Raw genomic sequence first — 72,089 nt, 5'->3', positions numbered from 1 at the left:
CAAAAATAATTAGAAGCTGGGTATGGTGGTGCCTGCCTGTGGCCTCAGCACTCAAGAGGCTGAAGCAGGGAGTTTGCACAGTTTGAGGCTATCCTGAGCTACATAGTAAGTTCCCATCTCAAAAAAAAAAATGTTAATTAGGGGCTGGAGAGATAGCTTAGCAGTTGAAGGTGCTTGCTTGCAAAGCCTGATGTACTGGGTTTGATTCTCTAGAACCCACATAAAGCCAGATGCAAAAAGTGGCACATGTGTTTGGAGTTTGTTTGCAGTAGCAGGAGGCCCTGGCACACCCATATTCACTCCCTCTCTCTCTTTCTCTTAAATAAATAATAAAAATATGTAATTAATATTGTTAAAGGCACCACAAACATTGGCTGTATGACATACAGAAACCAATCTGGAAGTGAGCTGGGAACTTCCTCCTTGTTGGGTAGCTTTCATAATACCAGATTGTTATGTAGGCTGCTACGGGAGAAAAAGTCATCAATGGCCTTAGTTGTAAACTGTGTGCTGCACGTCTGGCCTATGAGGCAGGATATGTCCACTAGTGTGCAATAGTGGAGTGATTGTTATGGAGCTAGGTATTAACCAACCACTTTCTGATTGGATTTGAGGCCAGATGCATAGGAGGGATTTCATACCTGGTACTGTAAACCTGATTTAATGCCCATGGCTGGAGAGGTCAGAGGCCCTAGGAGGAAATTACCAATGCTTTTCACTAAATGAACATGCTGTGATCATCAAATTGCCTTAAAAAAATGTTTATGTCCATGGATTAATGCTGCTCTCAACATTGGTCATAGTACCTTTTTTTCAGTGGGTGGCAGTTATTGGAAAGACTCATACCTAACTAGAGTGCAGATAATTGATAGTAAAGGACTGTTGAGTGCTGAGTCCTAAACAGGATATCAATATTACCCCCTCCAAGGGTCAGAGAACATCACAGAAGAGGGCGTAGGAAGCATACGCGAGCCAGAGGATGGGGAGGAGGGCTGTGGAATACTGTCTTCCAGATAGGATCTGGATATTGCAATTATAAGCTCACAGGAGCTCTGATGACCTGCATTAGACCTGCTTAAGATTAGGTCTGTCAACATTCTGACATGGATGGATGCCTCGTGGGCTCATGAAGTCCCACCCCTCCTTGAGGAGCTATTAGCAGTTAATGGCTGCTGGGATATGGGAAGATATTTTCTTCAGTGGTGTAGCCACGGTAAGTCATCTCAGTTCTTGCAAGTAACATTCCACTCATGCTCATATAAGCAACTCTAATTAAATTCAGTGGGTCATGAAAAATCAGAGTAGAAGGGCTAGCTGAGAAGAAGTGGTTCAGAGAGTGGGCAGGAGACTAGAGAGGGTAATGAGGGGTGAATATAACAAAATACATTATATAGGTATAAAATTATCAAATAAGTAAACACAAAATGTAACTAAAAGGTCCTTTAGCTGGGCATGGTGATATACACCTTTAATCCCAGCACCTGGGATGCAGAGATAGGAGGATCACTGTGAATTTGAGGCCAGGCTGAGATGAATTCCAGGTCAGCCTAGGCTAGAGCAAGACCCTACTTCTAAAAACAAACCAACAAACAACAACAAAAAACAGAAAAAAGGTACTTTATTGAATCTTAGAAGTTTATCTTTGCTTTAAACCCAAAGGTAGAAAATGACCTGACAAAGCTTATTTATTCATGAGGGATCACTTTTCCTAGGTGGCCTGTTAACTACTTTCTCTTAAGTGCCTATGGGAAAATCAGATTTTATTCTGAGACCATTTCCTGCACAGAATGGAGTCACAAATGGTCTTCCCTGTTTGTTACCATTTTCACACACTCTGTGTTGTTTTAATTAGCTATGTCTTTTCTGCTCTTGAGTAATTTTGAAGAGATCCATATGCCAGGTGTAACTTTCCTGAGAATGCTGTTATTTCAGACTTTCTAAAGCACAGGTATATGAGACTGATGGACAGAAGAGATCTGATCACATTGGTGCATCTTCTGACCTCTAACTCACAGTTTGAAATCACCCTGGATGGCACAGAAGAAGGTATTAGGGAGAGAGGGCTGAGCACAGCAGTTGAGAAACACTCTGCAGAGAGCAAAGAGGACCACGGGCATTGAAGACTAAGGTCCATGCTGTGAGAACTAGTATGAGTCAGGAGGCAGCAGGCCGGTACACGGTGCTGGAATATTTAGATTTAGCTCTTGATCCGATTAAGCTGGAAGCTAACACCCACCAGAGCTGGTGACAATATTTGCTATTGGCTGTAGAAGGTGGCTTTGTGGACCAAGAAAATAGAAGCACATAAATCAGGCTGTGTTTACCAAAGAGGTAGATACTGCGCACTTACCCTTTGACATGGAACATTCAGTAAGTTATAAAAAGCAGCACGGAGAACACATGCAAAGTGCTGACTGAGGTCAAATATTCCCTCTAGTACTCTCAACTGGATCCCAGTCTTTCTGAAATATTCCAAGAATACTTGATTTCTGGGCTAGATGATTTTTTTTGTTTGTAGAGACATTTGAAAAAACATTCAAGAAAGATTGCTTCAAATTCTATTATGTTGTCACTACTGTGTTAGGTGATGGGCATATGGAGAAAATGTCAGTTTCTTCCAATTTGGAACTCATGGCATGGGCGGCAGAAAGTCACACTGCATCACGGCACTGAGAGTGGAAAGTGGAGGTGGAGGGTAAGTAGAGCCGGATTGTTCTTTGGGGACACGTTACACTAGAAAAGAGATGGAAAGAGTGGGCTCTGAGCTAAGAGCCTGGCATTTTCTATCCATCAAGGTTTCTGTTGAATATTTTCTGAGAAGGAAAACTCAGGGCTTGGCTTTGTGTGAATAGCTTTTCCTCGTAAAGCCTTTTGCTGGGTGTGTGGGTAGATCCTTTTGAAACTGTAAAAGTATAATTGAGTTAAGCATTTTTTAATTGTATTTTTCTATCTGGTTGTGCTCCAGTTTTACAACTTTAGGGGAATTTTTTAAAATTAAAAACTTGGTTATTTACATTTAATTTTGTTATAATTTGCCATTGTATTTTGCCCTCTCCCCTTATAAAAGGAAGCTTGTTGCTCTTTTATTTATTTATTTGTTTATTTAAAAGAGAGAGAGAATGGGCATGCCAGGGCCTCTAGCCACTGCAAATGAACTCCAGATGCATGCACTCCCTTGTGTATCTGGCTAATGTGGGTCCTGGAGAGCTGAACTGGGATCCTTTGGCTTTGCAGGCAAACATCTTAACCACTAAGCCATCTCTCCAGCCCTGCTCTTTCTTTCTTTCTTTATTCTTTTTTTTTCAAATCTTTATTAACAACTTCCATTATTATAAAAAAAAATCCCATGGTAATACCCTCCCTCCCCCCACTTTCCCCTTTGAAACTCCATTCTCCATCATATCCCCTCTCCATCTCAGTCTCTCTTTTATTTTGATGTCATCATCTTTTCCTCCTGTTATGATGGTCTTGTGTAGGTAGTGTCAGGCACTGTGAGGTCATGGATATCCAGGCCATTTTGTGGCTGGAGGGAGCATGTTGTATGGAGTCCTACCCTTCCTTTGGCTCTTACATTCTTTTCACCACCTGTTCTGCATTAGATCTTGAGTCTTGGAAGGTGTGATAGAGATATTACAGTACTGTACACTCTGGTCACTTCTTTCTAGCACCATGATACCTTCTGAGTCATCCCAAGGTCAATGCCATCTGAAAAGAGAAGATTCTCTACCAAAAGTGAGAGTACCTACTCTTTCTTTTAATAAGAGAATATTCAAACAACCTTTACATTATAACTTGATTTCAAACCCCAATCCTTAAAATTGGCATTGCTTAGCAAATTAACACACCACAATAGATACCTTGTCATGCTTTCCATTGTTTTATGTGACACTTGCAATTGCAGGAAACATGTGCCAATGATTCTAATAACTAAAACTGTTCTGAGTTAAAAAAATTATTTTACATACATTATAACAGGTTATAATCTTTTATCCCCTTGTCCCTGCTCCTATTACCCTGGGAGCCCTCCTCAATGGGTTCTCCTCACTGTGGGGTCATGAAGGCCTCAGTCACCTTCTGTGGGGTAGCAAGGTGGGAAGATGATGCCTTAGGGTATTCCTACCCACTATGTGACTATTACAACCTTTTTGACCTCTCTTTTGCAATGTTCCTTTGAAGAATTATTTTATTTATTTATTTATTGGAGAGAGAGAGAGAGAGAGAGAGAGAGAGAGAGAGAGAGAGAGAGAGAGAGAGACAGATACAGAAAATGGGCACACCAGAGTCTCCAGCCACTGAAAAAGAACTCCAGGTGCATGTGTCTCTTTGTGCATCTGCTTTATGTGGGTCCTTAGGCTTCACAGGCAAGCACCTGAACTGCTAAGCCATTTCTAGGGTAATTCTATGACCATTATTTTCCTCTTCCTTCCTTCATCCTCTCCTTTTCCTTCCCTCCCTTCTTTCCTCTTCCTTCTTCCCTTTCTTCTCCTTCCTTCCTCCCTCACTCCTTCCCTTCCTCTTTCTCTTTCCTTTATTGCATGTGCATAATATCTGTGGTGTGTGCGTGCGTGCATGCTTGTGTGTATGTGTGTGCGTGTGTGTGGTGTATGTATCAATGCAGAGCTTGATGGGCTCACCTGTGGTGGCTGGTGGAGAATGTCAGCTCTCCTCCATCATTTTTCTTTGCCAGAGTCATTTAATGATTCTGGAAGTTGTTGTTAGCGAGCCTGCACAACTTGTGAGCCCCAGCAATTCACTAGTGTCTGCTGTCTACAGGGTTGAGATTATAGGCTAGTGTGGCCATGCTCAGCTGTTCACATGTTCTGGAGATTTGGACTTGGGCAGTTTCAGACCCTCCTAGCAGGAAATCGTACCTAAGCACTGAGCCATTTCTCCATCCATCTTTTTTTTGTTATTTGATTATTTATTTATTTGTGTGTGTATACATGTGAGTGTGGGCACATGCATGCCATGGTGCATTTGTGGGGGGTCATGGGACAATTTTTGGATTATTCTTCCATTTTCCAACTTATTTGGGAACTAATGTTTATCTCCCATCTCACTGTCAGTGCTGTGGGATTATAGGACTTTTTTTTTTTTGCATGTGTATAGTATGTGGTTGCTGTGTGTGTATGCATGTGTGATTGTGTGGTTTGTGTGTGGCAGATTCACATGCTTGCTGAGGCCAGAGACGAACATCAAGTGTGTGCGTCTGGATCCTAGAGCTTGTAGGTCCATTGATTCTCTGTTCTTTGCGTCCCAAAGGCTAAGGTAATATACATGGATGGCCACACCTCGACGTTTATGTGCGTGCTGAGGAATCAAATGCAGATGGTTAGGCCCTCCTAGGCTCTCACACTTGTGTAGGACTCACTGGCTATGCCATTTCTCCAGCCTCGGGCACCTGGCTTTGTAGGTGGGATCTGAAGTTTGAGCTTGGGTACTTGGCTTCGGTGGTGAATGCCTTACCCACTGGGCCATCTCCCCAGGGCTGTGCATGATTCTCTCTGTTACCTTGTTTTTGCCCATTTCTTGTTCCTTTTTCTCTAGTTGTCCTTTTCCATTTCACATTTTCAGTTTCTTTTCTTTATGTCTCCTTTATTCTCTAAGGTATTTTGTTTTAAACAACCACTCAAGATTGTGAAGGAATTAATTTGAATTAATGTAGTAAAGATTTGTAGTCTTCTGTCCTCTCAAAATATCCTGTATCTGAGCATGAAGGCACAAATGAATCATGCAGAAAAGTTGTCTTTTGATACTCCTGCCTCTGCCCCTTCTGCAATTTCTCACAGTGCGGGCCCCCACTACCCGAGGAAAGTTGTCTGCTAGCACCTGGAGATGAAGGGAGCAAGTCACACAAGCAACTTTACAAACCACAGGCAAAGGATCCTGTGCAAAGTACAAAGTGCTCTTGGAAAGGAGAGGGCAGGTTTTCCGTTATAGCTAGGAGAATTGCGAAGGCTTTTATTAGGATGCAAAAATGAGCAGTATTTTAGAAGAATGGGACAGACTATTTTATGAGGAAGGGCAGTTTTTATTATTTCATATTTATGAGAGAAAAAAAAGTACAAAGAGTGAGAGTGAGAACACAAGAGAGAGAGAGAGAGAGAGAGAGAGAGAGAGAGAGAGAGAGAGGGAGGAATAGGGACAGGGAGAGGGAGAGGGAGAGGGAGAGGGAGAGAATTGATGCACCACAGCCTCTAGCCATTGCAAACAAACTCCAGAGGCAGGTGCCACCTTGTACATTTTGCTTTACATAGGTACTGGGGAATTGAAACTGGCTTTGCTGGCAAGCACCTTAAATACTGAGCCATCTCTCCAGCCCAGAAAGGGTAGCTTTAACAAAAGGAGAAAAAGAAAGTTTTAAAGACTTTTGCTGCAGGTAAGTTTGAGATAGACAATGCTGAGATCCAGAGGCTTGTTGGAATGGTATATCCATTTGGGTAGACAAGTTCTTCTTCTTCCTCTTCCCCTTCCTCTTCTTCTTCTTTTATTTTATTTATTTTTTTTTAAATTTAATTTATTAGTTTTCTTTTCAGTAAATACAGTTTGGTACCATTACTTAGGCTCATCTGTGATCTACCCCCTCCCATTAGACCCTCCTTGTTAATGAAAATGGGTCGTGCATTGTGGAGTTAGCCCCCAGTTATTGGTATGATAAATGTCTCTGCAAATCATGACCCAACATGTAACTCTGACATTCTTTCCGCCCCCTCTTCCGCAAGATTTCCCTGAGCCATGTTGGGTTCATTTTTGGTCTGCTTCAGTGCTGAGGTGTTGGGGGCCTTCTTCTTTTAAATACACACCGAGACATCTCTATCATCACCTTCCAAGAGGTGGTGGAAAGAATGTAGGCGACAAAGGAAGGGTAGGACTACTTACAATGCAATCTTCCAGGTATAAAATGGCCTCTCAGTGCCTGACACTACCTACACAAGACCTTCATGATAGGAGGCAAAGATGATGACATCAAAATAAAAGACAGACTAATTGAGAGGGGGAAGGGATATGTTGGAGGGTGGATTTTGAAGGAGAAAGTGGGGGAGGGTAGAAAATTATCGTGGTTTATTGTCTATAATTATGGAAGTTGTCAATAAAAAAGTTAAAAAGGGGTGGAGAGATGGCTTAGTGGTTAAGGTGCTTGCCTGCAAAGCCTAAGGTCCTGGGTTTGATTTCTCAGGACCCACATAAGCCAGATGTCCAAAGTGGCACATACTTTTGGAGTTTGTTTGCAGTGGCTGGAGACACTGGCAGACCCATTCTCTCTCCTCTTGTATGATGTCAAAAAAGTTAAAAAAAAGTCCAGTTCAGCTGTGTCTGAACCACTGTTGCCTCAAGTCCAGGAAAGAGGTTTGCAGTCCTTCTCTAGTCTTTATTCTAATAAAGATCAGTCTATTGCCATAAAATAATATGTATCTACATACATATATACATACATACATACGTTTATTTGCAAACAAAGAGAGATAGAGAGAGAATGAGAGAGAGAGAGAGAGAGAGAGAGAGAGAGGGAAAGAGAGAGAGAGAGAGAATAGGCATACCAGGACCTTTTGTCAGTGCAAACAAACTCCAGATGCATGTGCCACTTTGTGCATCTGGCTTTACGTGGGTCCTGGGGAATTGATTCTGGGCCAGCAGGCTTTGAAAGCAGGTTCCTTTAACTACTAAACCATCTCCCCAGCCCAATAATTAGTTCTTCCTGTGTATCTATTAGGCAGCTACAGTCTAACTCATTTCATAATTCTTACTTTTGGGCTTTCCCCAAATCCCATTTCATTCCAACTAGATTCCAAATAAATTATGGAAAAATGTTTATTTTATTTTATATCTCATGTTGAAACTGTACCATATTAAACATGGTGATCTTCCCTTGTTTTTTAAAAAAAATTTTTTTTGTTCATTTTTGTTTAATTATTTGAGAGTGACAGAGAGAGAGGGAGAGAGAGAGACAGAGAGAGAATGGGTGCGCCAGGGCTTCCAGCCACTGCAAACGAACTCCAGACGCGTACGCCCCCTTGTGCATCTGGCTAACGTGGGTCCTGGGGAATCAAACCTTGAACTGCGGTCTTAGGCTTCACAGGCAAGCGCTTAACCACTAAGCCATCTCTCCAGCCCTCTCTTGGTTTTTTTTTAAGGTGTATTTTCCTTTGAGGCAAGCCCAACAGACTGGACTTTTTTTTTTTTTTTTGTATGTGAGACAGCAAGAGTGAGAGAGAGAATTGGTGCACCAGGGCCTTCAGACATTGCAATCGAACTCCAGATGTGTGTGTCACCTAGTGGATATGTGCGACTTTGTGCTTGCCTACTTTTGTGCATCTTAGGATCTGGAGAGTAGAACATAGGTCCTTAGGCTTTGCAAGCAAGTGCCTTAACAGCTAAACTCTCTCTCTCCAGCCTTCCCTTGGCTTTTATATTTCTTCTGCCTGTATTTGATAGTGACAGGGTCAAATGAGAAAAAGGTCAGTAGGAGACAGAAATAATTTCATATATCTCTTTGAAAAGCTAATGTTATACAATTTATTGATAGTATAGTTTCTAAGAGGCAGTTAAAATTCTCCCATCAGAACTATTCATTTTGCTGCAAAAGTTGTTATATATAGCTTTTATTTATTTCTCCTCTCTAAGTTAAGATTCTTTATTTTGCAAAGGTAAGTCTTCATATCTTCGTTATGATTTCATCCATTTCTAATGTTCCAGAAATTTATGACCAGTTATCTCTGCCTCACCTTTGTTCCTATTTGGCTACTATGACATACTTTATTCTCCTATTTGTTTAGTTGCTAAGAGGTTGTTTTTGAGAGACTCTGTATTTTTCTCTCTTTTTGTTTCTAATTGTATGGCCTCGGCAGAATTTTATTTATATTATATTATTTATCTTTATTTATTTATTTGAGAGAGAGATGGGGAGAGAGACAGAGAGAGAGGGGAAGGGAGACAACAGGCACACCAGGGCTTCCAGCCATTGCAAATGAACTCCAGATGCATGTGCCACCTTGTGCATCTGGCTTACATGGGTCCTGGGGAACAGAACTGAGGTCCTTTGGCTTTACAGGCAAGCACCTTAACCACTAAGCAATTTCTCCAGCCTGATTTTTTTTTTTGCAATGTGAGGGATTAAACTCAGGCCTTGGGTATGTTGGGCAAGTGCTCTGCAAGTCTCAAATATTACTAGATTAACTTGCTTTCAGACTAACTAAAAAAAAAATTATTTTTTGAGGCCAGCCCAACAGACTGGCCTTTTTTATGTGGGGGAGTGAAAGTAAGTGTGTGTGTGAGAGAGAGAGGGAGAATTGTCTAAGGGCTACAGAGCAAAGTGGGGACAGGTGTTCACACATCCAGCAGAGTTCGTGTTGGCTGCTGCATATGGCAGCACCATCAGTGCCACATGATTTGTCTAGGTATGCTTTCTTTAGTTCATATTATTATGTTTTATTGGAAATTTGAATTTGTAGAATGACACTTTCCATCAATTTTGAAGTTTCCAGCCATTGTATCTTTTCTATTGCCTATGTCCTAGAATTTCAGCTAGACTTAGAAGTTAGGTTCCTTCTGTAGGTCTGTAACTTAACTTTTATGCTTCTCTGCTTTTTTTGATGAACCTTCAGATACAACTTTCAATTAGCAAATCTTTTAAAATATTTTTATTTATTTGCAAGGAGATAGAGAGAGAAAGAAAGAGAGAATGCCATGACGTATTTCCTCTGAAAATGAACTCTAGATGCATGTGTCACTTTGTGCAACTGGATGTATGTGGGTACTGGGAATTGAACTGAGGCCTGCAGGCTTTGCAAGCAAACACCTTTAACTGCTGAGCCATATCCAGAGCCCCTCGACTAATTCTTAATCCCAGAGTAATCCTGAAATACCTGGACTTGGAGAAAGGAGGTCAACTCCCAAATTCTTTGTCATTTGGAAGTCCTTGGAGGGTAATGGAGGCGATAGTTTGTTTCTATACACCAACACTTGGTACTTTTGTGTTCCTTTCATATTTAAACTCTACTGGTTTTTATTTTATTTTATTTATTTATTTTACATTTCTCACTTGAAATGGCTCCCTGGTGCCACAGGAGAATCCATGATGTGAATTTAGAGTCAGTAATAACAAGGAAAGCTGAAGAAAGAGTGACACGACAGTCCCTGGAGCCACCTTTGCCAGATCTACTTACGTGCTACTGTGACAGTGGTTTGAGAAAAAAGAAAAGGAAAATTTCCAAAATTTATTGATTTTCTCCCTTACTCAGACATTTATCTTATTATTTTGTTTTATTTTAGTTTTAATTGACAAAAGGGCTAGTTTGATGGCATTTGTTGTGCTAAGTTGGTTAGGTTGAGTTTTATTTCTCAGAATCTCCATTTTCATGTTTCTAACTAGTGGTGGGGGGAGCTACAGGAGTTTATATTTCAAAATTTGGAGAGTAGAAGTGAAGCACATGTTGCCTTCTATCTTCCAGGTCACCTCATCATCATGAGGGACAATTACCATAAGCTTCTTGGGACTCTCTTACAGGTTCATGGGTTCAAGGACAGCTGGATTTCTGCTTATCTCTAAGTCAAGGGACATTACCTTCTGCAGTACACTCATGTCAAGGTCAGAGGAAATGATATCTGACTCTATTTTTATCCATGTAGATTTTAGATCTTGCTTTTGGGCTCTGGCTAATTCTAGTGCACCCCATCTTTACTTCTGTCTCCCTTCCCCATCTGCCTGCCTTGTGGACTTCAAGCTGTAGCATAACATAAATGAACTCTAAGACTGATGAACCAGCTTCCATGATAATGTAAGTCAACTTCCTATAACCGATCCCTTAACATGTCATTTCCTAGTAGCTCTTCTGTTCTTATGGAACTCTGAATGATACAGCTGGTAATTCCTTCTCTCTCTTTCTTAATTAATTAATTAATTATTTTAGAGAGAGAGGAAGAGGTGCTATAGAGATGGCTTAACGGTTAAGTGTTTGCCTGTGAAGCATAAGGGCCTGGTTTGAGGCTCAATCCCCTAAGACCCATGTAAGCCAGATGAACAAGGTGGTGCATGCATCTGGAGTTTGTTTGCTGTGGGTGGAGGCCTTGGCACGCCCATTCTGTCTCTCTCTCCCTCTCTGCCTCTTTCTCTTTCTGTCTTTCTGACCCTCTCAAATAAAGAAATAGGGCTGGAGAGATGGCTTAGCGGTTAAGCGCTTGCCTGTGAAGCCTAAGGACCCCGGTTCGAGGCTCGGTTCCCCAGGTCCCACGTTAGCCAGATGCACAAGGGGGCGCACGCGTCTGGAGTTCGTTTGCAGAGGCTGGAAGCCCTGGCGCGCCCATTCTCTCTCTCTCCCTCTATCTGTCTTTCTCTCTGTGTTTGTCGCTCTCAAATAAATAAATAAAAAAAAAAACATTTTAAAATAAAAAAAATAAAGAAATAAAAATAAACAAGAAAAAATTAAAAAGAGAGAGAGAAAGAGAGAGGGGGAGAGAGAGAGACAAAGAGAGTATGCGCTTAAGCATTGTCCAATAGGTATTGCAGACAAGCTGTCAAGGGTCTTCCTGCCCTGTTCTGATCCAGTGGGAAGCAAGTCCCTTGGGAGTGTCCTGCCCTGGTGCCACTGCAAATGAACTCCAGATGCATGAGCCACTTTGTGTATCTGACTTTAAGTGGGTACTGGGGAATCAAACCCAGGTTGTCAGTCTTTGCAGACAAGTGGCTGTGACCACTGAGAAATCTCTCTAGCCCTTATTGTGCTTCCTTATTTTCATGTTCTTTCAGGAATATTTGGAGCCTGAAGTAACTGAGACCATGGGGGATGGAAATTACTCGATGGTGTCTGAGATTGTGTTGTTGGGACTCACCAGTTCTCTGGAGATACACCTTGTCCTTGTTCTGGTTTTCTCTATGTTCTACATGGCAGGCATACTAGGAAACCTCCTCGTTGTGCTCACAGTGATTTCTGACTCTCATTTACATTTTCCCATGTACTTCTTACTGGCCAACCTCTCCTTCATTGACATGTGGGTTTCCTCCATCACAGTCCCAAAGATGATTTCTGATCTTTTCAAGGAGAGAAAGGTAATCTCTTTTCAAGGCTGCATTACTCAGATGTTCTTCATTCATGTTATTGGGGGAACAGAGATGGTGCTGCTTACTGCCATGGCCCTTGACCGGTACATTGCTATTTGTAGGCCTCTCCATTACCTGATCATCATGAACTTTAGAACATGTGTTTTACTCTTGATGGGGGCATGGACCATTGGGATCATGCACTCACTGATTCAAACTGTATTTGTTGCAAACCTCCCATTCTGTGGCCCCAATGAAGTGGACAGTTTTTACTGTGATCTTCCTCGATTTATTAAGCTTGCCTGCACTGTCACTTACAGATTGGAGTTCATGGTCACTGCCAACAGTGGCTTTATCTCTCTAGGAACTTTTTGCATTTTGATTATCTCCTATGTATTTATCTTGGTCACTGTTTGGCAACATTCTTCAGATGGCTTGTCCAAAGCCCTTTCTACACTGTCAGCTCACATCATAGTGGTAATCTTATTTTTTGGACCATGTATCTTTGTATATTCATGGCCATTCCTCACAGTACCTGTAGATAAATTCCTTGCCATTTTTGATGTAATAATTACCCCATTTCTGAACCCTGTCATCTACACTTTTAGGAACAAAGACATGAAGATGGCAATAAGGAGGATATTCAGCCAAATGTTGAGTTTCCCAAAACTGCTTTAAGAGTGTTGTATTAGGGCTGGAGAGATGGCTTGGCAGTTGAAGCATTTGCCGGAAAAGCCAAAGGATCCTGGTTCGATTCTCCAGTACCCATGTAAGCCAGATGCACAAGGCGCATGCATCTGGAGTTCTCTCTCTCTCCCTCTCTTTCTCTCAAATAAATAAATGAATAAAAATATTTTAAAAAGAGTGTTGATCAGAAAGCTCAACATCTCTAACATTTCCTGTCTAAGCTATCGATAAGAACCCAAAGAAACACTGTCCTCACAGACACCGCTCTTATTACTCACAGTACCAGAACACAAGATTTCCCTGATCATAACTGCCGTAGTCAACTTCAGGTTGCTGAGAGGAACTTCCAATCCAGGCACAGGTATGGAGGAAGGGATTTATTGAAGTTTACAGATCCAGGGGAATTTCCACAGTGGCAGAAGAAGCTGGTTTCCTTTATACAGCTCCAGTCAGATAAAAGCATCCACCAGCAGCACAAGAAATCACACTTCAGGAACCTCAGGCAGAACTCAGACACTTTGCATATCTCATATCTTTAGACTGGAATTCTAGATCCACCTCCAGTAGCAATTCTTCCAGCTAGGCAGCTGGATATCCAAGTTACAGAATGAATAAAACCTCTGAACCTATTGAGGGTCATCCACTCACAGTAGCACTATAACCATCCACAGATGCTGTACTTACTAGTTATAGTACCAGCACACAAGATTTCCCTGTTTATAACCATCTTTGTAGGCAAAAAATATTAACCTAAACTGTTTCCATGTTTTTCTGATCTTTTACTTGACAAAGAGGGCCGTGGATTGGCTTGTTACACAATACTATTCTGTATTCTGAATTGCCTCACTTTTAAATTTATTAATTTTTTAATAAAAAGATTGCACACGTAGACACCCTCTCCCCTGCTGAGGGTCTTCTTTGGTGGGGTTATGGTGTTCATTGTGGGGGACAAGAGGCCTTATGTCGGGCATTGTTAAACACAGGCTGGGACTGTGAGCAAGCTGGCCTGAGCTGTTGGACATGGCCAGGGACCTTGGTCTGAGGGGATTGCAGCTGGCCTTATTGTTGGGAACTCACTCTGGTGCCAGAGCTGGTTCTCCCATATCACAAAGTCATAGTGTGCCTCATATATGCCCAGAGGAAACAGGACCAGCGGACCATCCCCCCATCACAAAGCACCTGAACATTCCATAGTCTAAGGTTCTGCTCTCAACCCCCCAGTTCCTGACCTTGTAGCCAGCTGCCCAAGAAACCCTTATGTGGTAGTAAACAGTCTCCCTGCTGCTGAAGCCATCCAATATGTGGCTGAAGTCAGGTAGCTTTTCTCACCACTTCTGTTATCTCCCTTGCAATGTCTCCCTCACAACTTCTGCCTTCCAACACCAGTCAATTAGATAGCAACCCATAAATGTATGTATCCAATCACCTTATAGACTGTATGTGCCTTCTCAACATTTTCCCAAGTGTTTATAAACACACTACCCTGCCTTTTTTTTTTTTTTTTTTTTTGAGGTAGGGTCTCACTCTAGCCCAGGCTGACCTGGAATTCACTATGGAGTCTCAGGGTGGCCTCGAACTCATGGCAATCCTTCTACCTCTGCCTCCCAAGTGCTGGGATTAAAGGCGTGTGCCACCACTCCCAGCTTTTCACACTCCCCTTTTGAATAAATGAGACCCAACACTACCCATCAGACTGTTTCCTGGGTGGTTCATTGCCTGTTGCACTCACCCTACTTCCCCAAGCTCCTCTTGCGCCTGGGATGTCAGTGGCCAACAACCCTTGGGGATAGCGAGGACCTTCAGCTGGCACCCACTGTGGGGCTCTCTGGATGCATGGTAAATAGGTGAGTGCCCCTTGGGGGACATCCTCCCCTTGGGGTTAACGGCCCCTGTGGTTGCATCCCCATCCAGGGCTGGAAGGTTTTGGTTTCTCCTTCCTCCTTCAGAGGAATGCAGGCTTCTCTCTCCATCAGAGAGAGGCATATTTTGGTTTCTCCTTTCTCCATGAGAGGAAGGCAGGCTCCTGTCCATCAGAGAGAGGCACATTTCACCTTGCTCCATCACAGAGAGGTAGGTTTCTCTTTCTTCCATCAGAGGAAAGCTATGTTTCTTCTTTTCTTTCTTTACTTTTTGTTTACACTATTGTGTGGGACCAATCAAGGTGAAAGGCAACTGACTTCCTTTGACTGGGGCTACACTCCAGTACTGACTGAAACCCCATAGCCTGCTATTTGGACCCTGAAAACCCAGTTTGGGTGTTGGTAACAATCTTCTAACTATTTCTTTCCAACACAAAAAGCTGGTAACACATCAACCTCTTAAAAGCCTTTAGGGGAGGTCACCAATCTCTTAAACTTGTGGACAGGCTTATGTCCTGACCGTTGGGGAATCCCCCACAATGCTGTTCAGCCTTTGGGAATGTTGCCCTCTGGTCTTGGCATTTCCACTCTTTTTTTTTTTTTATCATGAATAATATTGTCTCCCACCAAAAGGAATCACAGATTAATTGATTAAGGGCTCTCCTCAAAGTAAAGGGAGTTAAGCTCTCCCAGAGGGAGGATGACTCCTTTTGGGAAAAAGTCCTCCAGGTCACCCCCTGGATGATTTCTGGGGATCCGTGTTACCCAGACACTTGGACCCACATAGCTTTTCTGACTAAGAAACAAAAAGTTCAGGAAGGAAATTTCCCCTCACTACCTTGTCACAATGGAGCCTCAGCCTGTGCAGGCACAACCTTCCCAGAGGCCCCTGATGGTCCTGGGGGCGTCCCCTCTCTTCCCAGTGGCCCCCTGCATCCTTTCCTCTTTGCAAATCAGGACTTAGGAAGGCAGGCTGACATTCATCTCGGCCTTTCCCTCCATGCCTATGGACCCTGGATGAGTCCAGGAACAATGCAGGGCTGCTCTGAAGGTGTATGCCAGCTTCAGCCCCGCCCAGCCACCACATGCAGTGCTGGCACCATGAAGTGGCAGAAGAAGAAAAACAAAGCAAAACAAAGGTCATGTTTAACTAAAGCTGATAGTGAACTGAAATTCTATGTAAACAATGTCATACTTTGTTACATGATATCATAAATTCAATTACTGAGTTTATGTTCTAGGTCAACTTCAACTTACATAGAAGATTACTGAAAACAACAAAATGCTCTCTGAGGTGGTGACTCATAATTTGTGAGGTATTTTAAAAAGATTGTAATGACTTGTTACTTAAAAGGAAGAGGCAACTGGCCTGACTTCTAGGCCAGCCTGCCTCAAGACAGAAACAAAATTTGCCTTAGTTACTCCTAGTAAAATCATTCCCAGTGTGTTAGAGGTATTGATGACTTAAAATTGTTTTTATCTACACTACTTGCTTGTCAGTGAGTAACAGGGTTAATCAATTTGGTGTAGTTTCTCATAATAGTCTTATAAGAAAGATGGTTGATTATGGGGTGAAATGAGTTGATTAAAGAAATTGGGAAAGAGGACTGAAGAGATGGCTTAGTGGTTAAGTACTTGCCTGGAAAGCCTAAGGACACTGGTTCAAGGCTTGATTCCCCAGGACCCACATTAGCCAGATGCACAAGGGGGCACATGCATCTGGAGTTTGTTTGCAGTGGCTAGAAGCCCTGATGCACTCACTCTTCTCTCTCTCTCTCTCTCTCTCTCCCTCCATCTTTCTCTGTCTGTCTGTTGCTCTCAAATTAAATAAATAAATAAAATAACAACAACAAAAAAAGAAATTGGGAAAGAATTTTTCAATGTTGGACATAAAATGCTCATTAAAATGCTTTTTGAGTGGTACTTAGATCAAAATGTTAAAGTATGTAAATAAAGATGTGCATATATGGGAAAGTATTTTCAGGCTAAACCTAAACACTATGCCTAACATTAAAGATTAAATTGGTTTATTTGTTTGTAAATTAATTGTTATTGTTTTCAAGACGAATGATAAGTTCTACCTGTATTTATAACTATTAGATATTAAAAATATAAGATGTGCCCACTTTCTATACCTCAAATATGGCTTATGCTTGCACAGAAAAACAAAATTTTAAAAGATTAGACAAAATGATTTTAAGAAGGTCTTGTGCCATTCTTTTTTTAATTTATTTTTATTTTTTTCTCAGTTTTTATTAACATTTTACATGATTATAAAAAATATTCCATGGTAATACCCCCCCCTTTCCCCTTTGAAATTCCATTGTCTGTCATATCCCCTCCCCATCTCAATCAGTCCCTCTTTTATTTTGATGTCATGATGTTTTCCTCCTATTATGATGGTCTTGTGTAGGTAGTGTCAGGCACTATGAGGTCATGGATATCCAGGCCATTTTATGTCTGGAGGCGGCACGTTGTAAGGAGTCCTACCCTTCCTTTGGCTCTTACATTCTTTCTGCCACCTCTTCTGCATTAGACCATGAGCTTTGGAAGGTGTGATTGAGATGTTACTCAGTACTCCAGTCACTTCTTTCCAGCACTATGATACTTCTGAGTCATCCCAAGGTCACTGCCATCTGAAAAGAGAAGATTCTCTACCCAAAGTGAGAGTGGCATTAAGATAAGGGGATGAATATTAAGAGAAGTGCTTACTGGGCAGTTTGATAAGCATAGTATATACACTTATCCAGACATCAGCAGATGTTACACCCCTAGGGCTAATGACTACCCCATTTTAAGTTTTCAGTATCAGGGATATGTTTCCCCCTGTGGAGTGGGCCTCCAGTTCAATTAGAGGGCAGTTGGTTTCCACCATGACAGACATGCCACTATTGCACCCATTGGCTCATTTGGGCTGGCTGGCCAGTTATAAGGCTTGCAATGGCCACTGTTGAGTATCTTCACTGTGGTATCTCTTTCTCCCATTGAAATACATATAGAATGGCTTCTTTCAGCTTTTTTGTCAGCTGGTCTACATGGAGGAGGTTATCAGCTCAGTTCCAGCAGGATTTCTCAGTGGCCTTGCAGCTCAAGTATGTGGAGTCTTCAGCAATAGGGTCTTACCATTGATTCCTGGTGGAAAATCAAGGGCCTTGGCAATGGCCTAGAATGTTTTGGGGGCATCAGGGACCTCCCTGGCCAACAATTCATGGGAGGTATCCCATCCCTGGCACTGAAAATTCTCTAATAATGATCTATGGCTCCTGAGTGTTCCATTGTCCAAAACTGGAGGATTCCATATGATTTATTTGCATCCACTTAGATTTTGATTAGCCCTCCCTCCACCTTTCCTTTACTCAGTCTCTTCCCCTGACCTCACCTTGGGCCTTTTCACCCCCGTTAATCTATTCTTCTACTTACATATATACAATACCAACATATTAAGTACCCTCCTCCCTTCCATTCTCTTCCCTTTATATCTCCTTTTCAACTTACTGGCCTCTGCTACTGAGTGTTTTCCTTCTCACGCAGAAGCCTAATCATCTGTAGCTAGGATCCACATATGAGGGAGAACATGCAGTGCTTGGCTTTCTGGGCCTGGGTTACCTCACTTAGTATAATCCTTTCCAGATCCATCCATTTTTCTGCAAATTTCACAACTTCGTTTTTCTTTACTTCTGAGTAGAACTCCATTGTATACATGTGCCACATCTTCATTATCCACTCATCAGTTGAGTGACATCTAGGCTGGTTCCATTTCCCAGCTATTATGAATTGAGTGGCAATAAACATAGTTTAGCATGTACTTCTAAGGAAATGGGATGAGTCCTTAGCATATATGCCTAGGAGTGCCATATCTGGGTCATATGGTAGATCCATTTTTAGCTGTCTTAGGAACCTCCAAACTGATTTCCACAATGACTGGACCAGATTGCATTCCCACCAACAGTGTAGAAGTGTTCCTCTTTTTCCACATCCCTGCCAGCATTTATGATCATTTGTTTTTATGATGATAGCCAATCTGACAGGAGTGAGATGGAATCTCAATGTAGTTTTAATCTGCATTTCCCTGATGACTAGGGATGTAGAACATTTTTTTAGATGCTTATATGCCATCTGTATTTCTTCTTTTGAGAACTCTATTTAGATCCATAGCCCATTTTTTAATTGGCTTGTTTGATTTCTTATTATTTAACTCTTGTGCCATTCTTTAAATCTATTTCAACAATCAAATGTCCTATATATGTACTTACATCTAGGTTGGTGTAATGTCCTTTCTAAGTGTGCTCATCACCTGTGTAGAAGCCAAAGCTAATTGGAATCATTGGAGCAAAAAGTGCCAGTATTTTGGCCTTTGCTTCCAGGTCATAAGGCCACTGGAGATGATGGGACACTTCTACACTGGTCCCCTGGTAAATCAACTATCTTCCTGCATAGGGAGGATACAGAGACCCCCCAAAATTGGTGTACAGTCTCAAACAGGAGAGTTACAATTAAAGAACAACCAGTCCTTCTGACTTCCCAAAGAAAGGAAAGCTACTTGGCCAGCATGGCCCTGACTCATCCTAACAGATAAAAAACACCAATAAGCTATAGGGGTACTCCTATGTCCCTAAAGTCTCCTTTGGAGAGCCATTAGTGACTTCCATAATATCCTTAATTAAATTTTGGCTATCTGTTCATTTTTTATTTATTTATTTGAGAGCGACAGACATAGAGAGAAAGACAGATAGAGGGAGAGAGAGAGAATGGGCGCGCCAGGGCTTCCAGCTACTGCAAACGAACTCCAGACGCGTGCGCCCCCTTGTGCATCTGGCTAACGTGGGACCTGGGGAACCGAGCCTCGAACCGGGGTCCTTAGGCTTAACAGGCAAGCACTTAACCGCTAAGCCATCTCTCCAGCCCAAATTTTGGCTATCTGTATGGTCTTAAACACTCAGAGAGAAATGTATAACCAAAGATCAAAAGTACCTTAAATAGGGCTGGAGAGATGGCTTAATGGTTATGTGCTTGCCGTGAAGCCTAAGGACCATGATTCGAAGCTCAATTCCCCAGGACCCACATTAGCCAGATGCACAAGGGAGCACACGTATCTGGAGTTCATTTGCAGTGGCTGAAGGCCCTGATGCTCCCATTCTCTCTCTCTCTCTCTCTGTGCCTCTTTCTCTCTCTCTCTGTCACTCTCAAATAAATAAATAAAAATGAACAAAAATAAAAAAAGTACCTTAAATATATGAATGGCCTATTAAGTAATACAACAAGAGTTTTCCAAGAGGGGAAACAAACAAGACCTTAAGACAGTTTTTACCCATCTCTAATATTTCTAATTCTATAATAAAGTAAAACAACTATAGATAATCAAAAGGGTTATTTTAAAATCTAAAATATACAAGTAAGTTCTGAGACCAAAGGATCTGACGTCTTCATGTCCCTTGTCCCCTAACAGCAGTTGGAGTGTATTCTCATGAGAGGGAAAAATAAAGTGTGTGTGTGTGTGTTGGGGGGGGGGTAAAATTAGGGTGACTGGACCCCTGAAGGTAAAAAAGGACAAAAAGTTTTTCTTATCTCTTCCCAGTTCCAAAAAAATAAAAATAAAAATAAAACCCCCAAAACAACAACAACAAAAACCAACAAAAAACCCCACATTTTTTTCAGGGTTGTGTGCACCACATCCCTGGCTCTGCAAAGAACAGGCCTCACTCTCTTTTATGCTGGTCAAGGTGTGCCTCTGTGCCTGTCCAGCTCTAAGCTGATTAGAGCTGAATGCCTGCTCAATAATTCCATAACCATGACCACTTGTGTCAATACACCTGTTGTCCTGTGGTGTGAAGGGCTAACCACCTCACACATGTTTCCTTTCCCACTTATTGTTTCTAAGTCTTGATTGTTCCACAGGTATATTTCTATGAGGAAGAAAAAGTGGACTGCAAATTCTGTCTGTGCCAAACTGAGAGAGATTTTCATCCCTCTGCTGGTGGGCCTTGGCGTGCCTCTATCTCTGGGTGCCTCCAGTGACCAATAGCCTTGAATCTCTCCAGAGACAATTGCACTTTCTTTCAGGCATGGTACTTCAAAACCATCCATCCTTAGACTTCATTACTGGTGAACATGGGGGTGGGGGCATGTATGGTTTTGGGGAAATGTTTTTTTGTTTTTTTGTTAATGAATCAAATGTTAAAATGTTAAAACTCTTAAAAACAAAACAAACAAACAAAACAAAACAAAACAAAACTCCACAAGGAGCTGCTTGACCATTACAAGCCTGAGGAACTGACCACCTGGGTTACTTGGCTTCTCCTTAGCCCACTCCTCGCTATAGGATCCCTATTGTTTGTAGCCCCTGTCTCATCAAATTTCTCAGATAACAAATAACTAATATTGCTAAGGTTGCTACTAATCAGGTCCTCATGCACCACCTAGCTCCATCTAGACCTATGGTAAATTATAAAGAACTCAGTCAGGATGACACTGCCCCATTTTAAAAATAAAGGGAGAATTGTTGGGCATTGGTAAACATGGGATGGCACTGTGAGAAAGCTGGCCTGGGCTGTTGTACATGGCCTGGGACCTTGGGCTGTGGGGATTACAGCCGGCCTTCTCTTAGGGCACCCACTCTGACGCTGGGGCTGGCCCTCCCTTCTCATGAGGTTGTAGTGTGCCTTATCTTTGCCTAGAGGAAACAGGACCAGCAGGCCCTCCTCCCATCCCAAATCACCTGAACATTCCATAGTCTAAGGTTCTGCCCCCCACAGTTCCTGACCTTGTGGGCAGCTGCCCAAGAAACCCTTATATGGTAGTAAACAGGTTCCCTGCTGCTGTAGCCATCCAATATGTGGCTTAAGTCAGGTAGCTTGACATTTCTGTTATCTCCCTTGTAACTTCTCCCTCACAACTTCTGCCTTCCAACACCAACCAATTAGATAGCAACCCATAAACCTATGTATCCAATCACCTTATTGTCTGATGTGCCTTCTCAACCTTTCCCAAGTGCTTATAAACCCACTTCCCTTTTGAATAAATGAGACAAAGCTCTACCCATCAGACTGTCTCCCAGGTGGTTCATTGTCTGTCACACTCACCCTGCTTACCCCAACTCCTCCTGTGCCTGGGACATTGGTGGCCAATGACCCCTGGGGATAGCAAGGACCCTCAGCCTTAGTCAGTCTCTGCAGGGATGGGGGAAAAGTGGTGTCTAAACCTATTCCCACCAACCCTGAGGCTCTTATAATCTTTCTGTCCCCTCTTCCATGATACTTCCTGAGCCTTGATGGGCAAGATAGAGTTCTGATTTAGTGTTGCTTTCTCTGTAGACTGTGGGTCTCTGTTTTTATGAGGTTTGAGTGACCACAGTGTCTATAGCCATTTCCCTGGAATTGGTTTTTAGGCTAGCCATAAGAGTAGTACTCATGTCACTGCTTCCTCTGGAATGACTTTTGGACCCAGGCAGACAAGGTGGAGGTGAATCATCACCTGGTAGACAGTCTTATGTCTGTCTTGTCTTTCTTCTTCTTCTCTTTCTCCTCCTCCACTTCTTCCTTCTTCTTCTTTTTTTTTTTTTTTTGAGGTAGGGTCTGGCTCTAGCCCAGGCTGACCTGGAATTCAATATGCAGTCTCAGGCTCATCTCCAACTCATGGCAATCCTCCTACCTCTGCCTCCCAAGTACTGGGATTAAAGGCATGCACCGCCATGTCCGGCTGAGTGTATACTTCTTGTTCAGCTGGTTGTTTTGTAACTGGCAGGATCTCTTGCTTATTCAATCAGTTTGCAACTGTTATTCTCCAGCCACTCTCAGAGTGCCTAACAGGGAGGAAGCTGGATTCCCTCTGAGTTCCAGCATGATCACTTGGTGTCCTATGACTGCAGGCTCTGGTGTTGTGAGCAATATGGACTTGCCTTTTATAAAATTAATTTTTATTAGATATGGACATATTTAGTATGTAAACAACATGTTTATACTATCCTTTCCTTCCTCCTGGCCCCTTTTCTGAAGAGGCCTTCCTCTTTGGGGATTCAGGTCAACCCCATGGGGATTGTGGGTCATGCATTGTGGGGGCAGCTGTCAGTTATGGGGGAGAGGCAATGTCTCTATGCAAAACATACCAACTTGTGGTTCTAACAATATTTCCACCCCCTCTTCTGCAAAACTCTCTGAGCCATGTTGGGTGAATTTTAAGTCTACTTCAGTGGTGGGCTCTTGGTAGGTGTTGAGTGCCCTCAGTGTCTATCTTCTTCACCCTTGAGCTGATTATCAGATTCACTGAGAAAGTGGCACTCTTGCTCATTTCCCCAGTTGTTCTGTGGTTTCAGCTGGGGCTGGGGTGGAGTTCACTGGGTTGTTTATCTTCCCAGGTCCAGCTCCCATCTGAAAAAGAGAAGCAGATTCTCCAACAGAGAGTGAAGTCAGCACCAGTTAAATGGGGTAACCATTATTAATTTACAAAGAATTTAAAGGATGTCAACTCTTTCATAGCACAAGATTAGTGGGAGCTTGACAATGGAAAGCAAAATTGTTATCTGGATATGATTCTGACTTGTTTCCCAGTTCCAGATATGGTTTCTTTTCCAATGAGCAGATCTGTTAGCCAATCTCAGAACAGTTGGTTACCCACCATGGCTGTGTGCCACTATTGCACTAGTGTGAGCCTCACATCAGGTTGTTTGCTTTTGAGTTGCTTAGGCTTTGAGGTGCTTAGACAGATGTTGGCTGCTTTCCCCTGGTAGCTCATGGAGCACCTTCCAGCACTACATGGGCTAATTTTCTGGGGACTAGCTCTCTTCTGGATTCCAACCATGTCTCTCCATGGTCTGTATGGCCCAGCATATGTCTTCAGTAGTAGGGTCTTATCATTAACCTCAGGTGGGTAATCAAGTGCTTTGACAGAAGTCTGTCTTGTTTGTTTTTGGAGATCTTATAGGTCTCTCTGATCAACAGGTCATTGTGGATGTAAACCTGTGGATGTAAATTCATCCTGGTAGAGGGAAGTACAGGCCAGCACCAAGGGAAAAGAAAAAAGAAAAAGGCAGAGAAGAAAGCGAAGCAGGATATATTTAAGGTTAGGCTTCATCTCACCCTCTCCAGGGCCCTTCCATTCAGGTGCTCCCCCTAAGGTCCTCTTGAGGGATTCATCTTTTAATCTAACTTCCAGTATATAGGTTTCCAATGTATCAGTTCAATTCTGGTTCAGTTATGTGGCCCCCATCCTTTCACCACCCCTAAGACCTACCCTTCCTATTGTCCAAGCCTGCTATGGTATGTTTGTCTGTGCTAAATCTTTTTTTTAAAAATTATTTTTATTTATTTATTTGACAGATTAAGGGGAGAGAGAGAAAAAGATAGAGAGAGAGGGAAAGAGAGAGGGAGAGAGGGAGAGAATGGGTGTGCCAGGGTCTCCAGCCACTGCAAATGAACTACAGATGCATGTGCCCCCTTGTGCATCTGGCTAACATGGGTCCTGGGGAATTGAACCTGGGTCTTGGCTTTGCAGGCAAATGCCTTAACCACTAATCTATACCTTCAGCCCTGTGCAAAGCTTTTTAGCTTCACAAGATTCCATTGGTTAAATGCTTGTTTAATTTCCTGGGCTACTGGAGTTATGTTCAGGAAGTCTTTTCCCAGTCCTATATCATGCAGAGTGCCTCCTATTTTTTCTTCCAGTAGTTGAAGAGTTTCAGGTCTTATATTGAGGCCTTTAATCCATTTGGACTTGATTTTATGTATGGTGAAATGTGTGGGTCTAATTTCACTTTTGTGCATATGGTCATCCAATTTGTCCAACACCATCTGTTAAAGATGCTGTCTTTTCTCCATTCTACATTATTGGAAACTTTGCCAAAGATCAAGCAGTTGTAGCTGACCTAAAGTCTGGGTCTTCAATTCTGTTCCATTGGTCTATGTTTCTGTTTTTATTCCTGTATCCTGCTGTTTTTGTCACTATGGCTTTGTAATAGAGCTTCATATTGGGTATGGTGATACCACCAGAGGTGGTTTTTCCCCCCCTTAGGACATGTTTGAATATCCAAGGCCTTCTGCCATTCTTTAGTGGTGAGGTGGGTTTCTTGAAGACAGAAGATAGAAGAGTCCAGTTTTCTGACCCACCCTCGTAACCTGTGTCTTTTGATGGATGAGTTAAGACCATTAATAGTTATGGTTATTACTGTGAGGTTTGAATTAATCCCTGCCATGATGAAGTGACCTAAAATTTACTATGTAGTCTCATGTTGGCTTTGAGCTTACAGTGATCCTCTTACCTCTTTTCCCAAGTGCTGGAATTTAAGGTGTACATCTCCATGCTCAGTTTAAAATTCATCTTTAGTAGGGGCTGAACTAACAAATGTATGGTTGTGGTAAAAATTAGGGAAAGAGGGCCAAAGAGATGGCTTAGCAGTTAAGACACTTGCCTGTGAAACCTAATGACCTTTTTTCTATTCTCCAGATCCCATGTAAGCAGATGCAAAAGGTGATGCAAGCACTTAAGGTCACACATGTGCACAATGTGGCACACACGTGTGGAGTTTGATTACAGTGGCTGGAGACCTTGGCAGGCCAATTTTCTCTCTCACTTTTGCTCTCTTGCATTAAAGAAAAAAGGCCATTCTGTTGGGATTGCCTCAAAAAAAAAAATCAGGGAAGGATTTAGAAATGACTAAGAAGTGCTAAATGCAAATGACTACTTTTCAGGAGGAAGAGTTACAAATGAAGGGTGCAAAATACTCTTACTCAAAATTAGGCTGCAGGGAAAGTGGAAGAGTGAAATATGAACATGAATTCAAACCCAAATTGATTTGGAAATGAAAGTGCATTGATGTAGTAATCAGGGTCATGTTTTGTGGCCTGACTCTCCCTAATAATGTTATAACTATTTTTTATGGATTCCAGTCATCCATCTCTAAATTTATTTTTTATTTTAGCATGTATAATTTGGGAGATTAGGATGCATGTTGTTGGTAATTAACTCTAACTTTAAATCTTAGTACTCTAACATAAGAATAATAGTTTCCCAGGCTGAAGCTGAGAACCTGACAAAGGGATGTGATATGTAGAAACTGGAGCAATGGAAAGCAAGCAGATTGGGGACAATAGAATTAAAATCAAGATAGGTACTGGGCAGGCTAAAGATCATGGGACTGTGTAATCTGTCTCTTCACAGAAAATTGATAAAATATTGCTTTATCAGGGGAGAAAAGTATCATGGTTTATTGTTTATATTTGTGAAAGCTGTCAATAAACACTAAAAATATTACTCTTTGATCAATACATGACAATTGCTCAGAGCATGGACTTTCAGTATGATAATTAGTAAAGGGCAGATGAGTTGATTTTTAAACTTTTACTTCTTTTTTTAATTAGTTATGTACACAGTGTATAGCCTCCTCTGTATCCTCCCCCTTCAGCAGGGACTCTCTTCATTGGAGAATGTGGTCGTGCATTGTGGAGTTAGCCATCAGTTATGGGTAAGAGGCAATGTCTCTGTGAATAATGTCCCAGTATGTGGCGCTAACAATCTTTCCACCCCCTTTTCCGCAAATTTCCTAAGACATGTTGAGTTCATTTTAGGTCTACTTCACTGATGAAGTATGTTTGTGTGTGAAAAACTTTTCAGCTTCATGAGATCACAATGGTTGAGTGATTGTTTAAGTTCCTGAGCTACTGAAGTTTTTGTTCAGGAAGTCTCTTTCCATTCCTGTGTTATGGAAAGTTTCTCCAATTTTTTCTTCCAGTAGTAGCCAAATTTCTGGTCTTAGATCCATTTGAACTTGATTTTTGTGCATGGCAAGATGTGTGAATCAAGTTTCATTTTCCTGCATATGGTTATATAGTTTGTCTGGCACCATTTGTTGAAGATATTGTCTTTTTTTCCCAGCCTACATTGTTAGGGCCTTTGTCAAATATCAAGTAGCTGTAGTTACTTGACCCAAAGTCTGGGTCCTTGATTCTGTTCCATTGGTCTATGTTCTTATTTTTATGCCAGTACCATGTTGTCTTTATTACTATGGTTTCCTAATATAGCTTTAGATCAGGTATGATGATGCCTCCAGAGGTTTTTTTTTTTTTTTTTTTTTTTTTTTTGCTGAGGATATGATTGGATATCTGAGGCCTTCTGTCATTCCATATGAACTTTGAGATCACTTTTTCTATCTCTATGAAAAAAAGTGAGGATTTTTAGTGGTATTACATTAAATCTGCATGTTGCTTTTGGTAAGCTTGCCATTTTCACAATGTTAATTCTGCCTATCCAGGAGCATGGAAGGTTTTTCCATTTTATCAAGTTCTCCTCAATTTCTTTCCTGAGTGTTTTCATTGTATAGGTCTTTCACATCCTTGGTTGAAGTTATTCCAAGGTTCTTTATTATTATTATTTTTTGTTGTTGTTGCTATTGAAAATGGGACAATGTTGCTTATTTCCTTCTCTATATCTTTGTTTCTTTGCATATAGAAAGGCTACTGATTTTTGTGCATTGATTTTGTATTCTGCTACTTTGCTAAAGGAGTTAATCACCTTTAAGAGTTTTGAAATGGAGGTTCTCGGGTCTCTTATGTATAGAATCATGCTGTCTGCGAATAGGGCTAACTTTACTTAAAGAATTTTTCAGTTTGTATCCTTTTCACTTTTTTTCTCCTGTATTATTGCTTGAGGTAGATTTCCAGTACTATATTGAAGAGCAGAGGTGAGAGTGGGCACCCCTGTCTTGTTGCTGATCTCAATGGGAATTCCTTCAGTCTCTCCCCATTAAGTATTATTTGGGCTTCAGAAGCTTTATATATAGCCTTTATTATGATAAGATATAAACTGTCCATGCCTATTCTCTCCAATATTTTGATCATAAAGTGATGTTGTATTTTGGCAAAGGCCTTTTCTGCATCTATCAAAATGATTGTGTATTATTTTTTTGGGTTTAAGCTTATTTCTATGGTGTATTACATCAACAGATTTTTTATGTTGGGCAACCCCTGCTTTCCTGAGATGAAGCCTACTTGATCAAGGTGGATAATGCTTTTGATGTGTTGTTGAATTCGGTTAGGGGGATTTTGTTCAGGATCTTTGCATCTAAGTTCATCAGGGAAATAGGCCTGTAGTTTTCTTGTGGCATCTCTGCCTGGTTTTGGTATTAGGGTGACACATACTAGCTTCATAGAAGGAGTTGGGAGCTTTCCCTGTTCTCCAATGTGTGGCACAGTTTGAGAAAAATTGATTTCAGTTCTTCCATGAATGTTTGATAGAATTCAGCTGAGAAGCCATCTAGTCCTGGACTCTTCTTTTGGGGGAGATTTTTGATTACCTTTTCAATCTCGTTTGGTGTGGTAGGTTTCTTTAGGAGATTAATCTGCTCTGACTTTAACTTTGGTAGATGGTGTGTGTCCAGGAATTTAACTATTTACTCCATACTATCCAATTTTCTGTAGTAGAGGTTTTTGAAATAAGTCCTGATGATTTTCCCAATTTCACTTATGTCTGTTGTGGTCTCTCCCTTCTCATTTCTAATTTTGTTAATTTGAAGCATCTATTTTTTTTGCTTGATCAAATTGGCCAGGGGTTTATCAATCTTGTTTATTTTTTCACAGGACCAGCTTTGTTTCATCAATTCTCTTAATTGTTTTCTTAGTTTCCAATTCATTAATTTCTGCTTTGATCTTTATTATTTTTTCTATATGGAGCTTTTTGAGTTGGATTCTCCTTGATTTTCCAGTGCCTTTAGATGGATGGTTAGGTTATTGATTTGGATTCTGATTTGTTATGAAGGTGTTTAGTGCTATAAATTTCCCCCAAGAACCACCTTAAGTCATTCCTTTCTAGAAATTTCACAATTTCATTTTTTATTTTGTCCACTACCCATTTATTATTTAAAAGTGTGTTCCTCAGTTTCCAGGAGCTGATGGGATTCCTGGTGCATCTTTTGTTGTTAACTTCTAGCAACACGGCATTGTGATCCTATATCATGCGGAAAATTATGTCAATCTTCCTAAATATATGGAGGCAGGCTTTACAACCCAATATAATCCATGGGCTGCTGAGAAGAATATGTAGTCTGTGGATTTGGAGTAGAATGTTCTGTAGATGTACATTAGGTCTAATGGTTCTATGGTTTTGTTTAGCTCTCTCACTTCCCTGTTGATTTTCTGTTTGGATGATCTATCTATTGCTGATAGAGTATTGAAGTCCCCAACTATGATGGTGTTGGTGGTTATTTCTGTTTTGTTATCAAGTAGGTTTTGTTTTATGAGTTGTGGTTCACCTGTGTTTGGTGCATAAAGATTGATGAGTGTGATATCTCCTCTTGTTGGATTTTTCCCTTGAGAAGTATGAAGTGGCCTTCTTTGTCTATTTTTGATTACTTTTGTTTGAAGTCTATTTTATCACCTATTAGTATAGCTATGCTTGCTTGCTTCTTATTTCTGTTTGTTTGGAAAATCATTTTCCACCCTTTCACTCTGAGGAGGTGTCTGTTTTTAGTGGTGAGGTGGGTTTCTTGAAGACAGCAATTTGAGGGTCTAATTTTTCTGATCCACTCTGTTAGCTTAGGTCTCTTGAATTAAGGCAATTAATATTTAGGTAACAAATCTGAGATTTGATTTTATCCCTGTCATATTGTGATGGTTTATTTGGTTTGGTGTTTTCTTGGGCTTTGTAGTTTTTTGTTCCTTCTCTGAGTTTGGTTATTGTCATCTGCTTCTTGTAGGCACTTGAGGATGGTTATTTGATTTTTCTATGTGGAGAATTACCTGAAGTACTCTCTGAAGATTTGGTTTTCTGTTCATATAGTTGTAAATCTGAGTTTTATCATGGAAAGTTCTTTCACCATTTACTCTAAGGGATCCTCTTGCTGGCTAGATTAGTTTGTGTTGGAAGCCATAGGTTCCTAGGTTTTTTAGTGTTCCATTCCAGGCCCTTCCGTCTTTTGGGGTTTCTGTTGATTCTGATAGGGTTGCCTTTATATGTAATATGTTGTTTCTCCCTTGCTGCTTTTAGACTTTCTCTTTGGTATCAATGTTTAGAGTCTTAATGATAATATGTCTTGGAGAATTTCTCTTTTGATTCAGTCTGTTTGGAGTTCTGTTAGCTTCTGGTAACTTGATGGGACTTTCTTTTGAGATAGTCGGAAAGTTTTCTTTGATAATTTTGTTGAATATGTTCTCCATGACTTTTGGTCTGAATTTCTTCCCCTTCTGGTATCCCAAGATCTGAATGTTGTGATGTTTAAGGGTATCCCTCAGTTCCCTCATGTTCTGTTCACAAATTTTTTGAACTTATTGAAACCTTTGTACTCAAAATGTTTCTTTTTTTGTCTTCCAGTTCTGAATTTCTATCCTCCACATGGCTAACTCTGTTCTTGAGAGTTTCTACAGAGTTTTGGGCTTGTTCAATTTGGTTTGTATTTTCTACTGCTTTTTTAGATATAGTTTCCCACCCTCTGTCAAATTCTCTTTTGACCTCATTTTCTGATTGTCTTAATGCTTCTTGGAATTCATCCTTGAAGCATTTCTTTATGTCTTCATTGAGCTTAGCCAGCTGGTTATTGAGGTCCTCTTTTTTTAAAATTTTTTTTTCCCTCTCCTTCAGATCATTTAACTGTCTTTGGAACCCTTCCTGGTTCTTATCTATTAGGTTTAATCTAGGGAGGACAGCATTCATATGATTATCAGCCCTTTGTTCCTTTTCTACAAGTTCTGCTATTTGCTTGGTCAGGGTTGCCTAACTTATATCTTCATTTTGGGGTTCTGATCCTAATGTCTTTTCTATGTTTTGATTAGAGACATTCATTGTAGGACTGGGCAATTGTATTGGATTTTTTTCCATGTTATTCCTTTTGCACTCTGGTCTGCTCATCACAGTGTAGGAGTCTAATTTAATTTAGGAGGAAACCATAGTGTACCCTTGAAGTGTCTCCAGTGATTATTCCCTTTTATGTTTGCTTCTATTAGGCTTCTGATGAAAATTGGGGCTGCCTGATCAGAGGGAAGGAGCCCATGAGGCTCTGGTTGGGGGCCAGGGACCTGAAGCAGGGGCTTTTTGTTCTGTAATTTGGGGTATGGGATTGTGTGCTCAGGTGGCCTGATGGGATGGGGGTAAGTGGGAATTGGACAAAGCAGACTGGTGTTGTGTCTTGGCTGTGGAGGGGGGAGGATGGGAATGCATGGTGATTCTGTGATGCTTAAGGGTGAAGGGATGGGACAGCAAGTCCATTGGGACCCTATAGCAGGGGTGGATGGGACTGCTAGGTCCTGTGACAGGGTACAGCTGGGATATGGGACTGCTGTGGGTCAGGTAACATGCAGGGGCAGCATGGAGGTCCCCTGTGGTAGGAGAGGCTAGGGAGGGGTTGACCCTATCTTGCTGGTCTGGGTCCATGAATGGAGGGGCAGTGGTGTGTGGAGGTCCCTGGTGGTGGTGGGAGGAGCACTAGCCTACTGTCCTGGGTCCATGTAGGGAGGTGGGAGATGGCAGTGAGTGGAAAGGTGTTCTCATGTGGAGGTCCCCTGGGGGAATGCTAGCCTGCTGGCTTGGGTTGGTGCACTGGGGTAGGGGGCAATGGCAAGTGGGATGGTGTTCCCATGTGGAGGTCCCCTGTGGGAATGCTAGCTTGCTGGCCTGTGTCTGCACAAAGGGGTGGGGAGTGATTGCAAATGGGATGGCATTTGCACCTGGATGTCCCCTTGGGGCATGCTAGCCTGCTGACCTGTGTCTGCACATGTGGATGGGGGTTGGCAGCAAGTGGGACAACGTTTGCAAGTGAGGATGGTCGCTTGGAGCTAAGGTGGCCTGCTGGCCTGGGTCCCCTTCTTTGGGGGTGGTGCAGGAGGAACCTGTGGCTGGGACTATGGGTAGGACGGCTGCTTGAGGGAACTGGGGGACTGGTGGGCTACTTGAGAGCATGGGAATCAGCAGATTCCCTGCTTTGATCCACTGCTCCCTCCCACTGGAGGTCTGTTAGAGACTACTCACCCCTAGAAGACCCAATGAACCTAAATGTCTTGCCTTTCCTTCCCTGGGAGGTGCTTCACGATTAGGCAGATGCCATCTTGACCAGAAGTCCCAGATGAGTTGATTTTAACACATTGATAGTGTGTCATGCAATAACATGCTTGTAACATAATAGTGAAATCATTGTAATAATTCCATGGACAGATTTATGGGCATATAACATAACATATGTCTTCGATATATCTGTGAATTTTCATGGTGCTTTTGTTGCAATCATGAGGAAGAATCTACAGTTCTATGTCTTTATAGGCAGGCCATTTATGAAAATTCTCTACAGTGTGCTAGATGACTGCACAATCTCCTCATTTCCACTTTCATGTCTTTGTTCCTGAATGTGTGGATGACTAGATTCAAAAGGGGAGTGATAAATGCATCAATAAATGGCAAGATATTTATTCAAGTGTGATGTGGGAGAAGGCCAAGTGTAGAAAAACATCAGTGTGGCAAAGAATAAGATGACCACAGTGACATATGCTGACAGTGTAGAGAGGGCCTTAGATGAACCATCAGAAGAGTGTTTCCAAACAGTGAATAAAATAATATAGTGAATGATCAATAGGACAAATGAACCCACAGAACTGAGTATACTATTGAGTGACCATGAACTCAAGTTCTTGAGTATTTGTGCAAGCAAGTCAGAGGAGTCATGGAAGATCACAGTAAAAACTGTCAAACGTATTAGTGCCACAGAAAGGTAAATATACCACAAACACTAATCGCAATAGTGAAGTGCCTAAAAAGAATAAACACATGTGTGGGCTCGTAATGGCCAAGTAGTGGAGAGGCTTACAGATGGCCACATATCTATCAACATCCATGGCTATGAGCAGCAGCATCTCAGTGCCTCCAACAAAATGACTAGAGGAGATCTGGGTAATACATCCCCAGAAGGAGATGGTCTTGTGTTTCTTAAAAATATCACAAGTCATCTTTTGAGCTACATTTGATCCAAATACCATATCACTGACTGAGAGATTCAGGAGTAAATACATGAGGGAGTACAGATGGGTATCCAAAGTCACAGTGGACACAATGACAAGGTTGCTCATCATGCTTGCATGGTAGAGAAAAAGGTGAAGACAAAAAGTAGAAGCTGACTCTCCCATGAATTAGTGAATCCTGGGAAAACAAAGTCTTATACTACAGAGACGTTCACTCCATTTATTGCTTCAGAAACCATAATCAACTTTCATGTTGTCTAAGGGAAGAAAGAAAATGGGCAAGAATTACTTTGAGCAAGTGTTGAAGAAAGAAACATATAACCATTGAAGTAATTAACACATTATTAGCATTACACATAGCAAAATAATCTTTTTCACATGTATACTGAACTTCCAATGGGTCAGCTACTTCCCATATGGCATTAAGGGTTTGAAAACTATCATACTGAATTTGTTCCATCTCTAGCCTGTTCCTCCTTTGCTATTGTTTAGTATCAAATGTATATTTATTTTACCCTCCTGCCCAGTATGTTCTACTTGGATGATAAAAAAGTCATCTTTAAAACTTTTTTGACTGATTTTTTTTTTTTTCAGTTTGTCAAGATAGGGTCTCACTCTAGCTCAGGCTGACCTGCAACTTGCTATGTAGTCTCAGGGTGGTCCTGAACTCTTGGCGATCTTCCTACCTCTGCCTCCCAGGTGCTGGGATTAAAGGTGTGCACCACGATGCCCAGCTTGATTGATTTCTTATGAATGAATGTGATTTCAACCAATCACTTGAGCCACCTAACAATTACTCATGCATAGCACAGAGCTTTCGGTCTCCATTCTGTAACTTACTCAATTAAACTTTAAACATTTCACATTTTTAACTTGAAATTTCTCTCATTCTAATTGTGTAATTTACAAAGCTCAGTTCTCAAATTCTCAGGCAAATGCTTTCTTATTTGTGACATTTCCTCAATCTGGCTGTCTCCATACACTTACTTTGCCTTTCATGAATATATAAATGACCATCTCTTGAATTAAAATGCAGCTATTACTAGAGGCACGCCATGTAGCTCTGTGGCAGAGCACTTGCCTGGCATCTGTGAGGCATACATTTGATCCCCAGAACTGCAAAATAAAAACAAACAGATTTTTGGATATAAGAATCATGTCTTGTATATATGAATAATTCTCACCACCACTTCAATTACCAATGGTGACTAACACAGTTAAATAATATGTAACTCACACTTGTTGAAGGAAAGAATAAATTTATGGGACTGAAGAATGACACTGGAATTAAGAGTATATCATAATTCAATTAGGTTTAAACTGTATGTAACTAGTTTGCCAATAAGGGGTTATCATAAGATCACAAGATCAGCCAGGCATGGTGGCACATGCCTTTAATCCCAGCACTCAGGAGGCGGATGTAGGAGGATCACCATGAGTTCAAGGCCACCTTGAGACTACATAGTTAATTCCAGGTCAGCCTGGACCAGAGCGAGACCCCACTTCAAAAAATAAAACAAAACAAAACAAAAAATCACAAGATCATTACTGTATTTGTTTAACCACATAAAGAAATTGTTGTATAAGAAAAATCCTGTCATAAGATAAATATGGGACCTCTACTAATCATTTAAAAGTCAATAAATAGGGCCAGGGGGATGGCTTAGTGGTTAAGGTATTTGCCTGCAAAGCCAAAGGATCCAGGTTTGATTCTCCAGGACCCATATAGGTCAGATGCACAAGATGAAATTTGAGATCATTTTTTTCTATCTCTGTGAAAAACAATGTTGGGATTTTAATTGGAATTGCATCAAATCTGTATATTGCCTTTGGTAGGATTGCCATTTTCACAATGTTAATTCTGCCTATCCAGGAGCAAGGGAGGTCATTCCATTTTCTCAAGTCCTCCTCAGTTTCTTTTTTGAGTGTTTTTATGTTTTCATTGTATAGATCTTTCACTTCCTTGGTTAACATTATTCCAAGGTATTTTATTTTATTTTTTGTTGTTATTGAAAATGGGGCCATGTCCCTTATTTCTTTCTCTGTATCTTTGTCATTTGCATATAGAAAGGCTACTGATTTTTGTGCATTGATTTTGTATCCTCCTGCTTTGCTATAGGAGTTAATCACCTTCAGGAGTTTTGGGATGGAGTCCCAAGTTTTATAAACATATGTGAGGAAATAAATTCACATTTTTAAACAGAACCCTTGAAAAATAAAACATGTAATGTAAGTTATACACATAAGAATTTGGATTTAAAAAGTCAAAATATCTAGAAAAGATTTCCTGAAGTAAAGTGCTTAAAACTTCCCAAGTATTTAACAAATTACAGAATTTTTTCCAGTGTCTTTACTTCTTGTAGAGAAGGAATATGTAACACCAAAATTTCATTTTCTATAGTGGATATGGAACCCACAAAAGCAAGAACTGTTGTCAATGTGGTATCCCAAACCTCTGGAATGGTATATGGCATTCTGGATATTGAAAATATCTATCTGCCTCTCTTTCTCTCTCTCTCTTACTCTTAAATAAATAAACAAATATTTTAAAAAATGGACAAGAAAAATAATTCCCTCCAATCACTAAGGGAAAAATATATTTCAACTTAAAATTTAGGATTTTGTGAAATAGCAATGATAATATAAAGTGGGAAGCATATATTTGCTGCTTTATCCAAATTGAATATTGGAAAAAAAAAAAAAGACAGGTGTGATGATGAACACCTAAGACCTCAGCACTGCCAGCCTGTGCCACAAAACTCGTAGTGTGTTCCAGGCGAGCTGTGGTTATATAGTGAGTCATTGTCTCAAAGAAAAAAAAGTAAATGACAATGCCTGGAGAGATGGTTCAATGGTGTAAGGCACTTGCATGCCAAGTCTGCCAGCCTGAGTTCAATTTCTCAGTGTACCCATTTAAAGCCAGTTATACAACATGTGCATGTGTCTGCAGTTTGCTTGTAGAGGCATGAAGCCCTGGCATGCCCAGTCTTTCTCTTTCACAAATAAATATGTAAAAGTATTTTGGAAAAAGACAAATCATAATTGCAAAGGAGATTATGGTAAATTTGACTGGTCATGGATGTATAGGGAAAAGAGAAAAACTAGGAGGACATATGGAGTTATTCAGAGAAACAAGGTGAGACTCTGGATAAAGTTTATTCAAAGATAGAGCCTAGGCAGAAAACAAGATACTTTAATATTTAAGATAATTAACTATGCTTTAAAATGGGAAATGTAATGGATGAAAAGATAAAAGAAAGAAAGAGAAAGGGAAACAGAATCATAGAATGAAGACTGTTTTGGTTGCCAAGATGTGAAATTATATAAAGAGTAGGAGATGGCCAAATGAGTTTAGTTGTGCAATCTTGAACTCTCTAGTGTCCCATCTTATTTGCTCTTAGCACCCATCACTGTGTTCTCTTTGTAAACACACTGCTGTTCCTCATCCCGCATACATTGCTAAAGGAAGTGTCTTCCACCAAGCTATTAGACAATTTCCCAGATAGCTTTCCTTAGCTGAGATATTTATGCATGTTAGATATGAGAGGTTTGCTGATGGAAAAAAAAAAATTAAATCCAGGTCAATACCCACGGGGATTATCTTGGGTTTATTGCTGATAGAGACAGGTTAAGAGTAGAAGGTCTTGGTAGGAGAGGGACAGTCCCTAGGAATGACATCTAGAATTGAGAAAATGAGAAATAGAACTAAATACAAATTTTGCCCACTTTTTGCTATACTTAAAAGGCAAAGAAGAGAAATGATATGAATAGAAAATATCAGCATATCTAGAACCTTATTCTTTTCTCATCTCAAGTCTTCATATATCCTGAGCAACGTGTGTCCACCTCTGAGAGATAGTCTCTTCCAGAGGGGGAATTTTGACTATGGAAGAGTGTGACCTCTTCTGAGACTGTTGCTAGTAAGGGACTTTCTGCTTTGCCATTTCCATTTCTGTTCGCATTTGTGTGACATTGGGCAACACCACAGACTAGATTAACAGCCTGAGAAGGAAACAAAGAGTGATGCATGTTACTCCCAATTAATGAAATCACTGAGCTAGAAGAACAAAAATATAGTCTGAGTCTGTTCCCTTTCTTTATTTCTGTCCAGGACAAAAATCTGTTCTCTCTCAGTTTACAAGGTTTGAAAGTTAATTTAGTTCCTGGGTTTCCTTATTTTTTTAAAATTTTTTTATTAATTAGTTTTGTATTCAGCAAATACAGTCAGTTTGGTACCATTATTAGGCTCATCCATGACCTACCTTCTATGCTTGGCCCCTCCTTGTTGAGGTATATGGGTCATGCATTGTGGAGTTAGCCCACAGTTATGGGTAAGATAAATATCTCTGCATATCATGACTCAACATGTGGCTCTGACATTCTTTCCGCCCCCTCTTCCGCAAAATTTCCCTGAGCCATGTTGGGTTCATTTTTGGTTTGCTTCAGTGATGAGGTGTTGGGGGCCTCTGGGTCTTTGGCTGATTTGGTAGGAGTTGATTTTTCTCTGTGTTGATCTCCTTCCCCCTTGTGCTGGTATCCGGTTCACCAGGAAAACAGCACCCTTGCTTGTTTCACCAATTTTTCTTAGTTTCAGCCGGGGCTCTTTTGAGGTATGATGGGATGGCTCTCTCCTTAGGATCTACATCTATCTGAAAAAGAGAAGCAGATTCTCCAACGGAGAGTAAGTTTCCTCATTTTTATTAGCACAATAATCTAAAGATTCTTTGCAAAAAAAATCTTTTGTCCACTTTTTAAAATTAAGTATATACTTTGTATGCACACATCATGTGTTGGTATCATCATTTCCCTCCTCCCTGTCCCCATTCCACTGAGGGTCATAAAGCAGTATCTATTGAAGTCATCAGCTTTAGACGTAAAGTCTGTAAAAACCATACACAAGGACTAGAAGATTGATTACTGGATGTTAAGCATTACACATTTGGTTTCCTACTTTTTCTCCATTATTCCGATTTATAATTTTTAATGGATATGACATATTTAGTCTGGGTCAACTTAAGCACATAGTTTTCTTGCAAGTGAGTTTCCATCACGCTCTTGCCTTCTTGCTTCCATAAAGCTGGAGTTTATTTTTCCAAACTGTAGTTGTCATTATTATTATATCATATATATTATATTATAATATATAATATATATTATATCTTAGCTTTTCTCTAAAGAGAAGCAGGCAAGAACTTGTTAGGAAGAAAAGAAAATAAGCATATTCATCTTCATTTTCAGTGCCCACAAATTTTCCTAAAGAGTCCTGTTACCAGCCAGTATCCTTATCCTGAGCCAAGCCATACTGTGACTGTGTCCCTCAGTTGAATCCTTAGATCTTAAGGCATTCCCAAATATCAGTTAAAATTAAGATTACTTTTTGTTCCATATATCTACAAAAGTTCATACTTCTTTTTCTGCTGTAATCATCAAACTTCCTTCCCCCACTTTCTCCCAAGTCTCTTCCAGCCTGCATGCAAAACCTTGATTGATGTGTGTAGAAAGCACACCACAGTCTTCCTTGCAACTGGGGTTTGTTTGCTTTAACAGTGGTTTGTTCTCAGGAACTCCACATCATACTTCCTGTATGGCTATTCACAACCCAGTATCTCTAGAGTGTAGAAAGGTACATAAATTGTTTTATAAATGGAAAAATTAGCTAAGTAACTGTATTGGAGTATAGTGACCAAATAAAGTGACAATGATTGGGTCTTTCAAAACTGAGGTCAATTAGCCAAAAGTTCTCCTAAAATATTTATTCATTGTGAGCAAAGCAATAAGAGGAAATGTTAATAGTGTATCCCAAGAGGGCAAGGTGATACCAGGATCCTCAAGAAAATCAATTTATACAATTGATCGCTGCCAATTAAAATCCTATATTGATGAATCAAAATGTTTCTAGGCAATCTGATAAAATTTACTTTCCTAGAAATGAATATCAATTATATCAAGCATCTTAACATTTTTTTTAAAGTTAGTTTTGTATTCATCAAATACAGTCAGTTTGGTACCATTATTAGGCTCATCCATGACCTACCTCCTACCCTTGGCCTCTCCTTGTTGAGGTATATGGGTCATGCATTGTGGAGTTAGCCCTCAGTTATGGGTAAGATAAATATCTCTGCATATCATGACCCAACATGTGGCTCTGACATTCTTTCCGCCCTCTCTTCTGCATAAACCACAACCCCATGAGGAATACCTGCAACCCCACTGAGGAGTGTCCCCAGTGGAATGGGGGCAGGGATAAGGGAAAAGAGGGTGCTAACACATGATGTAGCCATATAAAATATGTTGTTAAAAAGAATAAATAATAATAACAATAAACATAAAAAGTATGTTCTGGGTCTGGAAAGATGGCTTAGTGGTTAAGGGGCTTGCCTGAAAAGCCTAAGAACTGATGTTCAACTCTCTAGATCCCACATAAACTAGATGGACAAGATGATGCAAGTGCACAAGGTCACACATACGCACAAGGGGACACATGTGTCTGGAGTTCAATTGCAGTGGCTGAACGCCTTGCTGTACCAATTCTCTCTCTCTCTTGCTCTCACTCTCTCACATTAAAAAATGTCAGGGAGCCAGGCGTGGTGGTGCACACCTTCATGAGGCAGAGGTAGGAGGATCACCATGAGTTCAAGACCACCTGAGACTACATAGTGAATTCCAGGTCAGTCTGAGCTAGCGTGAGACCCTACCTCGAAAAACCAAAAAAAAAAAAAAAAAAAAAAAAAAAAAGGCAGGGCCTGGAGAGATGGATGGCTTAGGGGTTTAAGGCGCTTGTCTGAGAAGCCTAAGGACCCATGTTCTACTCTTCAGGTCTCACATAAACCAGACACACAAAGGTGAGGCAAGCTCAAGGTTGCACATGCCCATTAGGTGGTGCAAGTTCAATTGCAGTGGTGGAGGCCCTGGTGTGTCAATTCTCTCTATCTTTCTGTATCTCTCTCTCTCTAAAAGAAAGAAAGAAAGAAACAAAAACCTATGGTGTGGGGAAGGCCAATCTGTTGGGCTTGCCTGAAAAGAAAAAAAGTATGTCCTGGGCTGGGGAGATGGCTTAACAGTGAAGGCATTTGCCTGCAGAGCCAAAGAACTGAGGTTTGATTTCCCAGGACCCATGTAAGTCAAATGCCCAATGTGGCACATGTGTCTGGAGTTCATTTGCAGCAGCTGGAAGCCCTGGTGTGCCCATTCTCCCTCTTTCAATCTGCCTCTCTCTTTCTCTCTCAAATAAAGAAATAAAAATTAAAGAAAAAGACAGAAGAATATGTCTTTTTGTGTTTCATGTGATAGTAAATTATGCATTATTAGTCTTTATGTATTTACATATAAAATAATGCTATCCATCTAATTTTAATTATTTCTTTCTACTGATACTATGATGCTAAGATTAAATCTAGAATATTTTTTATTTAGCCATACTACATAGCCCTCCATGGTTGGTATGTGTCACTTTCTACCTATTGGATTGCCCAGATTACCAGATTATGCAAATAAAAATTTGAGCACTGGATGCCTTCCTCCAACTCCAACCCATAAATACCAATAATGTTAATATTCATCTGGAACTCAAGGCAATAAAGTGTATGTTTAAATTAAATACTTACACACTGGTTAGAATACAGACCCTTATTGTTCCACCTGCCCCTAAATTCTTCTCCCCGCAAGTCCTTAGGCATCAGCTACTGAAAGTTACTGCCTAGAATGGCAGGGCGTTTTAGGTTGTTGCTCTGTTTTTGGCCAGTATTTTTTCCTGAGAGATAAGTGTTTATGCATACAGTTACTTCATATTTTGGATATCATACTAGGTCAGTACTAAAAGCAAAACAGCAATGACATCCTCATAAATTCTCCCTAATAGTATGGAGGGATGGCTAAGTGGTTAAGATGATAGCTTGCAAAGCTAAATAACCCAGGTTTGATTCCCCAGGACCCACCTAAGCCAGATGCCCAAGGTGGCGCATGTATCTGGAGTTCATTTCCAGCAGCTGGAGGCCCTGGTGTGCCCACACTTTCTCTCTCTCTCTGCCTCTTTCTCTCAAATAAACAAATAAAAATAAATTCTCCTTAAAAATCAGCAGTGTCTGTGATTGTATCTTTCCTTTTACTTTCTCATTAATTTTTAATTTAGCATACAACAGGGGTGTGGTGGTTTGATTCAGGTGTCCACCATAAACTCAGATGTTCTGAATGTTAGGTTTCCAGCTGGTAGAGATTTTGGAATTGATGCCTCCTGGAGGCACTGTATCATTGGGAGCAGGCTTATGAGTATTATAGCCAGTGTCCCCTTGCTAGTGTTTGGCACACTCTCCTGTTCCTGTTGTCTACCTTATGTGGGCCATGGGGTAATGTCCACCCTCTGCTCATGCTATTGTTTCCCCCTGCCATCATGGAGCTTCCCCTCAAACCTGTGAGATAAAATAAGCCTCTTTTTACCAGAAGCTGCTCTTGATTGGGTGATTTCTGTCAGCAGAACCTGACTACAACAGTAAAGTGGTATTGAGGAGTTGGATTGCTGTTAGACACCTGACCTGTGTGGCTTTGACCATTTGGAGCTAATTTTCAAGAGGAATGTGGAAGGATTTGAAACCTTGGCCTAAGAGATAATTTGCAGTGCTGTAAGTATAGCTTAATGGACTATTCTGGTCAGAGTTGAAAGGCCTGAATGCAGTAAGAACTATGGACTGTGAGGTTTGGCTTATGAGGGTGAGAAAGAGCTTTGCCTGGACTGGGCTAGAGGCAGTCTGTATGAAAAGCTTGCTGTTATGCCCGTGTCCTGAGAAGTTGTGCAGGGTTGCTTTGTGTAGAAATGAACTGGTATGAGCAGAGGGATATGGCAAAGAAAAAAATGAATCTTTGGGCTTAAACTGATGTCCACTCACCTGTAGATGTTTGAGAGATTACAACCATTGAGTTTGGGGCCAGCTGACCTGCACTGTGGCAACAGAAAGAATATAGACTCTTTTGAAGGGGCCTGAATGCTGAAGGAGTATCCTGTTCTTCAAAGTCTGCTTTATTCCCTAACTGGATTAACAAATTGATACCGTACCTGGTATTGTGGAGTATAAGAAATGCAGGAAAGAGAGGATCATTGAACTTGCAACATGGTCTTGTGTTTTGGAAATGGCCATGGGCAGTATGTAGCAGGTTTGCTGGATGCCTGAATTAGCTGTGAGGATGAACTGTGGATTGCAGTGGAGACCCAGTAGAGATGCCAGGACCATGAGATGGCTGCTAAGGAAAGATGCTGGCCCTGGATGAAGTTTTGCAGGACTGTGAGTAGCCTAGCTGGAGGGGTGGAATTGGAACTCCAGAGACTTGTTGGTTAGAATTATCAGACTTGGGGACTTGTCACTGGCTAGAGTGTGAACTTGAAGCCACAGTTTGATGTTTGCCCTGGTTGTTTTAAATCTCATATTGGTTGAATATTTCTTTGCTATGTCCAATGCCATCTTTTGCAGTGTGAATATTTATTCTGTGCCATTATGGGTTTTTTGAGGTTGTTTTTTGGTATTATGGCTCAGTTAAAAGACCTTGGACTATGGTGATGTACAGACATCATTGGAATTGATAAAAAAAACTATGATAACTTTTAATGTTAGATGAATGCATTCATTTTACATCATGTATGGTTATCAGTTTATGGGGGCCAAGGGCAGAATGTGGTGGTTTGATTCAGGTGTCCCCCATAAGCTTAGGTGTTCTGAATGCTAGGTTCCCAGCTGATGGAGATTTGGGAATTAACACCTCCAGGAGGGAGTGTATTGTTGGGGGCGGGCTTATGGGTGTTATAGCCAGTGTCCCTTTGCTAGTGTTTGGCATATTCTCCTGCTCCTATTGTCCACTTTATGTGTGGGCCAGGGGGTGATGTCTACCCTCTGCTCATGCCATCATTTTTCCCTGCCATCGTGAAGCTTCCCCTTAAGCTTGTAAGCCAAAATAAACTTCTTTTCCCCACAAGCTGCTCTTGGTAGGGTAATTTCTACCAGAAATGCAAACCTGACTGCAACAAAGGGTTTTATGATAGCATTTTCATATGTGTGTGTGTGTACACTATTATACCTTGGTCTAATTCATCCTCCTTCCCCATTGCTCACCCCATCCCTTAGCTGCACTTCTAAGTAGATTTAACCTAATTATGCATTCAGGGACTGGGAAGATAACCAGAAGATGAGTCCCAGGGCTCACTGAACTAACAGAGAGTCCAACTAAAATGCCACTTATCACCTGACATCTGTGAGCCTGTACTTTAACTGGAGGGCCACAATGGTGTTTGGGGTCTCCCAGAATCAATGTCAATTCAGAGTCATTATCTAGTAGGCTCTGACAGGTCTGATTGTTTTCTCTAATAGTTACCCTAGTACAAAGGCCATTTTGGAATTGTAGCAGAATCCTGTAAAGTGGCTTAAGCCTGGAAATTTATTAAGGCAACACAATTCTCTGTTGCTATGATTCAAAGTAGCTTTATGTTTCTTTGTCTAAAATGTTTCTGGCTTATACAGATGGAGTAAGAACTTAGTAGTCTTCCTATCTATTTCCTCTGGGAATACCATGATTGATTAGTCAGTACAAAAGGTTTGCAGGAGTCATACCCTTATTAATATTGCTTTGCCTATGGTGTCGATCATGCTAAATACACACACCTCTCTTTTGGTGAATCACTTGGCCTGTGTTGCATTGGGATCCAGCTATACTCTTTGCATATAAATCATCTAATTTAGCAACTATGGCTCTCACTGTAAGGTTCTCATTACCTAAAAAAGCCATCAGTGAGTTTTTCAAGTATGCTGGTGCTCCCCTCAGAAATCCATTTATTATAGTTTTAATGATGGGCACAAATTTCTGGACCCTCTTATTGCAGAGGATAAGGTTTCACATGGAAAATCCACGCCAGCGTTCCAATTTCCAGGAGCCTTTTAATACCTACATCAACATCAAGCCAGGGGATATCAGTCAGGTAGCTCCAGCTCATTCACAATAGGCCACTTATTGCCCAATACTTCAACAAACTAATCAAATAAACTCTTGGCAACTTTTTAATTTTATTTTTAACTGTGTGAGGTGCATTATTAAACCTAGACTCTCTTCTCAATGAGTCCATATCATTGGAAATGAGTCTGGAGTCTGCTTATGACCACACAATCAAAAGTATATTGGGGGTTGGCTGAGCATGGTGGTGCATGCCTTTAATCCCAGCACTCAGGAGGCAGAGGTAGGAGGATCACGTGAGTTTGAAGCCACTCTGAGACTACATAGTGAATTCCAGGTCAGACTGGGCCAGAGTGAAACCCTGCCTCAACCCCCCCACAAAAAATATATATATTGGGGGCTAGAGAGATGGCTCAATGGTTAAGGAACTTGCTGGCAGAACCTAAGAATCTGAGCTTGATGTCCCAGTTCCCACATTAAGCCAGATGTACAAAATAGCACATGTGTGTGGAGTTTGTTTGCAGTGGCTAAAGGCCCTGGCATGCCAATTCTTTCTGTAACCCTGTAGTGCACATCTTTAATCTCAGCACTTGGAAGGGCAGGTCAGTAACTATGTTCCTTTGGGCTTGTGTTCCTAAGTAACTATCTGCAAAATATAGTTACCTTGCATCTAATCTCTATCAGAATGAATAGGTACCCAACAGCTACTTATTCTCAGCCCTTTAATGAGTTTTGAAGCTGATTCCATTTTATACCTATTGTGAATAGAGCAGCAATAAACATGAATGAGCAAGTATCTCTATTGGAAAAGTGTCAAGTCCTTTAGGTAGATGCAAAGGTGTGGCATATCTGGGTTATATGGCAGATATATTTTTAGCTTTTTGAGAAAGCACCACATTGATTTCTTTTTTTTCTTTTCTTTTCTTTTTTTTTTTTCAAGGTATGGTCTCACTCTGGCCCAGGCCGACCTGGAATTAACTCTGTCGTCTCAGGGTGGCCTTGAACTCATGGCGATTCTCCTACCTCTGTCTCCCGAGTGCTGGGATTAAAGGCATGTGCCACCACACCTGTCTTCACACTGATTTCTATAATGGTTGTACCAGTTTGCATGCCTACCAGTAGTGAATATTTCTTTCTTTCTTTCTTTTTTTTTTTGGTTTTTCGAGGTAGGGTCTCACTCTGGTCCAGGCTGACCTGGAATTAACTCTGTAGTCTCAGGGTGGCTTCGAACTCATGGCGATCCTCCTACCTCTGCCTCGCGAGTGCCACCACACCTGGCTTAGTAGTGAATATTTCTATTTCCCTCCCTACACACTCATTTGGTATCATTTAATTGTTTTTTTTTTTCTTTCATTTTTTAAAGGTAGGATTTTGCTCTAGCCCAGGCTGACCTGGAATTTACTATGTAGTTTCAGGGTGGCCTTGAACTCAAGACAATCCTCCTACCTCTGCCTCCCAAGTGCTGGGATTAAAGGCACGCACCACCATGCCGGGCTCTTGATTGTTTTGTTGGGGGTAGGATCTGGCTCTAATCCAGGCTGGACTGTATAATCTCAGGTTGGCCTTGAACTCATGGCAATTCTCCTACCTCTGCCTCCCAACTGCTGGGATTAAAGGCATGCCCCACCAGGCCAGGCTAATTCAATTTCTTTTTTGTTTTTAGAAACTGTTTATTTCCCCCTTTCCTGAGTCCACAGAACAGTTTAGGACTGTTAAGGGGATGTTCCCACCCACACCGTGGCCTGGGCAGTGGGAGCTGCAGACCAGACCTCAGTGGCCGGCTGAGCACTCCAGTATTCTGTCGGGAACTGCTGGGTAGGCACAGAGGGCACCTGCACACGTTTGGACCAGTCTGCCACCTCAGGCTAGGCAGCAGTGAACTTGGGAGCAGGCTAGTTCATTCTCCTGGTTCATGGCCTTCTCAGCTGCCGCCTGCTCCTCCTTGATCTCCTTGGAGTCTCTATAGAAGTACAGATGGGGCATGACCTCCCAGGGTTGTTCCTGGGAGGTGGTGCCGCGCATGTGCAGGACTCCCGGGACAGCATCCACCACAGGAGACCCGCTAAGTGCGCTTCCTTGTTGTTAACATGGGATGACAATGTCCACAAAGTGCAGAGGAGAGTCTGTATTACACAGAGCAATGGCAGGCAGGTTGACGTAGGATGCCTCTGTGAGGCCGGTGGTCAGCCCTGGGGTCAGTCACCACCAGAAGGCGAGGCTCCCTGAAGGCTGCCTGGATCGGGTCAGTGAAGGTCCCAGGGGTGAAGTACCCAGTGATGGGAGTGGCTCCTGTGGCTGCGCAAACTTCAGCATGGCAGAGTTCTGGGAGGAGGAGCTGACAGTAGGGTTCTCCATGGCAATAGTGGCGTGAGCTGCCCGCAGAAGCTTTCCTCAGGTCCTCTTCAGATTGGTGATGTAGATGTCAGCACTCTTCCTCTTGTGGATGTACTGCTCCATCTGGAAATCAAGCTTGGTGCTACCTAAGTGGGCTTCTGCAGCAAGGAATTGAGACAGGGGATGGTGGGCTCTGCACGTTGTGTTAGCTTCCCCTTTAAGTTATGCTGGGGTTCGAATACAAGGCTTATGGACCCTGTGTGGTTATCATGGAAAGGCTCGTTTGATTTTTTGATGATGGTCATCGCGACCGTGGAGAGACGGACTATGCAACTGAACAGAGAACTCAAAAGAAGAAATACAAACAAGCAATAAATACTATAAATATATTTTAAATGTTCAACATTATTAGCCATCACTAAATTGCAAATTAAAACTACTTTGAGATTCTATCTCTTCATAGTGGCTGTTAGGTTTTATTTTTGAGTTCTTTCTATGTTCTGGATATTAGCCCTCTGGCAAATGATGGAAAGATTGGCTAGAAGGAAGTACATGGGAGACTGCAAATGAGGGTCTGAAATCACTGTTACCACAATGAAGACATTTCCCATCAGACTTGCCACATAGAACATACAGGAAAAGAGGAAAAGGAGTATCTGGATGGCCCAAGAATTGGAGAGTCCCAGGAACACAAACTCAGATACCACAGAATGGTTCACTTTATCCATCATCTTTGTTGGCTGTAACAACCTTCATGCTACCTGAGAAAGTAGACTTTGATTTAGGATAGGTAGCACTGATTTAGCAAAATCATGGGTAATTCAAAAATTGTTAGTAAGCTAGATACAGACTAACATGGCTTAAGAGACAATTTTAATTATAAAAAAATTTGCTTTTTTCTCTTATATATTTTTAGACACATACCATTGTTTTATTTTTAAAACATATTTTTTGTTCATTTTTATTTATTTATTTGAGACAGAGGGGGGGGGGAGGGGCAGGCAGGCAGATAGAGAATGGGCGCGCCAGGGCCTCCAGCCACTGCAAATGAACTCCAGACATGTGCGCCCCCTTGTGCATCTGGCTAACGTGGGTCCTGGGGAATCGAGCCTTGAACCGGGTTCCTTAGGCTTCACAGGCAAGTGCTTAACAGCTAAGCCATCTCTCCAGCCCCTTAAAACATATTTTTATAGTCATATTTCACATTTGATTATGAACTTAAATGCTTTTATATAGCTTTTTATTTATTTGAGAGAGAGGCAGATAGAGAAAGTGAGAGAGAGAGAGAGATAGAGAGAGAGAGGGAGAGAATAGGAGTGCCAGGGCCTTCAGCCACTGCAAACAAACTCTAGATGGACGAACCACCTTGTGCATCTGGCTTATGTGGGTCCTAGACACACCTACCTTGTGCATCTGGCTTACATGGATCCTGGAGAATCGAACCTTGGTTCTTTGGTTTTGCAGGCAAGTACCTTAACTGGTAAGCCATCCCTCCAGCCCTAAAATGCTTTTTATATATTAACTGAACTACTTCAGTAACAGCAGGCATCATAACTTGGAGATATAAATATATGAATATCCAAGTTATGATATATTATATGTGTGCATATATAATCACATTGCAAAATCTTAATATGAATATCTGAGGCCTGGCAGTAGAAATTTCTCTTGTCTGTAAGTTGAAATAACAAGATAAGTTAATTTAGAAGGCAAGAAATATAGGAGTAAAGGAGGCCAGATCATGACTTTTTAAAAAAAATTATTTATTTATTTATTTGAGAGTGACAGACACAGAGAGAAAGACAGATAGAGGGAGAGAGAGAATGGGCAGGCCAGGGCTTCCAGCCTCTGCAAACGAACTCCAGATGCGTGCGCCCCCTTGTGCATCTGGCTAAGGTGGGACCTGGGGAACCGAGCCTTGAACCGGGGTCCTTAGGCTTCATAGGCAAGCGCTTAACCGCTAAGCCATCTCTCCAGCCCCAGATCATGACTTTTACTGTATGTTCTCGAGAAATTAACACAATTGTGGGTACCATGGAGGAGATTCTGAGTAAGGGTTGAAGGAAGAAAAAAGTATAAGCTTCAAGTCAAGGAGACAATTAACATGGGAGTGATGAGTTATAAATTCCACATAAAGGAGAACAAACGAGAGGAAATGCATCAGAGGGTTTGGAAATGGTCCTGTACCCTTGTATGTAAAGATATTTAACCTCATTCATAGTTAAGTAAGTGCCTACAAAAGTAATAAAATAATAGCAACATTTCCTGGTGATTTGGCAGAAACGTAAACATTTGACATAATTCAGGATTTAAAAGGGAAAAATGGTTGTGAGTTTCTACATGAATGTGTGCTTTGATAGGGCTCCTCCATTCCTAGGGGAAAACTTTCTGAATCTGTATGTGCAGTTTGACAAAGGATTTCTTCTTATTTTTGCTAAATTATTATTATTGGTTTTTTTGAGGTACGGTTTCACTCTAGCTCAGGCTGACCTGGAATTCGCTATGTAGTCCCAGGGTGGCCTCAAATTCACAGTGATCCTACCCTTCCTCCCAAGTGCTGGGATTAAAGTCAGGTGCTGGCTAAGAGGAGTACCTATCAACACCTGCAATACAGTACTAGGAGACTAAATAAATAACTTAGAATCAGATAGGAGACTAGTTAAATAACATATATTAGACCCCTTTCATGAAATACTCTGCAGCCACTTATAATACTGAGGATGATTTAAATGAACTTAGGATAGATGCCAGAGAGGTTTGTACCTGCCTTATCTCATCTAGATTTAAAAGTGACATTCGATGAATAAAACAAATGAATAGAAAATGTCTAGGTTAACAGTAACTATATCTAAGTGGTGAGGTTGAAAAAGCAATGGAGGAGAGAACTTTTGCTTTTCACTATTACATTTTTTCAGTGAACACATTGCAATTTTATTCATATTAGGCAACTGATATGATTAAAAATATTTATTGATTTTTTTAAAATAAAAGGTTGTACTCTTATATTCCCTCTTCCCCACCCCCATTCTACTGAGGGTCCTCCTAGGTATGGTTATTGGTATTCACTGTGGGGTTGTAAAGGTCTCATTCAGTCTGTGTGTGGGGGAGGGATAGGGGGAAGATAGTGCCTCTGGCTATTAGCACCCACCCTGAGGCTTTTACAACTGATGTGATTTTTTAAATCTTAATTTGTAACTTTAGAGCATCCAAAGATATAACTATGATTTATCTTTCTTTTTAAAATTATTTATTTATTTATTACTATTTGCAATCGAGAAAAGAGAGATTGAGAGAAGGAGAGAGAATGGGCACTCCATGGCCTCTTGCCACTGCAAACTGCAGATGCCACTTTGTGTATCTAGCTTCACGTGGATGCTGGGGATTTGAACCTGGGCTGTCAGGCTTGTGAGCAAGACCTTTAAGCACTAAGCCAACTCTCTAGCCCCTGATCTATCTCTTGAACTGAGATAAGGACCAAGGCTTCTGCCAAAGTACTCAATAACTATGTTACTCCACCCTCCCTACCCTTCTCATTCCAAGATAAACTGCTCATTTACTAGACATATTATCAAATGATACTTACTTTCCCCTCTCACAACACACATTTCAGGTCATCCCTTCCCTCTATAATCTTCACTCAGCCTGCAACACACTTCCCATCACACATCTCTCCAGTGCTTCTCCTCTGTCCAACACTCCACCTTATAAAATTCCTTTTTCTTGCTTCTTTTTTTCTCAATTTTATTAACATTTTCCATGATTATAAAACGTATCCCATGGTAATACCCTCCCCCCACTTGCTTCTTTTAAAAAAATTATTTTAGTTTTATTTATGAGAGACATAAAGAGGCAGAGAGAATGGGCACTCCAGGGCCTTCAGCAGCTGCAAATGAATTCCAGATGCATATGTCCCTTGTGCATCTGGCTTATGTAGGTCCTGGGGAATCAAATCTTGGTTGTTTGGCTTTGCAGGGAAGTGCCTTAACCTCTAAGCCATCTCTCCAGTCCCTTTCTTGCTTCTTCAGTGAAGTCCTCTTTGATACTTTTACACAGATAATGGAGAAAAATTTCATGCATTTAGGTAGCCAAACCCCCAAACACCAATAATAACAGTCTTGTTCTAATAGTGGTCTGATAAAGAACACCATTGAGTTTCCTGTCTAGATAATGTTTCTCCAGTATATTGTTCTTTTGTTCTTGATTTGCTGTCCCAAGGATTGAACTCAAGGCCTCAGTGCATGCTAGGCAAGTGCTTCTACTTTGGAATTATGCCTCAAGCCTTCTCATATTGCATGCCTACAAATTTGTGATGATTTTGCATTCATTAAGAATTAAAAAACTTGGACTGGAGAGATGGCTTAGTGGTTAAGGCATTTGCCTGAGGAGCCAAAGGACACTGGTTAGATTCCCCAGGACCCATGTAAGCCAGAAGCACAAGGTGGCACAAGCATCTGGAGTTCGTTTACAGTGGCTGAAGGCCCTGGCACTCCCATTTGCTCCTCTCTCTCTCTCTCTCTCTCTTTGACTTTCTATGTCTCTCAAATAAGTCAATAAAATAATATAAAATAAAAAGTATTAAAAAAAAAACTAGGGCTGGAGAGATGGTTTAGTGGTGAAGGCACTTGCCTGTACACCTAAATGGCCCAGGTTTAATTACCCAGGACACATATAAGCCAGATGCACAAGGTGGTTCATGTATCTGGAGTTCATTTGCAGTGGCTGAAGGCCCTGGCACACCCATTCTCTTTCTATCTGCTTTCTCTCTCTCTCTCATAAATAAAATTAATTAATTAATAAAGACAATTAAAAACTAAATATATGTATAAGAGTATCATTATCATGTGCCATAATTATCCATATTTTTCTCCAGCTGGGCAAATCTTCCATTCCTGCATTCTTCTTTGGCTAGGACCCCATGTAAGTCTTTTGTGAGAAGGACACTGTAGTAACTTCTACCACACTGACTGTGTCATGACTTTACTCATCCTTCTGTCATGTATATTTTAGTTGTTGATAACTATGCTGACATTTCAATGTTTAATTTGTTTCTTCTGGTTGATTAAATTCTCCCTCTGCTCCATGTGTTGCCAATTTGAAATTATGATTTCTATCAAAGCAGCTGCCATCAGTGGGGAGATAGTATAAGAGGAAATAGGTGTGCATGAAAATGAGCAAAGGACAATGATTATATCTGTGTGTGCATGTGTGCGTGTGAAAATGTCAAAATGAAACCCATAATTGTAAAGAAAACTACAAAATTTAGCTTCTATTCATCTAACCTACCTGGACCAATGCTGAGATTATGAGGAGTTAGCCAACCACATTGCCTTGGAACTTCTTGGAATAAAAATGATGTGTAACATATTAACACAGGGAAAGGTGGCTAATTAGCACACTGAAAGTTTCTTAAATGCTGCTATAGGAATATGAGCTTGCCATTTGAGCATATTTGGCCAAGGGAATTGTTTCCAAGGACCATGGAAATTTGGCCACAACAATCAAGGGAAAAAATTCGTAATGGATCACTTGAGGGCAAAGAAGAAAGCCTAGGGATTTTAATGTATATTAAAAATACAGTTTTAACATCTTTACCTTCTTATTAATGAGGGAAAAACCTCTATAAAACTGAAATATATATTATCCCTAAAGTGAAAATTAAGTTTATCATTTACATACAGGAAGGTAGGGAGGTAAAAGTAGAAAAATGACTGCAGAATGTAACCTCTGTCCCATGATAAGGGCTAACTAAATTAGCAGTAACAAAATGTACAGCTGTCTATATCTACATTTACTTAATTCTGTTTTTTTTTTTTTTTTTTCCTGAGGTAGGGTCTTGCTCTAGCCCAGGTTGATCTGGAATTCACTGTGGAGTCCCTCACTGGCCTCAAACTCACAGCAATCTTTCTATCTCAGTTTCTCAAGTGCTGGGATTAAGGGTGTGTGCCACCATGGCCAGCCCAACATTTACTTAATTATTTATTGAATATGTGATATGGTTAAATAAACAGAATGCCAAAATACTAGCTTAAAAGAGGAATTCAAGCCAGGTGTGGTGCACACCTTTAATCCCAGCACTTGGGAGGCAGAGGTAGGGGGATTGCTGTGAGTTCAAGGCCAGCCTGAGACTACATAATGAATTCCAGGTCAGCCTGGGCTAGAGTGAAACCCTACCTCAAAAACCCAAAGTGCGGGGGGTGGGGGGAGGAACTCAAAATGCTAGTGGGTCAGGTACTAAGGAAAACCACTTATAATTTGTTCTTATATAGGCTAAGATATTTTTCCTAAAACAACAAACAAAAACAGATAAAAGTGGGGCATGGGACCTCACCCTTACTATCCCAGCACTAAGGATTCTGAGATAGGAGGACCACCATGATTAATGGCCAGTTTGGGGCTACAGAAGGAGTTCCAGGTCAGCCTAGGCTAGAGTGAGACACTAGCTCAAACAAACAAACAAATAAACAAACAAGATCAATAGTACAGAAAGCCTAGAATTATAGTTTATTTCTTTATCTGAAAGTGTGCAGAAGAATCAATGAAAGAACCATTAATAAACTATAATTATACAGTACATCAGTTTTTATTGGTGATCATGAAATAGCTTCAATATAACTTAAGTCAACAATACTTTACTTACACAGGAGTCTAAAATTCAGTCTAAGGTTAGTTAATTAATTCTTCTGATGGTCTCCTCTGGGGTTGCTTAGAGGTACAGGTTATTTGGCAGTTTGACTAGGTTTGGAAGATGTCTTGAGCCTTAGAAACCCTAGCTAGGCTTTTCAAATGAGTCTTTTGTCATTGAAGTCTTCCTTAAGTTTTGTTATGTATGTTTTGGTGGGGGAATATTATAAGAGGTAAAAATTACCAAAAAAAACCCCCCAAGAAATCAAAAAACAAAACCCAAACAACAACAAAAAACCCCTCCAAACCCCAACCAACCCTACCAAAATAAACAAAAACCTAAATCAAACAAGGAAGCATGCAAACAAACAAAAACAAATGGTGGGATGGAGAGATGACTTAGCAGTTGAGGCTATAATTTTATGTAAAGTAACAAGTGGGTAAAACTCCCATTTGATCATTTGTCTGATACTTACTCAATGAAGGTTGAATTATACAATTTGCAAACCTTGGACTCACTGTTACTACTCTTTTCTAAGCAATAGAAATAATCACCAAGGGCTGGAGAGATGGCTTAGCAGTTAAGGTGCTTGCCTTCAAAGCCCAAGGACCGATGCTTGACTCTCCAGATCCCATGTTAGCTAGACACACAAAGGTGAGGCAGTGAAAGGTCACAATGCCCACTAGGTGGTATAAGCATCTGGAATTTGATTGCAGTGGCTGAGGCCCTGGCATGCCAACTCTCTTTCTTTCTCAACTTTAAAAAAATGTAATAATCACCAAGTACAAGCAATTTATCTTCAACTCACTCTCCCTTTCAGTTTCCACTTCTGATCCTTGTTTATATGTGGTATTTACCCCTGCACTTCAGAAAGCATCCCCTTGCAACTGGTTACATACTCAAAGCTTTACCCCATTCACTGAAGCCAAGGTGATCTTCAGAAATTCCAATCAATGGTGTTATTATCAGGGAATATGTCTCCTGTTCCCCTCACTAGTGCTACTCCGCCAAATACAGACATGCTACTGACCTAGTTCCATTCCTTACAGACAAAATGAGCCTCTAGCATAGGGTGATTTTTGGCAGTCAGTTTAATCTGTCAAACACTATTTAAAATCTGCTGCATTGATTAATGCAAGCTCTAGTTCTATGAGAATGAAGGTACCTCATGAAGTGTCCTTGTGGACTTCAATCTTTTCCTCCCAAAATGTGACCCATCATAGTCTAAACATCTCCAAGGACTAGATTGTATACTATTCTTCACTTATGTTTAATTGTGTTTGGATAGAAGTTGACTATAGAATTATTTTATTATAAAATTTACTTCTAAATATTATCTTGTTTAGATAGCATAGAAATGACTATTTTGGGCTTAGTAGATAATGTGCTTGCTGGTAAGCATGAAGGTTTCAGTATGAATCTCCAGGATCCATGTAAAGGCTAGATATAGTAGCACATGTCTATAATTCCAGCCCTTCAGTAGAAGTGATGCAAAGTGGAAACAGAAAAATTCTGCAAGCCTGTAGGCTATCTAGTTGCTGGGATTAAAGGCATGCACTATCATGCCTGGCTCTGAATATTTTAATGATATATTAAAATGAGATAATATACATCTCAAGTAGCACAATTTATTGGGTTGATGTGTTTTATGTTTACCATTTTATAGTGAAACCTAAAGATAGAAAAATTAGAATTAGAAAAGTGAAATTTGTTTACAATTTAAAGGTTCAGATGAAAGGGCACACCATGTTGGGCAGTGGATTATAATAAGTCAGAGCAGGAATACTGGAGCTGATCTTCCATGTTCAAAATCTATCACTTACCAGCTGAGTCTCCCTGAAGTATTTTTTTTTTTTTTTTTGAGGTAGGGTCTCACTCTAGCCCAAGCTGACCAGGAATTCAGTATGTAGTCTCAGTATGGCCTCAAATGCTTGGCAATCCTCCTACCTCTGGCTCCTGAGTGCTGGGGTTAAGGGCATGTGCAACCACGCCCAGCAAATTGTTTTTTTTTTTTTTTGTTTGTTTTTAAGGTAGTGTCTCACTTTCAGGCTGACCTGGAATTCTCTATGTATTCCCAGGGTGGCCTCAAACTCACAATAATTCTCCTACCTCTGCCTCCTGAGTGCTGGGATTAAAGGCGTGCGTCACCATGCCCAGCTGCCTTGAACTATTTACTAAATCTTTCTGGGTTACAGTTCTGCCCTTTCCTCTCTCCCACTCTCTCTCATAAATAAATATGTTTTTAGAAAGAATTAGAATATTATCTACCTTCTTTATGTTAAAATTAATGTATATAAACAATATATTATTTGCCAGATAATCAGTTTTCAATAAAGGTTGTTGTTATGGGTGAAAATGATACACATGACTGAAGTGGGGGTTGTGATATTAAATAAATGAAAACAATGACTGGATCTTCAGAATCCTGGGAAAATACTGACAGGCTAAACCCATGACATTCTCAAGCAGGCTGGTATTTGCTAACAGCAAGCAGAATAATAACAATAGTAAGTGAATTTTGTTTGGAATGATTGAGCAGTTAATGTTCCATTTGCCACAAAGGAAGTTAGAGAATCCTATAGTTTTTGTGATAATAATACTCAGAGAAATATTTCTTGAGATTATTGAGATAAAGAAATATAAGCAATGCTTATGATTATTATGTTTTTAAAAGATCTTGTATAGTCCAGGCTAGCTTTGAATTCACTATATTGCCGTGGTTGGCTTCTGATCTTTCTGTCTCTGGCTCCCAAATGCTTGAATTATAGGCATGCACCATCACACCTGGATTAAACATAGCTTAATAAGTGTGAAAAGGAACAATTTCATAGACAATCCTCAGCTAATGGTTAATTTATAAAAATGAAATATCTCTCAATTTATTAAAGTCACTTTATGTTTATTCCAATAAATTTTAAAAACATTTTATTTATTTATATTAGAGAGAAAGAGAGAGAGAGAGAGAGAGAGATGGAGGCAGATAGAGAGGGAGGATGAGTGCACCTGGGTCTCTAGCTATTGCAAATGAACTCCAGATGCTTCTGCCACCTTGTACATTTGGCTTACATGAGTACTGGGGAGTTGAACCTAGGTTCTTAGGGTTCACAGGCAAGTGCCTTAACCACTAAGCAATCTCTCCAGTCCCATACCAATAATTTTTTTGTGAACAAATTAACAACTTTAAAGAAGTCCAAAAATAAAATGATAAAACAATAAAGCAAAATATTTTCTAAAAGAAAGATGAATCCTATCAATACATTAATAAGATCTATTTATTATCTCATTGTTATTAGTTTATGAGTCAGAAACTTTGATTATGTGTATATTAGAAAGATTTTCTGTTTTTTTTTTCAAAGTAGGGTCTCACTCTAGTTTAGGCTGATCTGAAACTCACTCTGTAGTTCCAGGTTGGCCTCGAATTCAGTGATCCTCTTACCGTTGCCTCCCAAGTGTTGGGATTAAAGGTGAGTACCACCTTGCCTGGTTTAGAATGATCTTCTCTGTCTTAGATTTATGACCCCAAATTTCTTTTTTTCACATTTTAAAATTAGCATATACAATAACGTTTCATGATGACATTTTCATGCATGTATATCATGTGTTTTGCTGAGAATCACCCTGTTAGTCTCTTGTTCCCCCCTTTTCCAGAGTGCCCCAGTTGCCTAGTTATGGCAACTATGTCCACTAATGAAATGTCCATCCCCCAGGTTCTTGAAAATCAGCAAACATAACTGCCAGATCTTCATGGAAATGAGAAAAGTGATAGTGATTCTAATAGTTACAAGTAGAGGAATCCTGCTTAACTGTGAATTTTAAAAGTGACATCAATCAAGTCCATGGATGAAATCAAAGATATGTGTGGTTAAAATCATGAGATTATAAAATAACAAGGATTTGGTCTAAGTACTTTATTAAACAAATAAATAATGTACTTGGAAAAAACTAATCATAAAATTGATTCTAATGACAAGAGTAATGACTTCCCTTGGGTCACTTCTGCTGTTATTGTGGTCAGAAATAGGAAGGTAATATAAGGCCAGAGGTGTAGTATGTTAACAGAAAACTCAAATATGTAACTCAGAAAGTAGGTTTTGATATTTAAAAACTTAAAAAAATCTAAAAATGAGGAGATAGTTTTCTTATTCTAGATATATCATCTAATGCCTCCATTCCTGAGTACTAATGCCTATAAAATAGAACAAATGATCTTCAAAATTCCAGCTGTAAAATTCTACAGTCATAATACACCATTAGCAGCTTATCATTGTAGCCCAGGGCACGGGAAGGGAGCAGGAAGAAGGGGAAAATATCAGTTAGTTATTATGACAGTTTGACAGACTGAGGAAAGGACATTAGCCAATTTAAAACAGGGAGAGTAGAACAAGGAAAAGAAGGAATATACTAATCTCCCAGAGTAAATTGTTGAGCATCCACTATGGTCCTTACTGAGGGATTAAAACTACTTGAAATGGTGGATTACAGTTAAAATCAACTTTGGTTTGAAGGATTTTTACAAAGCAATTTTAAAGGAAAGGAGCAGAAAACATTCTTGAATTTATTTTGACATACTATCAAGGTGAAAATACTGTGCAAAATTATCATGAATATTAAATAATTTATATTAACCATCTAGCACAAAGTTTGAAGCATAGATGTTTCCAATGTTCTCTCCCTTCATCTATATTGATTAAGCTACTACATAATATCATAAGTTCTTAAATGTAACTTAGTACACAAATTGAATAGAGTTCCAAAATTTTAATAATTTTAGTTTTCTCTTTGTGAGTATAGAATTCATTTTTATTTGTTTTTAAAGTACTTTGGATACTTTTCTATAACTCACAAGCTGGTAACAAAGTTTCCTCATTGCTGCTTTCATCTCCTTGTTCCTGAATGTATAGATGACTGGATTGAGAAAGGGAGTGAGAACTGCATCAAAGATAGCAAGAAATTTGTCCAAGTGTGATGAAGGGAAGGGCCAGGTGTAGAAGAAGATTAACGGCCCAAAGAATAAAACCACCACAGTTACATGAGCTGACAAAGTAGAGAGTGCCTTGGACATACCACTTGAAGAGTGTTTCCGAACAGTGGCCAGGATGAAGATGTAAGAAATGATCAGAATAAAGAAGGAGCCCACAGAGATGAGTCCACTGTTGGCTGTGACCATGAATTCTAATCTATTTGTCTCTGTGCAGGCCAGCTTAATGAGCTGAGGGAGATCACAGTAAAAGCTGTCCAGTACATTAGGTCCACAGAAGGGCAAGTCTACAACAAAAGCCAATTGGGCTACTGAGTGGATGAGGCCAAGGATCCAGGATGTAGTTGAAATTAAAATACATGTTTGTGGGCTCATGATGGTCAAGTAGTGAAGAGGCTTACATATAGCTACATATCTGTCAAAGGCCATGGCTATGAGCAATACCATTTCTGTGCCTCCAATAGCATGAATAAAGAAGATTTGGGTTATACAACCCCCAAAAGATATAGATTTGTGTTTTCTAAATAGGTCATAAATCATCTTGGGGGCTGCAACAGAGCAAACTCCCAGGTCAAGAAATGAGAGATTGGCCAGCAAGAAGTACATGGGGGAGTGTAGGTTGGAGTCAGAGGTCACAGAGAACACAATGAGGAGGTTTCCCATCAGACTGGCCATGTATAACACTGAGGAAAAAAGGAAAAGGAGCAACTGGATTTCCCATGTGTTAGAGAGTCCTAAGAACACAAATTCAGACACCATAGAGTGGTTGACTCCACCCACTGCCATGGAGAGCAGAACTGTCTTGAAAATACCTGAAAGTGAAGAAAAAAATCCAGCTTTTTGAGAAGTCATTCACTACATGAGCTTCAAATTGTGAATGAAATGTTTCCTTACCTCACAGAGCCTGCACACCTCTGCATCACCTTCAAATTGTAGTGACACAAAGTACGCAGTGACACAATGCCAGGATCCACAGCTTCTAACTTCTCTGATGCCCTGGCATTGTCCAAGTTTGGAAAAAGAAGATTAGACAGAAACAAATAAATTAGAAGCAAGGTTAGGAGATTACAGGACTCATTGGACAGCATGAAGGTCATGGAAATGAATGCATTGATTTCTCCCTCACAATTTATCATTTTTGCCCACATAATTCTCCAAACGTCAAGAGATTTCTGCTCATCTTTCTTTTGATTTTTAATCTCTGGATTGCTCCTGTATGTAGTGCTATTACTGTCATGAATACTTTCTCATGTTTAGCTTCATACTATTCCTGTTTCTGATTCTTATCCAATATGTAGTGACCTTGCCCTTTTCTCACAACTTTTCAATTGTGTGCTGTGTCTTCACCCCTTTCTGGATGCCTCAGAATATACTCTAAGAATTCAAGGCATATCTACAGAGAAAGTAGATTTTCCCTCAAGCATACACAAGCACCTCAACTACTTAAGATACCACAAATGCTTCTGTAACTAACTAATCATGGTTTTAAACAAAAATGCTGGGAGATGGCATTGTACCTGTAGTTGAGAGCATCCTGGTTGAAATTTTAGGTCATCATTGTCTTTATACACATACAGTCCTTTAGATTTTTCATAGATGAGACTTAGCTCTTACTATTCTCTGATGGAGAAAGTAAAGATATTCAATTTTCATGTTAAAAAATGAAGTAAAGCCCAGAGCGAATGTAAGCAGTCTTATTCATGCTTAAGGTCTGTCTTTTTAGTTTTAGTTCCATGAGTTTAGATTCCATCTATAGATGGAAATGGGTCTAAAAAAGTAATTTTAGCTCCTTTGTGTCTTTTTTCTTCTCATTTGTTTTAATTTTTTCTCTTTACTGAAGCTATTGCTCTGGCATAAGGTAACATTTAATCGATGCCTATAGAAAACAGTCCCATCACTAGGAAAATCTTTTCAGTATGGCCTGTGGGGACTTTCAATATTGTACTTCAAAACTTAGGAACTATTTCTATATTTGCCACAGATATACTCATTTAAAGACCAAATATGTGACTATTTAAACACCTTAATCACAGTTGGTCTTCTGCTGGTTAGAACTAGCATTTCATCATACGCAAACATCTATATGAGTGCTGTGACTGTGGGAGAAACAGCTAATTGGCTCACAAAGGAGTACTGGCCAAATGATACTGCCGAGAATTGGGATTGCCAACATGAAGTTCCTTGTGCAAGGGAATTACTGCCCACAGTCATGGCAAGCCTACGGAGGAAGCCTTAGATGAATCATAATTGAAGATGTGGGGGAAAGAGAGAGACTAAAAAGTGTAGATATAAAAGACCTAAAGTTTACAAATAATACGACAAATATTATTGTATTCAGATACCAAAGCAGAAACTCTTTTCTTATTTTCAAGTACTTATGAAGATGATATGTAAGACTGTATGTTATACTCCAATGAATTTCAAACACAGAAATAGTGCGGATTCTAATATACTCTCTCATAACCTAAGAAAAATTGAATATAAAAGTGATATCAAATGCAATAAAATCTAAAAAAGTTAACCCCTCATACATATAATAAGAAAATGTGAAAAAAGTTACATGTATTTGTGAAAGTTGATAATATTTCAAAGTGTATTGTGTATTAGATAGCAGTGCTGATTTGACATGGGTTTTGTTAGACAAAATAATGACTAAAATATTTTTAATTGCACCAGGTTGAAAGAGATGGTCACAATAAATGAGTAGCCAAATAATTCACAGCAAAAACACAAAACACCACTCTATAAAGCCATAGGGCAAGCTCTGTGTGTACAAATATGAAATGACTTCCAACAGAAGGATGCCATCAGGATTCATAGTGAAGGGGTGATAGAAAGTATGTCATATGTTCATAAGCAAGCAAACGAGGAAGGACACAGAAGAAAAATACTGCTTGCCTATACTGCTGTGTGCCCAGATGTCTGCAATTTTTTTAAAAAAATGCTTTCATCTATATTTTTTAGATTTTATTTTTATTCATTTATTAGAGAATAGAGAGAGAATTGGCATGCCAAGGCCTCTAGCCACTGCAAACGAACTCCCGATGCATGCACCACATTGTGCATCGGGATTACGCGGGATCTAGAGAATCGAACCTGGGTCCTTTGGCTTCGCAGGCAAGTGCTATAACTGCTAAGCAATCTCTGCAGCCCTGTCTGCAATTTTTAATAGAAAATTTGTATTCAGTAATTTTTATTTTATTTTTTAATTGTTTTGGTTTTTTAAACTTTTTTTTATATTGAAACTTCCATAATTATACACAATAACCATGATAACGTCCTCCTCTCCCCCACTTTCCCCTTCACAAATCCACTCTCCATTATATGTCCTCCCTCTCTCAGTTAGTCTTTCTTTTATTTTGATGTCATCATCTTTTTCTCCTATTAGGAGGGTCTTGTGAAAGCAGTGCTAGGCACTGCGAGGTCATGGATAGTGAGGCCAATTTGTGACTGAATGATTGCATTGTGATCAGCCCTACTTTTCCTCTTTCTCTTACATTCTTTCTACCACCTCTTCTGTAACAGACCCAAATCCTTGGAAGGTATGATAGAGATTTTTCAGTGCTGAATACTCCTCTGTCACTTCTCAGCATCATGGTTCCTTTGGATCATCCCATTTGAAAAGATAAGTGTCTGTAACAAAACGTGAGAGTAGCATTAATATATGGGTATGAACATTAAGAAAAGTGCTGGGCTGGAGAGATGGCTTAGCGGTTAAGCGCTTGCCTGTGAAGCCTAAGGACCCCGGTTCGAGGCTCGGTTCCCCAGGTCCCACGTTAGCCAGATGCACAAGGGGGCGCATGCGTCTGGAGTTCGTTTGCAGAGGCTGGAGGCCCTGGCGCGCCTATTCTCTCTCTCTCCCTCTACCTGTCTTTCTCTCTGTGTCTGTCGCTCTCAAATAAATAAATTAAAAAAATATTAAAAAAAAAGAAAAGTGCTGACAGGGCAGTTTAGTGAGGATAATATATGCATTTAGCCAGACACTGGCAGGCGTTACACTACTAGAGCTCATGACCTCTCCTGCCACTGGCTTTTGATTAGGTTTGCAGTACCAGGCATACATTCCTTTTCATGAGCAGACCTCCAGTCCAGTTAGAGACAGGATGGTTTCCCCATAACAGACATGCCACTATTGCAACCATTGGGTCATTTGGCCTGGCTGGCCAAATTTAAGACTTGTAGTGTCCACTGTTTTTACCACTGATGACTTCTCTCTCTCCCATGGAGCTGCATGCAGCATAGCTTTTATCAGCTTTCTTTCAGCTGGTCTATAGTAAGGAGGTTTTCAGCTCAGTTCCAGCAGTATTCCTTAGTAACCTTGTAGCCCAAACATGTGGAGTCTTTAGAAACAGGGTCTTACCATCTATTTCTGGTGGGAAACCAAGAGTCTTGGCAATGGCCTGTAATGTTTTGAGGGCATCAGGGACCTCCCTGCCAACAACTCACTGGATTGTATTCCATTCCTGGCACAAAAATTTTTCTAGTAAAAGTCTATGATTTCTGGGTGTGCTATTAACCAGAAAGTAGTTTTCCTTATGGCTTATTCATAACATCTTGAATTTTGATTAACTCTGTTCTCACCCTTCTTTTACTCAATCTCTTCCCACTTAAGCCATTCCACCCCCCAGTAATCTGTTCATCTACTTACATAGATACAACACCATTCCATTAAGTCCTCCCCTCTCCTCCTTCCCTTATAGAACTCTTCTAGTTTATTGGCCTCTGCTACTGGTTTTTACTCCAAATAACATACACATCTAGCATTGGTACCTAGGATCCACATATGAGAGAGACCATGTGACATTTGGCTTTCTGGAGCTGGGTTACCTCCTTAGTATAATCCTTTCCAGAGCCATCCATTTCCCTGTAAATTTTATAATTTCATTTTTCTTTACCACTGAATAGAATAAAACTCCATTGTATGAATGTACCATATATTCACTACCCATTCATTAGTTGAGGGACATCTAGGCCAGTTCCATTTCCTAGCTATTGTAAATAAAGCAGCAATAAACATGGTTGAGTAAATATCTCTAAGGTAGTGAGAAGGGTCCTTAGGATATATGCCTAGGAGTGCTATAGCTGGGTCATACGGTAAGTCTATTTTTAGCTGTCTCAGGAATCTCCACACTGATTTCCACAATGACTATACCAGATTACATTTCCACCAATAGTGTGGAAGTGTTCCTGTTTTTCTACATCCTTGCCAGCATTTACTATCATATATATTTTTTAATTATTTGACAGAGAAAGAGGGAGAGAGAGAGAGAAAATGGGCATGCCAGTGCCTCCAGCCACTGTAGATGAACTCCAGACGTGTGAGCCCCTTGTGCATATAGCTAATGTGGGTCCTGGAGAATTGAACCTGTGTCCTTTGGTTTTGCAGGCAAACACCTTAACCGCTAAGCCATACCTCCAGCTCTTATATTTTTTTCTTTTATTTTTAAAAGATTTAAATTTTTTTGTTCATTTTTATTTATTTATTTGAGAGTGACAGAGAGAGAGAGAGAGAGAGAGAGAGAGAGAGAGAGAGAGAGAGAGAGAGGGAGGGAGAGGCAGATAGAGTGAGAGAGAGAATGGGTGCGCCAGGGCTTCCAGCCACTGCAAACAAACTCCAGACACAAGTGCCCCCTTGTGCATCTGGCTAACGTGGGTCCTGGGGAATTGAACCTTGAACTGGGGTCCTTAGGCTTCACAGGCAAACACTTAACTGCTGAGCCATCTCTCCAACCCTCATATTTTTTTCTTGATAGCCATTCTGAAAGGAGTAAGATGGAATATCAAAGTAGTTTGCCTTTCCTGATGGCTAAGAATGTACAATGTTTTTTTACATGTTTATATGCCATCTGTATTTCTTTCTTTCGTTTTTTTTTTTTTTTTTTTTGGTTTTACAAGGTAGGGTCTCACTCTAGCCCAGGCTGACTTGGAATTCACTATGGAGTCTCAGAGTGACCTAGAACTCACTGCAATCCTTCTACCTCTTCCTCTAGAGTGCTGGGATTAAAGGTGTGTACCACCACACCTGGCTGCCATCTGTATTTCTTATTTTGAGAATTCTCTATTGAGTTCCATAGCCCATTTTCTTATTGGGTTGTTTGATTTCTTACTATTTATTTTCTGAGTTCTTTGTATTTTGTTGCTCAATTTTTTGTTTTGGCTATTTGAGTTTTTTTGTGCGTCCAAATAAATTTTAGGATTGTTTTTTCTATTTCTGTGAAGAATGCTATTGGAATTTTGATGGGGATTGCATTAAATGTATATATTTCTTTTGGTAAGATTGACATTTTCACAATATTGATTCTTCCAATCGAAGAACATGGGGTGTATTTCCATTTCCTATTGTCTTTTGAAATTTCTCTCTTGAGTGTTTTAAAGTTTTCATTGTAGAGAACCTTGGTTAGGTTTATTCCAAGGTACTGTACTTTTATTTATTTATTTTTTTGAGGTAAGGTCTCACTCTAGCTTAGGCTTACCTGGAATTCCCTATGTAGTCTCAGGGTGGTCTCAAACTCATGGCAATCCTCCTATCTCTGCCTCCCGAGTGCTGGGATTAATGGTGTATGCCACCACACCTGGCCTTTATTTTTATTTTATTTTTTGAGGCAATTGTGAATGGAAGTGATTGGTTGACTTCATCTTTAGCATGTTTGTTGGCAATATATAGAAAGGCTACAGATTACTGTGTTTCTTTTGTATCCTTCTACATTGCTAAAAAGTGTTTATTTGCTCTAATAACAGTTTGCTGGTAGAGTTTTTATGGTCCTTTATGTATAGAATCATATCATCTGCAAATAATGATAATTTGATCTCTTCCTTTCCAATTTGTGTCCTATTTATGTATGTCTCTTGCCTTATTGCTATAGCTAAGACTTCTAGTATTATATTAAATAAAAGTGGGGACAGTGGATACTCTTGTCATTTCTGATTTTAGTGGAAAAATTTCAAGGTTTTCCCCATTTAGTATTATGTTGGCTGTGGGTTTGTCATAAATAACCTTTATTATGTTAAGATGTGTTCCTTTTATGTCCAGTTTCTATAGGATTTTTACCATGAAGTGATGTTGGATTTTGTCAAATCCCTTTTCTGCATCTATTGAGATGATCATGTGATTTTTGTCCAGTCCATTTTTTTAGTGTATTACATTTATCAATTTGCATATGTTCAACCACCCCTACACCTCTGGGATAAAGCCTACTTTGCCAGGGAAAATGATCTTTTTGATATATTCTTGTATTCTGTTTGCCAATATTTTGTTGAGAATTTTTGCATCTATGTTCATGAGGGAGATTTTTTGTAATTTTCTTTTTTTGGTTCTGCCTTTGTTTGGTTTTGGTGTCAGAGTGATGCTGGCTTCATAGAAGGAGTTTGGTAGTATTCCTTCCTTTTCTATTTTATAGAAAAGTTTGAGAAGCATTGGCATTAGTTCTTTTGTGAAGGTTTGGCAAAATTCACCAATGAATCCATCTGGGCCTGGACTCCTTTTGGTTGGAAGATTTTTTTTTTTATATAACTGCTTGGATCTTCATGCTTGTTGTTGGTCTATTTAATTGGTTTAATCTCATCTTTATTCAATTTTGTTAGGTCATATAAATCTAGGAAATCATACATCTCTTTTAGATTTTCTTTCTGTCTCCCTCCACTGGCTTTTTGAGGTATGGTCTTGCTGTAGTTCAGGCTGACCTGGAATTTACTATGTCATCTCAGGGTGGCCTTGAACTCATGGTGATCCTCTTACCTCTTTCTTTGAGATTTTCAAACTTAGTGGACTATATGTTCTTAAAGTAGGTCCTTATGATTTTCTGAATTTCTCTGGTATCTGTTATAATGGTACCCCTTCATCTCTAATTTTACTAATTTGTCTCTCTTTTTCTTTTGGTCAGATTTGCTAAGGGTTTATCAATCTTGTTTACCTTTTCAAAGAACCAACTGTTTGCTTCATTGATTCTTTGAAATTTTTTTGCTTTTATTTCATTAATTTCTGCCATAACCTTTTTTATTTCTTCCCATCAATTGATTTTTGGTTTGCCATCTTTTTCCAAGGCCTTAAGTTGAAGCATTAGTTGTTTATTTGTGATCTTTACAATTTATTAATATAGGCACTTAGAGCTATAAATTTCCCCCCTTAAGTCCAAAAGATTTTGGCATGTTGTGTTATCATTTTATTTTATGAATTTTTAAATTTCATTTTTGATTTCTTCAATGGCCCATTAATCATTCAGTAGTGTACTGTTTAGTTTCCTTGATTTCGTGTATGATCTGTAGTTTTTCTTGTTGTTTATTTGTAGTTTAATCCCATTGTGACCAGATTGAATACTAGGAATTATTTCAATATTCCTTTATTTTAAAAGATTTGCTTTGTGTCCTAATATATGGTATATTTTAGAGAATGTTCCATGTGCTGCTGAAAAGAATATGTATTCTATAGCATTTGGATGAAATGCTCTGTAGATGTCTCTTAGATCCATTTGTTCTATGACATCATTAATCCAGATGTCTCTTTGTTTTTTTTTTTTTTTTTTTTTTTTTTGCCAGGGTGGCCTTCCAGTTAATGAGAGTGGAATATTGAAGTCATCAACTATAATTTTTCCTGTTTTTATCCTTGTCCTTAAGTCAAATAGTGTTTTTTTGATGAAATTGGGGGCACCTATGTTAGGTGCATGTATGTTTAGAATTATAATGTCTTCCTATGGAATTGTTTCTCACTTACGTTGGTTTGAAGTCTATTCTGTCAGATATTAGGATAGAAACACCTGCATGTTTCCTAGGCCCAATGCTTGAAATATCATTTTTATTCTTTCACCCTAAGATGATGTCTGTCTTATAGAGGGGTAAGTTTCTTGAAGGATCCTGCCTTTTAATCTTGTCTTCAAGCCTGTGTCTTTTGGTTGGCAAGTTGAGGTCATTTATATTAATAGTTATTATTAAAATGTATATATTTATTCTTGCCATTCCTTGTTTTATAGTGCTTCCTGTTTTTTTTTCTTTTACTCTTTTGTATTATGTGTTATTTGAGTATGGTTTATTTTTTCCTGTTTCCTCATGTGTGTGCTTACCTTTCTCTTCAGCATAAATGACCTGTTCAAGTATTTTCTGTAGAGCTGGCTTAGTGTTTATATATTCCTTTAACTTATTTTTTATTTTTATTATTAGATGTGGACATATTTTGTATGTAAAATCACATGTTGGTACCATCCTTTCCCCCCTCCATGCCCTTTTTTGAAGAGGTCTTCCTCGTTGGGGATGCAGGTCAACCCCATGAGGATTGTGGGTCATGAATCTTGTGGGAGGGGGGAAGGCAATGTTTCTGTGCAAAATGTCCCAACTTGTGGCTCTAAAGATCTTTCCACCCCCACTTCTGCAAAATTCCCTGAGCCATGCTGGGGGTATTTTAAGTCTACTTCAGGGATGGACACTTAGGAGTATCTGGATCTCTGGTTTGGTTGGTGTTGAGTGTCTTCAATATCTATCTCCATCACCCTTATTCTGATATTAGCTTACTAAGAAAGAAGTACTCATGTTCATTATCCCAATTCCTCTGTGATTTCAGCTGGGGCCAGGGTGGAGTGTGCTGGGTCATTTATCTCCTCAGGTCAAGCTCCCATTTGAAAAAGAGAAGCAGATTCCCCAACAGAGAGTGAAGTCAGCACCAGTTAAATGGGATAACCACTAATAATTTAGAGAGAACCAGAAGGGTTTAGACACTCTTATAGTCTACGGTTAGTGGGAGCTTGACAATGAAAAGCAGAGTCATTATCTAGATATGATTCTTACTTGTTTCACAGTTCCAGATATGGTTTCTTTTTCATTAAGAGGATCTGTTAGCCAATCCAAGAGCAACTGGTTACCCATCATGGCTGTGAGCCACTATTGAACTTGTGTGAGCATCACATCAGGTTGTTTGCTTCTTAGTCACTTAGACTGAGGTGCTTGGAGAGATGTTGGCCACTTTCCTCTGGTAGCTCATGTAGCACCTTCCAGTACTAGATGGGCTAATTGTCTGGGGACTGGCTCTCTTCTGGATTCCAACCAGGTCTCTCCATGGTCCATGCCAACAGTATTTGGTGTATTAAGCACTAGGGTCTTACCTCTAGTGGGTCATCAAGTGCTCTGACAGAAGTCTGTCTTGTTTATTTTGAGAGATCTAGTAGGTCTCTGATCAACAGTTCACTGTGGATGTAGACCACATCCTGGTACAAGGAATTATAGTCCAGCACCAAGGGAAAAGTAAAAAGCTAGAGAAGTAAGAGAAACAGGAGAAATTTGAGGTGAGGTTTTATCTCACTCTCTCCAGGGCCCTTTGATTCATGTGCTCCCTCTAAGGTCCTCTTGAGGGTTCCCCCTTGTAGTCTGTCTTCCAGGATATAGGATTCTATGGTACCAGTTCAATTTGGATTCACTTTTGTGTACCTCCCATTCTTTCCCTTCCCCCAAGCCCTACCTTTCCTACTGTCCAAGCCTCAAGATTCCATTCAGGTATGTCAGCAACTTGGGGTGATCCAGGTTAGGAAATGCAGATGAGTGAGATCATGTGATAGTTGTCTTTCTGTGTGAGTTCACTTAAAATGATCTGTTCCAAGTTTGACCATTTAAAAAAAAATCAATGTGTAATTTTTTTTTTCTTACTGCTGAATAGAATTCCATCATGTAGATATACTACATCTTGGTTATCCATTCATTCAAATATGGGTACCTGGGTTGATTCCAGTTCTTAGCTATTAAGAATTGAGCAACTATAGACATGGTTGAACAAATATGTCTGAACTGAGATGTGGAGCTTTTAGGGTAAATGTGCAGTAAGGGAATAACAGGGTCTGTTGGTAACTCTATATTCATCCTTTTCAGGAGTCTCCAAATTGATTTCCACAGTGGTTGTACCAGCTTACATTCTCACCAACAGTGAATGAGTGTTCCTATTTCCCCACAGCCTCACCAACATTTGTGTTTATTTGTTTTTTTTTAAAAAAATATACCCTTACTGGGGTAAGGTGGAATCTCATAGTCGTTTTAATTTGCATTTCCTAATGGTTAGGGATGTTGAACATTTTCTTAAGTGTGTGCTAGCCATTTGTAATTCTTCCTCTGAGAATTCTCTATTTAGTTCTCTGACCCACTTTTGGAGAGGGTTGTTTGATTTTTTTTTTGTTGTTGTTGTTTTTTGTTTATTTCAAGGTAGAGTCTCACTCTAGCCAAGAATGACCTGGAATTCACTATGTACTCTCAGGGTAGCCACAGACTCATGGCAATCCTCCTACCTCTGCCTCCTGAGTGCTGGGATTAAAGGTGTGTGCCACCAGGCCCAGCTTTGTTTGATTTTTTTTTTTATTGTTTAGTTTTTTGAGTTCATTGTAGGTTTTAGATATTAGATTTCTGTCGGTGGTATAGCTGGCAAAGGTTTTCTCCCATTGAGTGGGTAATCTATTGGTTCTGCTTATGGAATGTTTGTCTCTGCAAAAACTTTTTAGTTGGGCTAGAGAAATGGCTTAGCAGTTAAGGCACTTGCTTGAAAAGCCAAAGGACCTAGGTTTGATTCCCCAGGGCCCAAATAAGTCAGATGTACAAGGTGGTGCATGCAACTGGAGTTTGTTTACAGTTGCTGGAGGTCCTGATGCACCCATTTTCTATCTGCCTCCCTCTCTGCTTCTTCTTTCATCTTCTCTCTAAATAAATAACTAAAAATATAAAAAAACCTTTTTAGCTTCATGAGACCCCATTGGTTGAATGTTTGTTTAATTTTCTTGGCTTGACCTCCTTATTTCATTAGTTGGGTTTCTATGTTCTCCTTTAGGTGTTTGTTTTCTTTCATGATATTTTTTATTTCTTTGAACATAGTTATAGTCATTTAAAAAAAATCTTTTAGGCATTTTGTCTAAATCATTCTCACTGTAGGTCATTTCTGATGGATTTATATTTTTTTGGTGGATGTATTAGTGTTCTCTAGAGAAACAGAACTGCAAGGATGAGTTATTTTAAAAAGGGAACTTATTGGGTTAGTTTAGGTAATCCAATAGCAGTTGCAAGCCCAAGAATCAAGGAATCCAGTAGCTGCTCAGTCCATGTGGCCAGATGCCTCAGCAGTCCCAATCTGGCACTGAAGGCCTGGAGGCTTCCTGAGGAGCCACTGGGCTTTGATCCACGTGGGTCTTCAGTTGACACTGGCTTTCATTCAGTGCTGGTTTTCAGTCCATGCTGGAAGGCAGCAAGCAGCTTTGGCAGCCAAGTGGAAGGGAGAAGTTCTTTTCACCCAGAGCTTCCTTACATAAAGTCCCCCTCTGGGAGGGGCCACCCACTCTGGAGGAAGGGCTCACTCCAGGAAAAGGACTTCTCCCTTCAATTATTCCTTCCTGGAAGCAACCTCAGAGGCCCACCTGAAAGGGATTTCTGTGGATTACTAAACAGATCAAGTTGACACACCTTAACTATCAAAAACCCACCCTTGTTAACTTGACATCAAACCATATCTCCTTATATCATACTTAATTTCCAAATGAAAATAGTAACAAGCTCATAATTCAGCCTAACATGGTATAACTATCCCATGTACAACCTGAACCACACAATCTCTCTCCCAACACAAAACAAGGTTCCTTGAGGAATGCTTAATCTCTAATATAATAGCTCTTATATAAATTCAACAACAGTTAGCAGGTGACATAATCTTAATATTGGTGTAGATATGTACAAACACTCCATATCATGGCAGGACAGAAACATTGCAATTACAATCCTTGTTTATGTGTCTGGTCACATGGCCTTAGCTGGTATTAGTAACTGCCTTTCTCTACTATCCATTCTGTATTTCCTTCACCTTCAGCATGCACCATATCTTGTTTTTTTTTACCTGGAGGGGTGACTCATACTTTCATTTCTGAAGGATCTGGGCCATTTATCACACTACTCCATTGGGTTGTTGCAGTTGTCCATTGACTTTGATCACAGGGCATGGTAACACTAAGAGATGTCCTAAAGGATCTCCTGCATTCCAGACATACTCTTCCTTACCTCCATTGTGGAGGAGCATCCCAATCCCCCCCCCCCCCGTAGTCTGGACTAAAAACTCCTGCTATCCCTGTAACTCCTTTCTCAACCTGTTCACTCAAGGGCATCAGGAGCCCAATGTGGCCAGGGGGAAATCTTAGCTTCCAGTTCAATGGAATGTTCTTCATGTCTCCTGGCCAAAGCACTCCCCCCTCTGGAACCAAGAAAGGTAGACCAGAAGAGGATAAGGTTGCAGGAACAGGAAGCAAAAATTTAGCTAATGGGTCACTTGGGGTGATGGTAAGTGGGGCCATTCCCATTTCCACCCCTTGATTCCTGGACCTGTGAATCCGGGCTGTAGGAGAAACAGCACCATATATAGGATTCTGATTCAGAGCATATACAGCCTGCTGGAGGACACTTCCCCAGCCCTCCAAGCTATTGCCACCTAGTTGGCACAGTATCTGCTTTTTTTTTTTTTTTGGTTTACAAATAAATTTAAATTATTTATTCTCACTGATTATTAATCATAATACAGCAAAAACAGTATTAAAATATATCATCCTCAGTAAATCTTTACTTATAAAACATGATTGTTACAACTAAAATAAAGCTTTTAGAATTTTCATTTAAAAATACAAATTTTGTGAATAACCATTTTTAGTATGGTAATTATAAAAGCCAATACTAGAGAAAATTATTTCAGATATGCTCTTAAAATGCTATGAAAAAAATTTTTATTCTAAAAAGTGTCAAGAAAAAAATATTTGACCCCTCTAGAAATTACCACCACTTCTAGTTTCTTTTCCCTTCTGTATTTCTCAACCTCTCTCTTTCTGAGGCAAGGTCTCTGCCCAGGGTGAACATTACCATCCTCCTACCTCAACCTCCTGAGTGCTGAAATTACAGGTGGAGCCATCACGTCTGGCCTAGTTCTAGTTTCTAACTTCTGTTTGTTTTTTCTTATTAAATTTATAATTTGGCTCCACTTAAAGAAACTCAATATTTATCCTGGACTACATATTATGTGAATTATAAATATTGCACTAATAATCCTGTATTTCAAGTTTTGTATGAATATTTTTTTTATTAGTTATCTGTTCAGCAAATACAGGCAGTTTGGTACCATTATTAGGCTCAACTGTGACCTACCCCTTCCCCATCGGCCACTCCTTGTTGAGGTATATGGGTCATGCATTGTAGAGTTAGCCCATAGTTATTGGTATGATAAATGTCTCTGCATATCTTGACCCAACATGTGGCTCTGACATTCTTTCTGCCCCCTCTTCTGCAAAATTTACCTGAGCCATGTTGGGTTCATTTTTGGTTTGCTTCAGTGATGAGGTGTTGGGGCTTCTGAGGCTCTGGCTCTCTGATTTGGTAGGCGTTGATTATTCTCTGTGTTGGTTTCCTTCCCCCTTGTGCTGGTATCCGGTTCATCAGGAAAACAGCACCCTTGCTTATTTCACCAATTTTCCTTAGTTTCAGCTGGGGCCTTTTGAGATATGATGGAGTGGCTCTCTCTTTAGGATCTGCATCTATCTGAAAAAGAGAAGCAGATTCTCCAATGGAGAGTAAGTTAGCACCCGGACAAATGAAATAACCCTTACTTTTTTTTTTTTTTAATAAAGAGTTTAATAGGTGTAGGCCCTCTTGTAGCCCATGATTGATGGTAGCTTGATATTGGAGAGTGGTCTTATGTTTGGATATGATTCTGACTTGTTTCCCAGCTCCAGCTATGGGTCCCATACCA

The 72,089-nt window shown here is 40.1% G+C and overlaps 2 protein-coding genes and 2 pseudogenes across 2 annotated transcripts; 1 reads left to right on the top strand and 3 right to left on the bottom strand.

Moving 5' to 3' along the window:
- The first annotated feature begins 3,459 nt into the window (after positions 1–3,459).
- LOC101612158 (olfactory receptor 4F15-like) lies at positions 3,460–12,712 on the top strand. Its single transcript, XM_004672537.2, has 2 exons — positions 3,460–3,472; positions 11,763–12,712. Exons 1-2 carry the CDS (start codon positions 3,460–3,462, stop codon positions 12,710–12,712), a joined length of 963 nt encoding a protein of 320 aa, XP_004672594.2.
- Positions 12,713–31,818: 19,106 nt separating this feature from the next.
- Positions 31,819–46,489, bottom strand: LOC105943612 (annotated as a pseudogene).
- On the bottom strand, positions 45,140–46,066 carry LOC101614184 (annotated as a pseudogene).
- Positions 46,490–57,193: 10,704 nt separating the features above from the next.
- LOC101614476 (olfactory receptor 4F15-like) lies at positions 57,194–58,153 on the bottom strand. Its single transcript, XM_004672541.3, has one exon. It carries the CDS (start codon positions 58,145–58,147, stop codon positions 57,194–57,196), a length of 954 nt encoding a protein of 317 aa, XP_004672598.3. The 5' UTR covers positions 58,148–58,153.
- Positions 58,154–72,089: the final 13,936 nt, after the last annotated feature.

Source organism: Jaculus jaculus, chromosome 8 (genome assembly GCF_020740685.1).
Source record: "Jaculus jaculus isolate mJacJac1 chromosome 8, mJacJac1.mat.Y.cur, whole genome shotgun sequence".
In the NCBI taxonomy this organism is placed as follows: Eukaryota; Metazoa; Chordata; class Mammalia; order Rodentia; family Dipodidae; genus Jaculus; species Jaculus jaculus.
This window is presented reverse-complemented; position numbering and strand designations above follow the sequence as displayed.

What these genes read in the sequence shown, in the direction of transcription:
- LOC101614476 (XM_004672541.3), bottom strand. Translation starts at nt 58,147, where the DNA reads ATGGCAGTGGGTGGAGTCAACCACTCTATGGTGTCTGAATTTGTGTTC.